We start from the raw sequence: 64,488 nt of genomic DNA on the forward strand, positions 1-64,488 counted from the left end.
CACAGGGCCACAATCAAGGATGAGGCTATAGAATGTCAATCCTTTGAGCTCTCTTCAGTGCACAAACACAACAAGAATGGCGAAGAGACAGTAGATTCTGAAAATGGTCTTTATGAGGGGGAACAGCAATGCAGGGAGAAAATTAGGGTGAATGGGAGTGGGGTGCTCTGGAGCATTAAGAAGGACCCCAGATTGAGCTATGTGCATCCCTTACTTGTGTCCAACTCTACTGACTTCTCACAATGTTTGAGGGTACAGAAAAACCAATAAAGGCAATTATTATTTTTTTTTTAAAAAAAAGATAGTAGGAAGTCCTGAATTCCCTAGTAGGTGATTGTACATTTAATAAAAAGAGGGCTCAATACCTGTAATCTTATTTAATCCTTACAACTCTACAAAGTTTCACCTTTTTTTACAGAGGTGAAAATGAAGCTTAGAGAAGCCAAAGACTTGCCCAAGGTCACAGAGTTAAAGAGTGGCAAACCTGAGATTTAAACACACAGGATTCCCACTACAAGATGTTTCTATCCTGCAGTGCAAACTCAAAGCCACTCTCATCCTAGAATATGAATGGAAGTGACTGACAGTTAAGTCATCTGCTAGCAGGCGCTCTGGGGCAGGCTAGGCGAGGACAAGCCACAGCTCCATTAGGAAGGCGGCACTGGCATCCTCCACCTAAAGTCCCCAAATGACCTAGAAAGACCACAACTCCCTGGGAAACAAAGCTATTCCGTGTATCAATTCATTGCCACCCCTACTAAGGCCAGGATCCAGTTTTCTGATAGCTTTAACTTCCATTATTGGCACTGAGTCACTGGACGGGAGCCCAGTTTCTAATTCTCAGGCTCACTATCGGTCTGCAAAGGCCAGGGTTATTTCCACCACTTTAACTTTCATGGAGTAGGAAGTACTCTCACATGAAGAGCTAAAATGCCACATCAAGTTCATTTCTGATGAAGCCTATTTAATCAAATCCTATAAAGCAAAAGTCCCGAAAGCACTTTTGAGTTTCCAGAATGGAAAGGATCCAGGGAAATGAAAGCAAACACGATGCAGTCCTTGAGAGATTTCTTAGAAAAGCAAGAAAGGAGTCAACAGGAATTCCACTTCTCACTTCCTGGTTGGGGAAGGATATATGCTATTTATGGTATTTGCTTATGGAGTTGGAATTACACTGCAAGATACGTAGCCACAAGTTTGATTAATTCTTCCCAGACATCATGTGTAGAGTTCGTGGTGGTACAAGAAAAAAAAAAAAAAAAGACAAAAGAGAGTCCTGTTATTAGTGTCTTGTCTTCCCCCCCCCTCCCCCTGCATGGTGCTTGGATCAAATCCAGGACCTCATGCATGCTAGGCAAGTACACTACCACTGAACCACATCTCCAGGCCCCAAACTCTTTATTAAAATAACAGTATAGTCAAGCACAGTGACGCATGCCTATAATTCACAATGACTTGGGAGACTGAGACAGGAGGATGGCAAGTCTGAAGCCAGTTTGGGCAACTTAGTGAAACCCAGACTCAAAATAAGATTAAAAGGTCTGGGGATATAACTCAGTGATAGAGTGCCCCTGGGAGCATTAAGAAGGACCCCAGATTGAGCTATGTGCATCCTTCACTGTGTCCAGCTCTACTGACTTCTCACAATGTGTGAGGGTACAGAAAAACCAATAAAGGGAATTATTTTTTTTAAAAAAAGGTAATAGGAAACCCTGAATTCCCTAGTAGGTGATTGCACATTTAATAAAAAGAGGGTTCAATATCTGTAATCTTATTCAATCTTTACAATTCTACAAAGTATCACCATTTTTTACAGATGTGGAAATGAGGCTTAGAGAAGCCAAAAAAGTTGCCCAAGGTCACAGAGTTAAAGAGTTACAGTTAATAACCTTATTATTCAATTCTTAGTACAGATAAGAAAAAAAATAGACCAATGATATCACAACTAAAACATGAATTTTCCTTTCCCTTTAAAAAAGTCTTTTGAAAGCCCCATATCTAAGTTAGTTTTAGAAGCTGTAACTGCATACTAGACATTTGCAGCTCTACCACTGAAACTGGCAGCAATCTCTGGTAGTAAGTGGTAAAGAGTTTTCTGCTTATAATTGCTTATCATTTCCACTAGGGCTCCAACCATCCTTTCCCCAGCGCCCTGTGTTTCAATCTTCCTAACCAGGTCATAAAATGGGGAAATTTCAAGCTACTCTTCTTTCTACATATACAGATTGTTTTCTTGAATGAAGACAAGTTTTTCATAAGACCATCAGTTCTTTCCCTCAATAATTATTATTCTTTCTTGAGCTACCTCCTCTCATCTCTAATGCTAGGTCTTTGACTTACTCGGAAAGCTTTCATTACTGTAAGTCCTGTAGTTTTATTACTACTACAATGCTCCTCTTTAAAAGGCTTTTTATAAAGGATTAAGGTATAGTTTAGTAGCAAAACATCTGTTTAGGATGGGCAAGGCCACTACCACAAAATAAATAAAAGATGTTTTGTGAACATACATCATTCACAAGATATGCCATTGAATTGTGGTCTGAATCCCTGAGTTTATTTTATTATACTGAGGATTAAACCAGCAGCACTTAACCACTGAGCTATATCTCCAGCCCTTTTTAAGACAGAGTCTCGCTAAGTTACTTAGGGCCTTGCACTTGTGATCCTTCTGCCTCAGACTCTGGAGTCCCTGGGATCACAAGTGTGCACCACCATGCCCAGCTTCATCCCTGATTTTATAGTCACACACGCTTCCCCCACAGCTGGGGACTGAAACCAGGACTTGCTCTACCACTGAATTACAACTTCAGCCATTCCTGTTTATATTTATGCTTCTGCCACTATCTGTCTGCCACTCCATGTTGCCAGTGCTCTTCTCAGACAGTCCATTCAGCCCCAGGACTAGGACATCTTCAACTCTTGGGTCATGAGTGTCCGTTGAGCTCCCTGGCTAGGAAACACCAGACAAGCACAAGCATCTGCTTCGGCTGCTCCTGAACATCATGGCCCTTGACAATATCTCAGAATGCAAGGAGAACATGCAAAGAATGTTCTTTTATAATTGTGTTCTTTGTGGCAATTCTAAAGTATTAACATTCAAAAAGAAGGTAAGTGAAGTATTGGGAAACCAGATCTTCATTGGGAGAATTGGGGTCTATTCCTAATTATGCAAGAGGAAACATTGTACTCAGGATAGGAACTGAATATAGGAGGATATTTGTCTCACTAAAGGTCACCTCCACTTAGGCAAAGTCAAGATCAGGTGGACTAAGTTAAAGATACCATCTTTACCACTTTTGCATGGAAATTTAAGAGCCAGGGCTTTGCTGGCTGAGGACTAGACATTGCTTTTCTTTTTCTTTCTTTTTGCAGAACTCGGGGACTGAACCCAGGATCTTGTGCATACTAGGCAAGCTCTCTATCACTGAACTACATCCCCTAAATCCTTTTTATTTATTTTTAAAAAAATATTTATAGCTGTAGATAGACACAATACCTTTATTTTATTTATATATTTTTATGTGATGCTGAGGATTGAATTCAGTGCCTCAAATGTGCTAGTAGTGCTCTACCACTGAACCTCCTTTTTGTTCATTTTTTATTTTTTGATTCTGGGAATTGAACTCAGGGACACTCAATCACTAAGCTACATCCCCAGGCCTATTTTGTATTAGAGACAGGGTCTTAGCGCCTCACTTTGCTGAGGCTGGCTTTGAACTCACAATCCTCCTATCTCAGCCTCCCAAGCTACTGGGATTACGGGCAGGTGCTACCACACCCGGCCCCTCTTGTTATTTCTTGAGACAGGGTCTCACTAAATTGCTAAAACTGGCCTCAAACTTTTAATCCTCCTGCCTCAGCCTCCTGAGTTGCTGGGATTACAGGTATGTGCTACCACTTCCTAGCTTAGAAATTGTATTTCTGATACTAATAGGCATTGTACTGTCAAGAAATATTGAAAGAAGACAAGAAAAGATAAAGTGATACAGATAAGGAAGAGAGACTTTTACAGCAGAATTTGAGATAACCTTGTTTAAAAGTTTCCTTAGCTTTCTCGCCATGCAAGAGCTACATAAGTACAACATAAACCCATAAAGAAAAAGTGAGCACGGAACTGCAGTCTCTCTACCAGTCTCTAACTTGGACTTTTGAGGATTTTTTTCCTCCAGCAGAGTAGCTCTGTACTCAGTAAGGATAAAAACCCATTTTTAAGCAAGTGAAGACACCCTATAAGTGTTAAAGTGGTGATGTATGTAAATAGTGTTTTAGAAAGCCTCAGGATAATAGATGGTTCTGAAATAGCTTAGTTCAGTAATTCCAACTTTGATCCCCTAGGGTTGTTTCAACGTCTGGACCTTCTCTCATTCTCTCCACCCAACTCCACCTTCCCAGTCCAGCAAAGCTCTAGATAAGAAGATAAGGCTCTGTTGACCGGGAGAGTATACTTGAAATTGTTAGTCTTCCCTAGGAACCTCATACAGGGCAAGAAAAAGCAGCCGACTAATCATCTCAACCCTGTAGGGTCTCCTAGCTGCCTCTCAAAGTCTGCTGTCCCTTTAAATGAAGGAGCAGAGCCTTCTAAGTCATCTGGACTTCTTCCAAAACTGTCATCTTATGAGACTCAAGGTTCATCTCCCCATTTTATTTCTTGGGTACAGAATCCCGAAGGTCTCTAACAAGTGAAGTTCTTTTGTTGAGAAAGAACTGGACAGGAAAGCTGATTTAACCATAAACACACGCTCATATGGCCCTTGACCTCTGATGGGGTTATATACTTGCACACACCTTGTAAATTGAAATTATCTTACACTGAAAGGGCATTTATTACATCTGATTACAACACAGCAGCTATAGAGTCTGTGGTTGCCCTTCCTGCCGGTGCGGTTTACTTGGAGCTTCAGTTCACTGCCACTGCCCAGCATCAAGAAAGACTATTGTACTCCTTAAGGTCTCTGACATTAACTTTAACTTGAAAACTACTGCTAGAGAGCAGCTTGAACTCACAGCTCATTGATTATGCAAAACCTGTGTTCCAGTCATTCCACCCTCCTCTACCTAGCTTGTGGATGGTTTAAAGAGTTCTGTATCCAGCCATGTTATTCCGCACCTGGGCAAGTATTCGGTACCTCACCTGTTTCAAATGCTCCCCAAGTGTTTTCCATTTCACAGGCAGCTTTCCAATCCCATGTTTATATTATTTTCCAGTCTACAAAATATCTTAACGTGTTCCCATTAGATCCTTAAAATTTCACTGTGAGACAGGCATGCATAATCTGTATTTTCCAGATGGAAAAGCAGAGGTCTACTTGACTAATTAAATGATAGAAGAGGGAGGGGAGCCAACCATATTTTGTGCGCGCTATATTTCATTGCCTCCCAGACAGTATTGTTTCTGAGCTCAAACTTTTTGTAAGCTAGACAGTCTCTGGAGGAAGGCATTTGAATGTATTAATGTCCTTGGGAAGTGCAAATAAAACCCCTAAGTGGGGCTGCTGGGGATGTGGCTCAAGCGGTAGCGCGCTCGCCTGGGATGCGTGCGGCCCGGGTCCGCTCCCTCGCCAGGTTTCACCCCAGTCTCGCTGAAGTCGGTGGGTCACGTGACAAAGCCCAGGCGAGAGCCCAGCAGCTCTCGAAAATGCAGGCACCTCGTGCAAAACCCGTGCGGAGCGGCGCGGGCCCTGAGCCGGTTGTCAGGGAGGCGCCGGCCTCTCTCGAGGCGGGGAGCCAGGGCCCGCGCCCCTAGGGGCCTGAGAGAGGATACCAACCGTGCGGGAGCTCGCGTCTGTCCACCACCTAGAGGCACCGATGACGCATGCGCGGCCCCGCCCCGCTGACACACAAACACACACACCACCCCTCCCGCTGGCTGCGAAACCTGTGCGTGCGCCTCATTAACACAGTTCAAGGGCACTGGAGATTAGAATGGGCTTTACACGCAGACCCGACCCGAGAGTGAAGCCGTCCCTGGAGATCATCTACACTGCTGGAGCAAGGGTTCTGAGCAGTGGATTCTTGTTAGAATCCCAGATTTCTGGGCCCCACCCTCAGGAGTCTAGGACCCAGGAATTTCCATTCTTCAATCACCACAGGTAATTCTGAGATAAGTAGTTCTCATTAGCTGGACTTACCCTCCTATTTCAAGAAATGCAGTGATTGGGACAGAAGTCAAGAACCGATGGACTCAAGATTGAACAGAGGCAAATATGTGCCATGGCATAGCTTGTTGCGGAACCCAGTTTTCTTGACGCATTCTCATACTTCCAACTCCTTCCTCTTTCCCTCTTGCTGTCTAGTTTAATCAGCACCAGGCAGGCTGGCAGGCAGTCCATTCACATTAGTTGGACTAACTAAAGACTGGAAGTGTCTTTCCCAGAACACCAGACAACTCCAACAAACTCCTCTCCCAGCACTAATCCTCACTCAGCACTGCTTCAACCTGAACAGGGTTTGGGGTACCCTGAAGAAAGTTATGCTTACCCCCAGCAAACAATGGCCTGTGTGGGTGTACAAACACACACCCATACACTCTTCTCTGTGTGCAGTCATGAAGAACTGTCCCACACAACCTGACAAGAATGTTAAATACTCCCATGTCTGAGTGTGTGGAGTTTGGAAGGTCTGCCCAGTCCCTGCGTGTTGGATTCTGGCTCAAGTTTAGGCACGTTCAGTATCAGACAGTGGCCTCAGTCCAAGACGGCTGGATCTTGTGCAGAGACAGCCACTTTCAATGGCCTTGGACAAAGAAACAAGACACTCCCTTGCATATCCTCATGAGAAGCATCTGGGAATAAACAGAACTGAGATCCCCCCACACACATTCACAACCCTGTTGGAGTCAGCAAGTTTCCTCCCCAGGACAAACCTGGAAGACAATGCCTGCCTGTGGGGGTAGAGAGGAGGGGGTTGGGGTTGCAGGGCCCTATTTGTTTTCAGAATCCCCCATCCTTCTAGGGGGAGAGCAGCTAACAAGGTGGCCAGGCTTCTGAGAATGCGGGCAATTCCACTCTCTGCAATAGTCCTCAGAAGTGTTCTGAAGAATGAAGTTGGTTGATCTCTAAGCCACTCCAACACACTGTCCAGAACTGTGTCATCTTCTGTCCCTCTCAAACCCCTGTCCCTCATTATCTTTCCCGTCCCAGCCTGGCTCATCTCAAAACCTCAAGGCCAGGAACACAGCTGAGTTCCAATCCCCCCGGGGGAATTCCAATGCTCCCTCCTGGCTCCAGATGTAAAGGAACAGCTGTGGAGGTGGCAGGAGGCCCAGTTGGCAGTGGAGTAGGGACTGGGAAGATGGAGAACAAAAGCCAGAGATACAGGCAAACGGCAGGACTGTTAAAATTCTAGGGACTTGGGAAAGAAACTGTCTCATCCCCTGGCCAGGAGACTGGCTGCCAGGCCTTGCCAGATTCCTCTGGTGCTGCCCTCCAATTCTGGCAGCCTGTGCCACTGGCAGGGCCTTCCATAAACTCTGTTTTATGATTCCCACTTAATCTGAGAAGGGAAAATTGGCTTGCTTTGTCTGACCCCACCCCGTCCTTAAAACATGCACTTCCCAGCATGAGCTTTTGGTAATTGAAGAATGGTGAGGGAGAGAGGAGACAGGAAAGGATTCCACCCCTCCATCAGACATCCTCTTTCCCCCTCCTTCCCTCTTCCTGGGAAGTAAACCAGGATGCTGAGTGCAGGCTGGGTGTCCACAGCAAGGCCACTCCAGGTACCACTTGCTGTCCTGCTGTGCCTGGTGACACTGTGCAACTGGGCACCGGGCACAGTCTCAGTAATAATTATTCCTCAAATGGCAATGTCGTGCTCTGGGTGCTCTGTCACACCCCCATCTGTGTCCTCCCCAATCTGAAAGGACACAGGGTCTCACACCTGCTTCCGTTTTAGGAAAAATATTTTAATGGTAGGTTTGAAACCTCTTTTTCTGAGGTCCTCTTCTTGGTAGAACCCCTTCACCCATGCTCTTCCCAGTCCAGCTGGGAAGTAACAGCTCCTCTCTGGAGGACACCCAACCACTCCTGGTGACCCGCCCTCCTGGGAGGCCAGTTCTGGGTCTAGGCTTTGGTGGGCCCATCACAAATAAGTTTTTATAAAAAGTGGGCAGAACACTGTACTGTGCCCCTTTTCTGGATGCCATGGGACCAGCCCACAGCACTTTCCTACCCCTTAATTAAATAGCCCATTAAATAATCTCTTGGTGCTAGCAGAGGGGGTACTCAGCAACAAGTACCCTGGCTTGGCCGGGTCCCTGTGGTCCCCAATGCCTATACCATGACTGGATCTGGGACCCCTCAGGTAGCCAGGGGCATGGCCTTATCTCAGATTGGGCCAGTTCCAAGACCCCCCTCCCCAAACAGGAGAGAGTGAGTTCAAGGGGGTTGTGCTGGCACCAGGCATCCCTGCAACCATGGACAGGGGTCCCTCAGGCAGTGAAGTAGGCAACCCTCAAGGGTTACAGCTCTGGCCTAAGTCAGAAGTACGTGAGGTTCTTCACAGCTCCAATCTCCAGCATCCGCTTGATGGCCAGGGCCTCTTGGGACACGTTGTGGCCTGACCCCTGTGGAGACAGCCAAGGAAGTATATTGAGGGGCTCCCAGGGACCTCCCTGTCCTTCCCCATGGCCCCACACTTCTTGGGAGGTCTTTCCCTGTGTTGGCTCTTGGAAGGAAGGCAGATCCACATGGCCAAATACAGAAGATACCAGCCAGGGGTTCAGAGCTCTGACTCTGACTGACTTCATAGTGAGGCACCTCTGGGTGCCTTCACCTCTCTCTCACCCAATGTCTCTCTGGTAGTCTGGTCCCCAGACCCATCTGAGCCATGGAACTCCCAAGCAGGGCCACTTACCGCCATGGACTTGAGTGTGATCTGCTCATAGTAGTGAATGGTCTGCTTCTTATTGTAGGCATCTGGGTAGCCAAAGCCTGCAATGTGCACTGAGTCGCAGAGGTGAAGGGCCAGAGTGATGGCCAACAGACCTGTGGTTGGTTTCTGAGGGACAAGACGGGAGGCATCAGAGGGTGTCCTGCTCCTCCCCTGTCTTCTGTGTCAGTGCTCTGATGGAATTTTTGGAGTCATGGACATGTGCTTCTTCTGCACTAATAGAACAGCTCCTAGCCAGCTGAGCACCGGAAGGGGCTAGTACAGATAAAGAAGCAGATATTTTTTTCTATGAAATTTTAATTCATTAAATTTTTTTTTGTGGTATTGGTACTGATGACTGAAACCAGGGGCACTTTACCAATGAGCTATATCTCTAGCCCTTTTATTTATTGAGACAAGATCTCACTAAGTGCTGAGACCGGCCTCCTGCCACAGCCTCTCAACTCTCTGAGATTACAAGTATGTGCTGCCCCCTAGCTCATGCATTCTAGTTGAAGCACTCTATTGAGCTATACCCTTAGCCCAAGTTAATTAAACTTTAAATTTAAGCAGCCACGTGTGGCAAGTGGCTACCATAATGGATCATACAGTTCCACATATCTGGGGGGAGGGGTTGATCCTTGAAGGAAGACAATGGGAATCAGGATGACAATAATGGCAATCGTCATAATACTATTGCTTTTTGAGTACTTACTATGTGCCAGACACTATGTTAAGTGTTAACATAGTATGTAATACATCATCTCAACTAGTCCTCCCCAAAACACTTGCTATTTTAGTATTAGCTCCATTTTATGAAAGAAAAACTAAGGCTTACAACTATTAAGCAACTCAGTGAAAAGGAGGAAGGGATCTGCTATGTGACCCTTCATGGGATGGGCTCTCCCCTTCTATAAAGTGAGGATATTAATACCTTTCCTATACATGAAAAAATGCTCACCATCTCTAGCAGTCAGAGAAATGCAAATCAAAACCACCCTAAGATACCATCTCACTCCAGTAAGATTGGCAGCCACTATGAAGTCAAACAACAACAAGTGCTGGCGAGGATGTGGAGAAAAGGGTACACTTGTACATTGCTGGTGGGACTGCAAATTGGTGTGGCCAATTTGGAAAGCAGTTTGGAGATTCCTGGGAAAGCTGGGAATGGAACCACCATTTGACCCTGCTATTGCCCTTCTCAGACTATTCCCTGAAGACCTTAAAAGAGCATGCTACAGGGATACTGCCACATCGATGTTCATAGCAGCACAATTCACAATAGCTAGACTGTGGAACCAACCCAGATACCCTTCAATAGATGAATGGATAAAAAAAAGTGGCATCTATACACAATGGAGTACTATGCAGCAATTAAAAATGACAAAATCATAGAATTTGCAGGGAAATGGATGGCACTAGAGCAGATTATGCTTAGTGAAGCTAGCCAATCCCTAAAAAACAAATACCAAATGTCTTCTTTGATATAATGAGAGCAACTATGAACAGAGCAGGGAGGAAGAGTAGGAAGAAAAGATTAACATTAAACAGAGACATGAGATGGGAGGGAAAGGGAGAGAAAAGGGAAATTGCATGGAAATGAAGGGAGACCCTCATTGCTATACAAAATTACATATAAGAGGTTGTGAGGGGAATGGGAAAATAAACAAGGAGAGAAATGAATTACAGTAGATGGGGTAGAGAGAGAAGATGGGAGGGGAGGGGAGGGGGGATAGTAGGGGATAGGAAAGGTAGCAGAATACAACAATTACTAATAGGGCATTATGTAAAATTGTGGATGTGTAACCGACGTGATTCTGCAATCTGCATTTGGGGTAAAATTGGGGGTTCATAACCCACTTCAATCTAATGTATGAAATATGATATGTCAAGAGCTTTGTAATGTTGTGAACAACCAATAAAAAAAAAGAAAGAAAAAAAAATACCTTTCCTATCCAACTTTTGGACCACTATAGGACCTCACTTTCTCTACCTCTAATTCATCCACAGGGATGGGCAACCTGATGTTCAGACTTCACACGGCTTGCCTTCCTCAGCTCCAACAATCTATTTTGCAGAGCATCTCTGCTGCCCACTCCATTTGGGAACTACCTTCTGATGTGTCAGCCCTGAATGACAGTTTTCCCAGTTTTTCCTCCAGCATCCCTTTCAAGCTCTTGGTCTTCTCATTTCTGTCCCCTGCCTCAACTCTTTTTCACTCTTGTTGCTTTAACCCCCCCCCCCCCCCCCCCGCCGCGGTCTCTCATCCAGTTTGAGCCCTGCAGAGAACCATACTGCCATCTCCTAGTTAATTCTGCCTGGACATGGGTTCCTCAAACACCATGCTCTTCTTCTTTCCTGCATTCTCTGAACTAATTAAATATATTACCATCCATCCACTTGTCCAAATTGGAAACCAAGAACTGGTCATATACCTTTCAACCCCAGAATTCTAGGAGGATCCCTATTGAATCTCAATTTTATATAATCTACTCCCCTCAAAGGTAGATGAAAATTGCCTATGGGATAAATACATTATGCTTCATTATGTTACTTTACATGGCAGAGTTGGCCAGAAGAGAGGAGATAATCCTGATGGGATGACCTAATTACCTAAACCTTTAAATCTGGGTGTTGAGGCCAGAGATGAAAGAAGTCAGAGATCTGAAGCACAAGAAGGATTTATCCTGCTTGAAGTCACTGGCTTGATGATTCTTGCCATATGGATCCCTCACTTAGCTGACAGCCAGCAAGGACATGGGGACCTCAGTCCTGCAACCACTGGAACCCAATTCTCTCAACAGCAAGAATGAACTTGGAATGATTTTTCCCCAAAAGCCTCCAGACAAGAACTCAGTTCTTGTGACCAGTCTTGTGACACCCTAAAAAGAGCCTACAGGAATATGAACTAAGATGTGAGTATTATTTTAGGCCACTAAGCTCATGGTAATCAGTTAGGCAGCAAGGAAAAAAACAAGACAAGGTCAAGTCTGTGTCCAATCCTTCCTTTTCCTTTCCCACCGCTAGGAGCTGGATTCAGTTACTTACCTCCTTGTACCTCTCTCTCTAGCCTTCACTCTAGTCTATGTTCCCATGGCATACGGTGTTTCTTGCTGCCCCTCAATTCCACTTGCACTGAAACAACTTAGTGGCTGGAGGAGAAGTTTGGTATTGCCAAATGGAAGGATTTTCCCCAGTTCCCTGCTTGTTGGGCCCCATGATCCCTCCAGGCCAACCCCAGTACTACTTCTTGTGGGGAGTCCCCCAGACTTCCCGCAGAAGAAGTGTGCCCCTTTTCTGAGTCCCACTGCCTTTGCAACATTTTATCACTCATAGTGCAACCTGGAGGCTCATTCTGCTACAATGCCTCTCCTTAGGACAAGGAGCACATCTCTCTCACAAGCATACAGGCCTGGAGCCTGGCACTGAGAATCTCACAAGTAGACATTCACCACATGACACTGAGTAACAGTAGATATTCAGTCAAGAATAAAATGATTAGCCAGGCATAATGACACATGCCTGTAATTCCAGCAACTCAGGGGAAGTGAAGCAGGAGAATCACAAGTTTGAGGTCAACCTGGGCAATTCAGCAGGACTCTGTCTCAAAATGAAAAGGGCTGGGGATGTAGCTCAGCAGTAGAGCACTCTGGGTTCAATTCCTAATACCAGGAAAGGGGGGGGGCATTTATTCAAAAGTTGGAAAATATTTACTGAGGAAGCACTGCATTCCAATTTCCATGATAGGCATTTTACGTAATTAATCATTTCTTAAATTCTATAATGGTCTTAAAAGTCAGAATGAGTATTATCCCCACCATACAGACAAGAAAACTGAGGGACCAAGTGGTAGAACTGCCCAGTGCTACACAGTAAGAGGTACAGCTCAGAATCCTGTCTATGACAGTTGGTTTTGCTCCCTCCAACATCCTGCACAGTACCCTGAGGGGGTATAAGATATGTGGATAAGTTCTTGGAAAACTACAAAGTGGATTACAACCTACCAGCTAAAGACCTCAGGGCACTAAGAGCTGAAATCAAAACTGTGACTCACAAAACTATACCACGACTTCTATGACACAACATAGCAAACCACGACATGCAAGGCAGACTGCTAAAGCTCAGACTCTCTTAATTCAGTCAGACCAATATGTTCCAAGATAAGATCACAGACTAAGCATCTAACAACTCTACACAGGCTTAAGCTGTTCCAAAGATAGAACCAGAGACTCTTCCAGCAGCTCCCAGTTTACAAATTCTGACCAGCGCCTGCCAAAACCACTCTCTAACTCCAGCCCCCAAATCCAACACATACCTCTTGCTCATTTCCCCTGTGGAGATGCCCCACAATTCCCCAAGGCATGCACTCTCTCTGTCACGACAGGCTAATAAATCTACCTCTAATTACAGGTCTGTTCCTGAAGGTCAAGTGTAAGTTGCTCTCTCTTATTATTCTCCCTGCTCCCGAATCCCTCTGTGTCACCTCCCCATCCCCTCCACAGGACCCCAACTCTCAGGCCTGGGCTTCTTGTCACCAGCCCATCGTCACCTGTTTAATCTTTCGAGGCTGTTGCATTGGCAGGCTCAACAGTTTGTCAGCTGCAATCTCCATGAAGAAGGGATTGAGAATACGAATCTGTTTGGGGTTGACGTCCCAGATGAGGGGGGGCTGTTTCCAGAAACCTTTTCGCACCTAGGGGGATGGGGTTGGAAGGGAGAGACATGAGAGTGGATGAACACCTGTTTTCTCCTTTCCAACTCAGTCTGTGGTCATCAGCATGGGGTCCAAGTGTAGGCAGAAGGCCTTGGGAGTGCAGGTAAAAGGGAAGGGAGATGGCCTGTGCCAGAGATGGAGGGAGACAGGCAAAAAGTGGAGAACCACCTCAGGGAGGCCAGGTGACAAGGTATGTAGTATGGGGTCCAACAACCTAAATATTCAAACAGGAAGAAGGGGCCTCAGCTTTAGGCTGTCTAAACACTTGGCAAAAATGTTTAGGCTTCAACCAGATGGCAAGGTGAGGGAGTAGGCTCGTTCTGGGGACCATCTGGAAGGGCTCACAGCTTGTTGTTCTGGCCTGCTCCTCGCTGCCTGGAGGTGACTGCTGGAGGGTGCCTCTGCCCCCATGTTTCACATAGGCAGACACATTCTGGTAGCTTTCCTGTACCAGACTCCTCAAGTGTGGGAGGGCCTTTGGCTGCCACTGCCTGACTCCTACAGGTTTTTGAGCCAGGCTACTGGGTAGTTTATCGGAAGCCCTGCAGGACACTGCCCTTGGCAGGAAGCCTAAGGCACTGACCTCTGAGAGCCTGGTTCATGCTGTCCAATCACCAGACCTTTAGGGCTGCAGGACAGGAATTGTGGAGCGTGAGATCCTTACTTGGACAGAGTCCCCATGGGCCCATCCCCCATTTACCCGCTTCTTATCACTCAGGATGGTCTCAATCCAGTGGAAATCCATCGCCTTGAAAGCTACTAGAACCAGGAGTGTGTCTGGGTTGTTCTCCACTTTGGGGTCGAAGTGGGCAGATTCAGGGTAAAAGAGACGCATGGTGGTCTTGGAGCCCACATCTCCCTCGTAGCCAGCCACTGGTGCGTTGTTCAATCTAGGGTGGGGGAAAGGAAGCCTGTTATTAGAGTCTCCCTTTCCCCACCTGTCTACAGTCCCCTGCTTGGGATACCCAGCGTCCCAATAGAATTGGGAAGGGACAGTCATACACACCTGATGACCACATCATACTTGTTGATGGCATCTCCCAGGGAGCTATTCCGTAGTCGATGCCCATTGCCCACCACGACACAGCGGCGGCACTTGAGACTGCATGGGAAGAGGAGTCATCAAACCCAGGAGTCCTTGCTCTACTTAACTCTCACAGCTCTGGATCTGTCTGGGGCTCATCTCAGGAGCACTTCCTCCACTCTCTGCAGCCCCTGGTCCCCATGGAGCAGGCATCACCAAGTAGCCCTGCTTATGATCATGATGACTTTGTAATTCTGGGCCTTAAAGGGAGAGGTAACTCCCTTGAGCAGAACATGGCAGAGAGGAAAGGAGGGAAGATGCAATGGGACCAGTGCAGAGCTCCCTTGCAGGGAGCCTAGTCCTGCCTATTGCCATGGAAATACCCTCAGCATCCTCTGGCACCTGGATGCCCAGGCTAGGTTGCTGTGGGGGTTGGCATACCTATATCCCCGAGAGATAAGCAGGCTAGGAAGGAGGATCAAATTTGCCACAGGGAACCCTTAACAGGAGGCTCACTGGGATGGTGCTGAGCCATGACAATTTCACACTGGGGCAGGAAAGAGGAAGAGGCACCCAGTCTTGAATAAGAGGAGTTATCTTCTTACCTCTGGATGCTCTCAGGTATGGAGTAGCTGGTGATGGCTAGCACCCGGAGGAGCAGGTCCTCTACAAACAGAACAAATGGAAAGGAATGAGACAGCAGTCACCAGCATCCTGAAGGCTGCCTGCCCTGCTCCATTCCTTAGAGCACTGATCCTTCTTCCACCTTGATCCTGATGCTTGGGCCCAGCTTAGAACTTAGGCACAGAGAGAGTGGTTGGCAAAGAACAGGCATCAGTGTGGCCAACATGATTCACTATATCTGCTAAGCTGGGCAGAAACTTACCACTTCCCTTGGTCCCATAGGGCAGCTCATAGGCAGATGGCGTCTTGACCCAGAAATAATCTTTAAGCTGCAGGAAGATGGGCTGATCTCGGGAGTGGCTGCATGGGGTAGGGATGAAAAGGGGATTAATTTAGATGCCAGGGCAGGGTCAGGTCTCTGACTAATATTACATGGTCTTTCCTTTACCCTCTGGCTTTGCCTAACTTGTGTCCACCAGCACAGCCCCCTCCCTCCAGCCAGCCAACACTGAGGCTGAAGCCCTCAATTTTGGCACTCCCCATACCTTGTCCTCTCCCCTCAGCCTCACGTACTTACTTGCCAAAGATCTTAGAGGCCTTCCTTTCTGCCTCACCCTGGAAGCATGGCTCCTTCTTCTCTGGGATGGGAAAATAAAAACTGGAGACAGAGAAGAGAAGGGAGCCCCAGTCAGATCTGGGGCCCCATGGTCAGGGTTCCAGGCAGCCCCTACCATGGCACACAAGTCTCAAAGCCCTGAGATAGGACTTTCAGGGTAGAAACTTTTTAGCTCATGTCCTTTTTTTGCAGGGCTGGGGATCAAAGCCAGGGTCTTAAGCATGCTAGATAAGTACTCTACCTCTGAACTACATCCCTAGCCCCTCAACTCATATTCTAGTTTGAACTCTAATCACTAAGGATCCAACTCTTCCTGCCCCTGTACTCCCTTTGGGGATCAGGGGAATCATCCAGATCCTACCCACAACAATGGCCACCCACAGCAATGGCCACCCACCACAATGGCAACCCACCCTCAATGGAAGGACTCTGTCCTAGTAGTTGGAGAGGAAGAGTCATGACCTGGCTCTCAGAACCCTCCTGCCCTGCTAACCCTGCCCTGAATGCCCCATCCCTGAGAAGAACCAATGAAAGGACATTAAGATGCACTCACAGCTCAATGTACTTGTCTTCTCGGGAGATGGAATACCACACCATGACAACCAGGACCAGAGCCAACATGGCCAGGAGCTTCCAGCCTGCAGGGCACATGCACAGAGGAGCTAGAGGCAGAAACAGGCAGGTACAGCCCATTCTTCTTACCTGCCCCATTCTGGGCCCCTCCAACCCCCAGCTTGAGCAGACCCAGTCTCTGGCCCTCTCCTAGCCCTAGCTCAGGGCTGGGATCTGAATATTTCTAGTGTTCTTTAGGATGAAGAGAGGGTCCCTGGTTCCCAGTCTGACCCTCCACCACCCCCAGGGGGTGCCAGGATGCTGCAGAGATTGGCTTGTGGAGGCCCATCCTTCAGTGAGGGGGAGCCCCTGGACAACACTCACGGGACTTGCTGATCATGTTTCTCAGCGGGTAGCAAGGTTCCTGGGGAGAACTGTCATCCCGGCTGCCTCGGGCCACCTAGGAGGTAGGAGTCCCAGGTGTCTGTCTAGTTGGCTCCACAAACACTCCTGCTTAGAGCAGGACACAGCCACAGCCCACCCGTTTTCTCCTCCTAAAAGCACAAAGCCACTCCCTGGGCAGCATCGCCAGAGCCACTGTCTCACTCTCAACATCCTCCTAACCCCTCCAAGGGCAGCATCAGGGATCCCAGGTTAGTCTTGAACTTGTTGTCCTTCTGCCTTAGACTCCCACATAGCTGGGATTACAGGCATGTGCCATGGCTCCTGGCTCCACCCACATTTGACACAAAAATTAAGCTAACTGTACCAGGGATGGATTCATATTTTATCTATTCTCCACCATCTAAGGCTCCCCTTGCTCTAGCCACCACCTCCCTCTCCTTATCTATCTCCCACAGATCCTGCCAAGCAGGTGTGCTTGTGCCATAGACTGAGAATGAGGGTGGGGCTAGGAGGGACCCATGGGCACCCCCCTTCTGGGCCTTCTCGACTCTGACCCCAGGCAAACAGTGCCTGAGTCTCACCCCACATCCTATAGGGTGAACTCAGTGAGAAGGGGTGATGAAATGGGGAGACAGAAAATGGGGAGCCGTGAGGGAGTAGGTAGTCAATGAGGAGTCTAGAGAGACTTCCAGCAAGGTAAGGGCAAAGGACTGGGTGAATCCAGAAGTGGGGAACTGCCTTGGACTCAAACTTAGCCAGGGTCATGCTGCTGAGTCACTACATAACAAATATCTATGCCTTCCATAGCTACAGGAAGAAGCACAGTGTCCGCCTCTTCCATCACGCACCCACACACACACACACATTCCACGGCCCTGCCCTACAGATCCACCCTGGTCAGCTTGGGTGGGGACTGGGACTGTGATTTTATAAGAGCTCAGGTGACTGAGAATGAACCAGGAAAGGGAAGAAAGGACTAGTGTGTGACAAATGAAAAGTCTTTGATTATTTCTTAGGGATAGGGAGGGACAAGGCCTGGTCTTTGTTACACATCACAGATAGATGATCCTGAATGCTGTTCTGTTATGGAGCAAATTCCCTGCTCCCCAACAGGGTGTTCCTCAGGCTATACTCTGAGTCCACAGTCACTGAAGAAAGAGTCTTCAGTGCAAGGGACAAAGCCAGGGAAGGACCACCACTAGACATCCTCAGTAGGGTTAGTAGCAACCATCAACAGATCCCAGAGGAATAGAGGATGGCCCTAGCTGGTTTTAAAAAGAAGAAGAAGAAGAAGTCGTCAAAGATTCCCCCATTCCTGGGCCTCTCACATTGTAGGCAAGCACTTTATCATCGAGCTATCCCTACAGTGCTGAAAAGTTAGAGATTTGTAATCAGAAGTTCCCAGTTAAAGTCATTATTCTAGAAACTCCCCAGATAGCTCTGCCCACCCACAGCAATCTCCAAGCCATTTCCCACCACATGGCCTCTTCATCTTCTTCACAGCCTTCTTTTGATCTGTAGTTAGCTTAGTTATTTGTTTGTTTTCTGTCTCCCCTATTGAAATATAAGCTCTGCAAGGTTCAGAATAGGTCTGTTCTATTCCCAACGACAGCCTCCAGCATGATGCCTGGCACAGAGTAGGATATACCAGAAAGCACAGAATGAATGCCAAGTTTGTGGATGATCACATCTCCTTCACTGACCCTCAGTTGTCAGGCTGGAAAGTCAGCCTAATAGATCCCTGTTGCTCAAAATACATTTATCAGATCAACAACATGGGTAACACAAAGACCCTTATTAGAAATGCAGAATTTTAGGCTTCCTGCAGACCTACAAAATATTTGATCATGATCCCACATTCAAGTCTGAGAACCACTGATTAGGGAGGATGTTTTCACAATGGCTGAACAGAATTTCCTGTGGTACTCAAAAAAAAAAAAAAAAAAAAAAAAGAAAGAAAGAAAAAGAAAAGGAAAAGAAAAGAAAAGAAAAAGAAACAAAGGTGTGTGTGTGTGGGGGGGCGGCAGGTAATACAAATTCCATACCTAGAAATTCTCAGAGAGTTAGTCTGGTCTAGCCTGGAATTTGCTTACACACTAGGTGATTCTAATATACAGCCATGGTGGAGAACAACAGATTGGACAACCTTGAAAGCAGACTTTTCAAACTTTGATATGCACATTCTGATTCTTATTTAGAGAATATGGGTGAGGCCAGAGGATCTCTCCTCCGACCAGCTCCCTGGGCAGGCTCTTCTGCTTAGCTGGACCACACTAAGTTGCAAAGCTCTAGGTCAGAGTCCCTCCAGCTCTAGGTCAGAGTCCCTCCAGCTCTAATGTTTTTCTTTTTTTTTTAAATTTTATTATTTTTTTAATTGGTTGTTCACAACATTACAAAGCTCTTGACATATCATATTTCATACATTAGATTGAAGTGGGTTATGAACCCCCAATTTTACCCCAAATGCAGATTGCAGAATCACGTCGGTTACACATCCACAATTTTACATAATGCCCTATTAGTAACTGTTGTATTCTGCTACCTTTCCTATCCCCTACTATCCCCCCTCCCCTCCCCTCCCATCTTCTCTCTCTACCCCATCTACTGTAATTCATTTCTCTCCTTGTTTATTTTCCCATTCCCCTCACAACCTCTTATATGTAATTTTGTATAGCAATGAGGGTCTCCCTTCATTTCCATGCAATTTCCCTTTTCTCTCCCTTTCCCTCCCATCTCATGTCTCTGTTTAATGTTAATCTTTTCTTCCTACTCTTCCTCCCTGCTCTGTTCATAGTTGCTCTCATTATATCAAAGAAGACATTTGGTATTTGTTTTTTAGGGATTGACTAGCTTCACTAAGCATAATCTGCTCTAGTGCCATCCATTTCCCTGCAAATTCTATGATTTTGTCATTTTTAATTGCTGCATAGTACTCCATTGTGTATAGATTATCACTATTTGCAGATGACATGATTCTATACCTAGAAGACCCAAAAGGGTCTACAAAGAAACTACTAGAACTAATAAATGAATTCAGCAAAGTGACAGAATATAAAATCAACACGCATAAATCAAAGGCATTTCTGTATATCAGCGACAAAACTTCTGAAACGGAAATGAGGAAAAACACTCCATTCACAATATCCTCCAAAAAAATAAAATACTTGGGAATCAACCTAACAAAAGAGGTGAAAGATTTATACAATGAAAACCACAGAACCCTAAAGAGAGAAGTAGAAGAAGATCTTAGAAGATGGAAAAATATACCCTGTTCATGGATAGGCAGAACTAATATTATCAAAATGGCGATATTACCAAAATTCTCTATAGGTTTAATGCAATGCCAATCAAAATCCCAACGGCATTTCTTGTAGAAATAGATAAAGCAATCATGAAATTAATATGGAAAAATAAAAGACCCAGAATAGCAAAAGCAATTCTAAGCAGGAAGTGTGAATCAGGCGGTATAGCGATACCAGATTTCAAACTATATTACAGAGCAATAGTGACAAAAACAGCATGGTACTGGTACCAAAACAGGCGGGTGGACCAATGGTATAGAATAGAGGACACAGAGACTAATCCACAAAGTTACAACTATCTTATATTTGATAAAGGGGCTAAAAGCATGCAATGGAGGAAGGATAGCATCTTCAACAAATGGTGCTGGGAAAACTGGAAATCCATATGCAACAAAATGAAACTGAATCCCTTTCTCTCGCCATGTACAAAAGTTAACTCAAAATGGATCAAGGAGCTTGATATCAAATCAGAGACTCTGCGTCTGATAGAAGAAAAAGTTGGCTCCGATCTACATATTGTGGGGTCGGGCTCCAAATTCCTTAATAGGACACCCATAGCACAAGAGTTAATAACAAGAATCAACAAATGGGACTTACTTAAACTAAAAAGTTTTTTCTCAGCAAGAGAAACAATAAGAGAGGTAAATAGGGAGCCTACATCCTGGGAACAAATTTTTACTCCTCACACTTCAGATAGAGCCCTAATATCCAGAGTATACAAAGAACTCAAAAAATTAGACAATAAGATAACAAATAACCCAATCAACAAATGGGCCAAGGACCTGAACAGACACTTCTCAGAGGAGGATATACAATCAATCAACAAGTACATGAAAAAATGCTCACCATCTCTAGCAGTCAGAGAAATGCAAATCAAAACCACCCTAAGATACCATCTCACTCCAGTAAGATTGGCAGCCACTATGAAGTCAAACAACAACAAGTGCTGGCGAGGATGTGGAGAAAAGGGTACACTTGTACATTGCTGGTGGGACTGAAAATTGGTGCGGCCAATTTGGAAAGCAGTTTGGAGATTCCTGGGAAAGCTGGGAATGGAACCACCATTTGACCCTGCTATTGCCCTTCTCGGACTATTCCCTGAAGACCTTAAAAGAGCATGCTACAGGGATACTGCCACATCGATGTTCATAGCAGCACAATTCACAATAGCAAGACTGTGGAACCAACCCAGATGCCCTTCAATAGATGAATGGATAAAAAAAATGTAGCTCTAATGTTTTTCAACTTTATCAACTGTACCATCTCCTACACTTCTTGCTCTCCTGATCTTCGTTTTGTAACCTGGATTCACTCCCTCTCAGTGCATCTCTCTTTATATCAGTAAGCCACAACAATGGCTGCACAATGCAGTCAATGGAGGAATTTTAAAATATCCAGATGCGGGCTGGGGATGTGGCTCAAGCAGTAGTGTGATTGCCTGGCATGCGCGGGGCACTGGGTTCGATCCTCAGCACCACATAAAAATAAAATAAAGATGATGTATCCACCGAAAACTAAAAAATAAATATTAAAAAAATTCTCTCTCTCTCTCTCTCTCTCTCTCTCTCTCTCTCTCTCTTAAAAAAAAAAATCCAGATGCTCTACTCTCCAAGATTTTTATTTAATCAGTTAGGGGTCCAGGCATTAGTAGTAAAAAGCAAAATAAATAAACAAAAAGAAACACTGCCTCTATGGTTCTAATGTGCAGCCAGGATGAAAAACACTACACAGAGCATGTTCCAGGCTAACTAAAAAACAAATACTCAGCCTTGCTCTAAGCAACCTTGAGGGTAGAAACTGGGGATTGGAGACAAGTAGCCTGGACCAAACCCAAACAGCAAGGCAACTAGCCCTCCTTTGACCTCTTTCCCAATAAAGTTCTGCATCAGCATGTCTTGATTCAAAAATGGAGCCACTGTTGTGCTAAGCAGACCAGCTACACTCAGGGTTGCACCACCCCCTCTCCTTGCTGGGCCTAGCCAAGAGGATTGCCCAGTGGCTTCAGGCATTCCAAGAAGCACAGCTTCTTAAGCACATTGCTGCCCAGGGAGACTTGTAGCTTTTTCCCACCGGCTGTCCCACATTGCTGACCCAGCTTCTCAAAAAGGCAGGAGAAAAGTCACAGTAGGATACCTGGGTAGAAAAGCTAGCATCTGATCCATCCATGTTCAAGGTACACCAGCGTCTAGGAATGAGCAGCTGCCAAGGAGACCAGCTCATCCAGTCTGCAAGGCAAAGCTGACCCAGGGCAGGAGGGCTATTTGCTCTCACGGCACTCTGCCAAGAACCAAGGTGTCCGTGGCTAAAGAGAACTAGGGGAATGGGGTGAAGAAATAAGGCCCACTGGGAGCAGGAACCATGGCTCATACTGCCCCCGGCACTGACTGTCTAATGCACAGCAGGTACCCAGTGAACCGAGAGGAGCACAACCCGATATCCCCCAGGGCAGAGCATGATGCCAGGGTCCTGAGCCCCCAGATCCACCATAGGATCATGGTTTAATGTTCTAAAGAAGGGGGCTGGGGAAGACCAGTGGGGGCAAAAGCCCAGGGTTTACTTAATGTTGCCGCTGAATCTCACTATCCCTCAGTGGTGGTGGTTGTAGTTTTAGGTACTGGGGATTAAACTAAGGGGTACTTTACCACTGAGCTGCAAAGCCCTTTTTAGTTTTTGTTTACCTATGTAGGTACAAGGGATGGAACTCAGAGGCGCTCCACCACTGCATTATATCCCCATCCCTTTTTATTTTATTTATATATTTATTTTTGAATAGGGTATTGCTAAGTTGCTGAGGCAGAGCCTCCCAAGTTGCTGGAATTATAAGTGTGTCCCTCACACATGGCTCACTGACCCTCAGTGACCCTATAACAAAACTTGGAATCACTTTCCTCCCTTCAATACTCTCCCACCACTTCTCTCTCCAAATCCCTTCCCTGATCCCTCCCCATCACTTTCCCAGAACTGGTCCCAATCAGTGACTCCATCCCCCTTGGCCCTATATTTCCCACCTCTGCTTCCTCCTCTACTCTCTTTGACTTATAGACACATTCCAGACCCCTTCTTCCTAAAAAAGCAAAAGTCTGTCTCAGCCTCTAACCCCTCTTCCTGTTACCCCTGCTTCTCTCTCCCCCCTTCCCTCCATCCTTCACTCCCTCCATCATTTTTATGCTAAAATTGTTCCTGATGAGAACATTTGGTGGCTTCCCTCCTCCTATTTGATCTAGGGCAGGAGGGCTATTTGCTCCTTCAGACCCACAAAATTAGAACCCTGCAAAGGGTTATTAAAAAATTAAAATATTAAAAATAAAAAAAAATCAACTCCAGGAAAGCGTTATTTTTCAATCTCATCATACTGTGACCTTGTTCACTGTTGACCATGCCTCCTTCATGGCTTTTAGGTCAAGGCCCTCTCCAGGTTTTCCTGCTACCCCATCCTCTGGAACATTTTTCCCTGGCTCTGCTTTCTTTGCCCACACTTTTTATTTTGCCTCTCTCCCTCCCTCTATGTGTCTGTCTGTCTGTCTGTCTGTCTGTCTCTCTCTCTCTCTCTCTCTCATACTGGTGATTGAACCCAGGGGTGCTTTATAACTAGGCTACATCCCCAGCCCTTTTTGTTTTTTTATTTTGAGACAGTGTCTCCCTAAGTAGCCCAGGATGACCTTGAACTTTTGACCCTCCTGCCTTAGCCTCCCAAGTAAATGGGATTACAGGTATGCACCAACAACTTACCCACATTTTTTTTAAGTATATCAGAACTTATAAGGAAAGAGAAAAGGAAGCACTCTCAAGAGGAAAAGTAGGTTGTCTCGGAGAAAAGATTGTTCTTGCTCACATTTTAAATGCTAGCATTCTCCAGGATTTGTCCTGGAGCCCTTTCACACATTTTCACAGGACAAGTTCATTCATTTTAGAGGTTTGCTATTATTTGTACACTGATGATTTGAGTTCTTTATCTTTAGCCCTAATTTCCCTCTCAGGTTCATCCTACTATTTTTTTTCTTCTCTCCCCCACCTCTACTTCCCTCTCTTCCCTCCTTTTTGTAGTGCTGGGATTGAACCCAGTATCTCATACATGCTAGGGAAGCTTGCCACCACTGATCTACACCTCCACCCCACCCCACTTTTTAAAATGAGATGAAACATCGTCTCCTAAATTTCCCAGGTTGGCCTTGAATTTGCAATCCTCCTGCCTCAACCTCCCCAAGTAGTTGGGATTACAGGCATGCGCACCTGGCTTCCATCCCAATATTTCTAATTGTCTTCCTGGATGATCTTTATTCTTCAAACTGAAGCAGACTGTCCCCAGCAGACTGATCTCAGCAGCTCCCCTAACCACCAACCACATCCTCATCAAGCCTCCCAACTCCTCCTCCTTCAATACCTCCCTAGCTGGTTACTAAATATTATGGGTTCTGTCCCTCCATAAGCTTACCCAGCCAATGATCGCTGAGCTACTTTCCTTATGCCTGGCACCGAGAAGGCACTAAGGATGTTGAGCTTTATAAACCTCAGCTCCAGAGGCTGGGGCTGTAGCTCAGTGGTAGAGCACCTGCCTCACATGTGTGAGGCACTGGGTTCGATCCACAGCACCATATAAAAATAAATAAAGATATTGTGCCCATCTACAACTAAAAAAAAATATTAAAAATAAAAAACTCGGGGCTGGGGCTGTGGCTCAGTGGTAGAGCGCTCGCCTAGCATGCACGAGGCACTGGGTTCGATGCTCAGCACCACATAAATATAAAATAAAGATATTGTGACCTAAAACCTTAACATTTTAAAATAAATAAATAAATAACTCAGTTCCAGTGCAAAGGCTACATAGACTTTCAAAAACATTTTAGAATGCAGCCCCTCCCTGTCCCGGTTTCCTGAGCCACAGCCTGATTCCAGACTGCACCCTAAGTTAGCTGCTTCCTAACTGGACTCTCTATAACTCTTTTAACTCAGATCTCTTCCTTAGAACTGCCAACATGGTATTTTTCTAAGAAATGATATGGATCAAACCACCTTCTTCCTTCATTTGCTCCCCATTCCTTGAATGGAAAGCCAGAGCTCCTTACCAAGCAGCCAGAGCCCTTCAAACTCAGGCCTTGAGCTCAGCAGATGCACTGCCAACCCTCCCCCAAGCACATGAAAGGAGCCACCATTTCCTGCCCACCATTTTGTCTACCTTCCATAGTCCCCACTTCTGCCCAGCTTTAATGTGTTAGGATGCCTGCTTTTGATTCAATGTGGCCCCAAAGTTCAAGTGTTGCAAACTTGACTCCCTGGTGTTTGGAGATGGGACGGTAAGAGATGTTTAGAGCTGGGAACTACCTCAGTGATACAGCATTTGCCTAGTGAGCCTGCAGCTCTGGGTTCATCCCCTACTGGAAAAATGGGGTGGGGGGTGTTATTAGGTCATGGGGGCAGAATCCTTGTGGATTAATGCTTTTATTACAAGAATGGATTCATTACTATGGGAATGAATATGAGCACAGTAATGTATAGTAACGTCCAACAGGACATGCTCAGCCAGCCATCTCTGCCTCTCCCTCTTCTCCCTTTGCCTCCTGCCAGAAGATAAAGAGCAAGAAAGCCCTAATCAGTTAAGCTCCCTTGATTGTAGACTTCCTGACCTCCAGAACCAAGTACTAAATAAACTTCTATTCATTATAAAGTATCTAGTCCATGGCACTGTTACAATAGCACAAAACAGACTTAAGACAGAAAATTAGTACTGAGACATAGGGACATTGCAGTAACAAATGCCTGAAATTTGGAAGCAGCTTTAGAACTGGGATAGTGGATGGAGGCTGGAAGAATCTGGAGACACAAGCTAGAAAAGGCCTAGACTGCTGAAAGCAGAAGATTATGAGTGATCCTGGTGAGGGTTCAGGAGAACTGTAGGGAAGGTTTAAAACTTCTTAGAGATAACTTCAATGATCTTTAATAGGATGTCAGGAGAAATATGGATGGTGTCATGGTTTATATATGAGATATCCATCAAAAGTCCTTGTGTGAGACCATGCAAGAACATTCAAAGATGAATGTTATAATTTAATTAGCAGATTAATCCACTGATAAAAATTAACTAGGTGGAAGCCGTAGGCAGGTAGGGTATGGCTGGAGAGACAGGTCACTGGGGGTATGTCTTTGGGATTTAGTTTGTCTATGGTAAGAATTCTCTCCGATTCCTAGACCTTGAGCTTCTTCCCTCTGCCACACCATTCTACCATGATGTTCTGCCTTACCTCGGGCCCAGGGCTATGGAATGGGCCAACTATGGACTGAACCTCTGAAACTGTGAGCCAAAATAAGCTTGTCCTTCTCTACATTGTTTTTGTCAAGTTTTTTTGGTCATGAAGATGAAAAAGCTGATAAAAGAGATAGTAAAAGCCATTCTCATGAGGTCTCAAGTGGAAGGGAAGAACAAAGTGCTGGAAACTGGGATAGAGACCAACCTTACTATGTGGTGGCTATGAACTTGGCTGGTTTGTGTCTGTGTCCTAGAACTTTATGAAGAGCAGAAAATATGTGAACAGCGAGGATCTTTGGTAGAAGAAACATCTCAGTCACAAAGCACTCAGGTTACTGCATGGCTGCTGCTTCTTTTTTTTTTTTTTTTTGCATCAGGGATTGAACCCAGGGGTGCTTAACCACTGAACTACATCCAATCTCTTTTTGATTTTTTGAGACAGGATCTCACTAAGTTGCTAAGGCTGGCTTTGAACTTGAGCTTCTCCTGCCTCAGCTTCCCAAGCCTCTGGGATTACAGATGTGCGCCACTGCCCCTGGCTTGCACGGCTTTTTTTTTAACTGTGTACAGTAAAACCCAAACCCCAGAGACATATTCCCAGAGACCTGTCTCCTCCAGCCACACCCTACCTGCCTACAGCTACCACCTAGTTCATTTTTATCAGTGGATTAATCCACTGATCAAATTATAACTCTAATCATTTCATCTTTGAATGTTCTTGCATGGTCTCACAAAAGAACTTCTGGTGGACGCCTCATGATTTTAAGTGGAATTTACCATTAAAAGGGAAACAGAATTTAGGGATTTGAAGAATTCTCAGCCTGGCTGTGTAAAGCATTTTTAGGAGAAAAAAAAAAACAAAAACACCAAGAGATCATTTGATAAGGAGTTTAGAATGGACAGAAAGAAGCCTGAGTCCATTCATCAGGAACAGAGAAAAATGACCCCAAAGGCCCTACACAGATTGTTGGTGCTGCCCCTCCCAACACACACCCAGAGCACCAACCCAGAGGGAGGGAAATCTGTCAAAAGACCTAGGGCACCCTCCAACCTCAGGGCTCCATGCCCAGGGCTGCTTTGAGTCTCCACTCCCTGCATGATGGTGCAGCCCACTCTGGGCCCCGTGACTCAAGGTGTAGCTTGGCCCACCACTCCAAAAGGAGCAAGCAGTAAGCATTGCTGGCCTCTACATGGTGCCAATTCTGCAGGCTTGCAGAATGCAAAAGCTGGGGGACATGCATTCCCCACTGAGATTTCACAGGATGTCCTTGAGCAGCCTGGGGTCTAGGTGGATTTGTCACAGAGGCATACACTATAGAGAATCCCTCATAGGGCAATGCCTGGAGGAACTGTAGGGTCAGAGCTGCAAGTCCCCATTTAGGCCTGAGGTAGGATGGGAAAAAATTTTTAAAAGGCAAAAAGAAGATAAAAGGAGGAATAAGGAAATATTATTCATCATTAAAAGACAATAAAATCATGGCATTTGCAGGTAAATGGATGGAGCTGGAGAATATAAGTAAAGTTAGTCAACCCCCCAAAACCAAATGCCGAATGTTTTCTCTGATTTAAAGATGCTGATTCATGAGGGGGGACATGGGAGGATTAGATGAACTCTGGATAAGGCAAAGGGAAAAAGTTGAGGGAGGAAAAGGGAGGGGGCATGGGGGTGGGAAAGACGGTGGAATGAGATGGACATCATTACCCTAAGTACATGTATGAAGATACGAACGGTGACTCTACTTTATGTACAACCAGAGATATGAAAAATTGTGCTCTATATGTGTAACATGAATTGTAATGCACTCTGCTGTCATATATAACAAATTAAAATTTTAAAAAAGGGAAAAAAACCCAGTGTACTACAGTGACACAGCAACTTCAATGTTTACAGCTGCACATTTCACAATAGCTAAACTGTGAAACCAAACTAGATGCTCTTCAATAGATGAATGGATAAAGAAACTGTGGTATATATACACAGTGGAATATTACTCAGCATTAAAAGAGAATAAAATTATGGCATTTGCGGGTAAATGGATGGAGTTGGAGAATATTAAGCTAAGTGAAGTAAGTCAATCCCAAAAAACCAAAGGCCAAATGTTTTCTCATTAAGTGGATGCTGATCCATAATGGGAGTGGTGGGGGAACATGAGAGGAATGGAGGAACTCTGGAGAGGGCAAAGGAGAGGGAGGGGTAGGGAAGGGGCATGGGGGCAGGAAGGATGGTGGAATGAGATGGACATCATTATCCTAGGTACATGTATGAATGGTGTGACTCTATGTACAACCACAGAAATGAAAAATTGTGCTCCATTTGTGTACTATGAATTTAAATGCATTCTGCTGTCATATATAACAATTTATTTTTTTTATTGGTTGTTCACAACATTACAAAGCTCTTGACATATCATATTTCATACATTAGAATCAAGTGGGTTATGAACTCCCATTTTTACCCCAAATACAGATTACAGAATCACATCGGTTACACATCACATTTTTACATACTGCCATATTAGTGACTGTTGTATTCTGCTACCTTTCCTATCCTCTACTATCCCCCCTCCCCTCCCCTCCCATCTTCTCTCTCTACCCCATCTACTGTAATTCATTTCCCTCCATGTTTGTTATCCCATTCCCCCCATAACCTCTTATATGTAATTTTGTATAACAATGAGAGGCTCCCTCCATTTCCATGTGATTTCCCTTTTTTTCTCCCTTTCCCTCCCACCTCATGTCTCTGTTTAATGTTAATCTTTTCTTCCTGCTCTTATAGCACAAGAGTTAATAACAAGAATCAACAAATGGGACTTTCTTAAACTGAAAAGTTTTTTCTCAGCAAGAGAAACAATAAGAGAGGTAAATAGGGAGCCCACATCCTGGGAACAAATTTTTATTCCTCACACTTCAGATAGAGCCCTAATATCCAGAGTATTAAAAGAACTCAAAAAATTAGACAATAAAAAAACAAATAACCCAATCAACAAATGGGCCAAGGACATGAACAAACACTTCACAGAGGAGGACATACAATCAATCAACAAGTACATGAAAAAATGCTCACCATCTCTAGCAGTCAGAGAAATGCAAATCAAAACCACCCTAAGATACCATCTCACTCCAGTAAGATTGGCAGCCATTCTGAAGTCAAACAACAATGAGTGCTGGCAAGGATGTGGGGAAAAGGGTACTCTTGTACACTGCTGGTGGGACTGCAAACGGGTGCGGCCAATTTGGAAAGCACTATGGAGATTCCTGGGAAAGCTGGGAATGGAACCACCATTTGACCCAGCTATTGCCCTTCTCGGACTATTTCCTGAAGACCTTAAAAGAGCACACTACAGGGATACTGCCACATCGATGTTCATAGCAGCACAATTCACAATTGCTAGACTGTGGAATCAACCCAGATGCCCTTCAATAGATGAATGGATAAAAAAAAAATGTGGCATTTATACACCATGGAGTATTACGCAGCACTAAAAAATGACAAAATCACGGAATTTTCAGGGAAATGGATGGCACTAGAGCAGATTATGCTTAGTGAAGCTAGCCAGTCCCTAAAAAACATATATAACAATTTAGAACAAATAAATAAATAAAATTTTTAAAAGGAGGAACAAGGAAACAGAATTTTAAATATAAAGTTCTAAAGATGCCTATAATCCCAGCTACTTGGGAGGCTGAGGCAGAAGGATCCCAACTTAGCAAGACCCTGCTCAAAATCAGAATAAGGGATAGGGATGTGGTATAGCTCAGATGTAGAGTATGCCTGGGTTCCATTTCCAGTATCACAAAAAACTAAAAAAATAATTTTAAAAAAAATCTATAGTTCCACATACCTTTCCAGGCCAATCACATTAGTTCTTCTCAGCCTGTCTTGCCCAGATTTATGTGAAATCTGTAAATTTTAATATAAATTCACCCACTTAAAAAATAACCTTTTGCACTGTTAATTAGCCCATACAATAAATAGATTAAGGATGTGAGGGCAATCTGGCTGGACATCTGTCACCCTACTGATCGCCAGAATTGATTCAGCTGATCTGGTTGGCTAGGCAGGAGTCCTCATCCTCCCTTACTGCTCCAGGAGCTTCTCTCTCAAAGATGCGCAGTCTGTTGAAGAGGACGAACTTCCCCAATAGAGGAGGACTGTTCTTCGGTCAAGGGTGTAGAGTAGCTATGCTCCCTTTGTAGAACCCCCAAACAAGCTCTCAATAAATAGATTAAGCAAAGAGAGATACATTTTGAGAAATCTATAACTTAGGGGATTTTCTAACATCATCAACTGATTAGATAATAACATCAATCTAAGGATCCTGAGAATAACCAGACCACTATAAACTGTCTTGTGATTGCCAGACTGTTGTCATTACCACATACTTTCCCAAACCCTCTCTCACCTCTCACTGTGTATCCTTTAAAAGAAGAGCCAGAGACCCCCATAGCATGTCTCTCTCTTGCAATACCCCTCAATGTCCCTTAAATGTACATCTGCTTTCCTAAATCTCTTTAAGAACCTGAGTCTCAATGTAATGTGTGCTGAAATTCTTTTCCATCACGTATGTCAAGGACCCCATTTGTTCTGAGGTGAGGTCCCCTTCAGTGGGAAACTTGGACCTCCTCTGGTGATAGGCCCTGTGGAACAGGAATGTAGAGTGACCAAGATGCAACGTTAACCTGACAGAGCTGTAGGAAACTCTAACTTGTGAGCTCAGCAAAGCCATAAAGGCGGGTGGGACTGCCCTAGGCCCCGCAGATGAATCAGCCCAGTGTGTCTAGATGGCAGAACACGGAGTCAAATAAAGTCCTGTAGCTTTATTACTTTCTTTTCTCACCTACTTCACCCTTTATGGGTGGGAAAGTACCTCCTATGCTGTCCCTCCTTTGTATCTCAGAAGTATGTGACTGGTGATTGCATTTTGATTTCACAGGCTCCGAGCTGGACAGGAATTTGCCTCAGGATGAATCTTGCCTCAGTCTTACCTGTATCTGACTTAGATGAGACTGAACTTTTAAGTTGGTTTTGGAACCACGTTAAGACTTCAGGGCTTTTGAGGTAGCACGTTAAGACTTCAGGGCTTTTGAGGTAGAATGAATGTAATTTTTTAAAAAATCAACATGACATAATCAATAACTTTTAAAAATAACTTTATTTTAATTATTTATATGTGGTGCTGAGGCTTTAACCCAGTGCCTCACACACACTAGGCAAGTACTCTACCACTGAGCTACAACCCCAGCCCCAGAATGAATGTCATGTGCACATGAGAAGGACATGAGTTTAGAGAGGCAGGGGTAGAATGCTGTGGCTTGCATGAGTCCCCCAAAGTCCAGATGTTGCAAACATATTCCCCAATCTGGTGGTGGTGTTGGGAGGTGGGACTTTTAAGTGATACTTAGGTCTTGGGGGTTCTGCCCTCATGAATGGATCAATGCCATTATCTTGGGAGTAGGCTCCTTTAAAAAGGCCGAGTCTGCCCCCATCGTTGCCCTTCTACCTTCTATCTTTCACTATGAGAGGATGCAGCATGCAGGCCCCTACCAGATGTGGTCCCCCAATCTTGGCCCAGTCTCCAGAACTGTGAGGCAAATAAATTATCCATTACAAATCACCCAGTCTGCAGTATTGTGTTATAAGAGCAGAAAACAGACTAAGACAATAATCTAACCCCTCCCCACTCTGTCAACAATCCCACTCCTGTAGCATTGGCTCAAATGCCCCCCATCTATGAAGTCTGCTCAGATATTTCTATGAACAACTAATGTATTTGTTCCCATAAAATATTTTTTATACCTTGAATTCTTTACTTACCAGGTAAAATAATGTTGTATTGTTACTGGTTTTATGTCTTGTCCATTATCCTATGACCTTTAACTTATTTATACAAGAGCCTATGAGAGAACCTGGATTATCCAAGATGCATTGTCACATAATGTAACTTTATATTTTATAAGGATGTGCTTGTTTACTTCCTTCTCCCCCACCCTCAATACCAGGAATTGAACCCAGAGGTATTCTACTACTGAGCCACATCTTCAGATCCTTTAATGTTTTATTTTGAGAAAGGATCTCACTAGGTTGCCCAAGTTGGCTTTCAACTTACAATTCTCCTGCCTCAGCCTCCCAATTTGCTAGGATTGTAGGGATGTGCCACAATACCTGTCTGTTTTATAAATGTCTGCCAAATAAGTAATAACATGGAATTAAAAGATGTACTACATTTCTTAATAATAACTGAAATGTAGTACACACTTACTATTTGCAAGACCAGGATCTCTCAACCTCCACACCACTGATTTGGAGGGCCAGATAACTCATTGTTGGGGGGGCTCCTCTAACGTGCACTATAGGATATTTAACAATAGCTTGGGCCTTTACCCAGAAGGTGCCAGTAGAACATCCCACTCTCTAGTTCTGACAAGCAAAATGTCTCCAGCCATTACCAAATGTTGAGAACCACTGTACCAGAAACTTTCAAGAGTTATTCAAGTATTATCTCAACCCTGCAGGTCAAACACTGTAGTTATCTCCACTGAAGAGAAAAGGCATGAAAGGGATGGGGGAGGTGCCCAAGTCATCCAGCTAATGAGGAGTGGAGCTTGTACTGAAACTTTAGTCCTTCCAGGACCCAACTCCTAATCTTTATTCCCTGCTGCCTCTAATAAAACCGTCTCATGAAGGATTGGCTCCCTACATTTCAAGTACCTTAAGTGACCCCACACTCCACCACTGCCCTTTGGAGCAACTAGAGAAGTGGAGTCTCTAGTATATCAAAGTCCTTCAATCAGGCCACTTCTCGGGCAGGCTTCCTTAGGACACACTGTCACCAGCCTCACGGCCCTGGTGCCCCTCTGCAGGCTCCCCAATATGCTTTTAATGTACGTGGCTGCATTCATGGGATCACTGACACCCTCCAGCTGGACACCAGACTTCCTCACATGCTGTCCTCTTCCTGCAGCCATGGCACACCACAGGCACAGGACTTAATCACTCTGCTCCTAAATCAGGTCTCCAGGGTCCTACTCTCAGTGGCAAGTGTTCCAGACGTCAGTGTGGGATACGCCTGCACCTGCATCCACACATTTCCCCAGCCTGTCAAGGTGTGTAAGTCTGGTCCTAGTGGCCACTGCCCATATCCCAGTGCGGTGCGTAGTCCAAACCGTACTATGAATGCAATGCAATCAATGCAGCCGCAAGTGAAGTTAGGACGAGGGCAGAGGTATGGGAGCTCTCCCTTCACGTCATAATCGACCTTGATCATCCATTCTTTGGTACAGATGACCAACTAATTGTGATTATCCTGGATAGACTGTCATTTTTATCACTTCTCTACTCAAAAACCTTCCATGGGCTCCTTATCTCACTTAGAAGAAGGGTCACATCCTTGCTCCACCCTAATAGCTACCCATATGGCCAGCACCTCTCCTCCTTCTTTTCCAACTGCCCCCTTCTATTCCACATCACCCAGTCCGGCCTCAGCAGCCTCCTCACAACTACCGCCCTGGCTTTTTTTTTTTTTTTTTTTTTGATGGTGGTACTGGGCATTGAATCCAGCAGGGCTCTACCACTGAGCTATATCCTCAGTTCTCTTTTCAGTTTTGAGATAGGGTCTTATGAAGTTGCCTGGGCTGGCTTTGAACTTGCAATTCTCTTATTTCAGTTGCCCAAGTAGCTGGGATTACCTGAGTAGGTTACTGCAAATAGCCACTCACCATGTCTTGATGAGGCTAGCTAGGCAAACTCCCTCCTTGGGGCCTTTGCACTTGCTATGCCCTTAGCCTAGAATGCTTGGGCTTGGGTATCTACTCCTCCAGCTCTTTCCTCAACTTCTCCACCTCCCAGCAGCAATTCCCCACACACCCAATATTGTAGATCCCTTCCCCTGCTTGCAAAGACTTTGTTGTTTTGCTCACTGCTGCTGTTGTATAGCCAATGTCTAGAATAGTGCCTGGCACACAGTTAGCTCTCATACAAGTTTACTGAATGAACAAATGGATCTATTCATCAGGATGTCATTGTCCCAGTGCAGGTGGAGGAATGGGGAAGCAGTAACAATAGGTCAGGTCCTCTCTAGCACCTCTGGTGCAGCCTGTGGCTAGACCCTGGCTGAAATTGGTGGCCTCACCCCATCATTGTACAGTGATGGCAATATGCCTGGGGGGTGAGGGAGCTGTGCTTCCCCCAGGCTCCTTAGAGACAACAGAGGGCAGAGTAATTGACTACATCAAGGCCACCAGTGGGAGTGTCTCTCAAGTCATCCAAGCTCTGAGGAAAAGGAACCAGACAAGCTTTCCACTGCAACCACAGTGCTTTCTCTGTTCCCCACCCTTGGGCTCCATAGGCGGCCAACAGCCTTCATAGCAGACTTTTTTACAGAAACACTGTATCATCCATTTGACCAGCTGCCAATCACAAGACACCACGGGAAGCCACCTGAAAATCATACTTCCGGTGTCTGCCTGGAGAGGCAGATGCTTTGAATTCTATTTTCAGGGTTAGAAAGCTAAAGCCCATGTGACAAGGTGGGAATCAGGAAGACAGGCCAGGCCGAGGATAAATATAAGAGAATTCACTGCCAACATGGACCCTCCCACCCAAGAGAAGCCATGAGCTCGTATTAAGGATCTCTGAACTTGGGGCTGGTACCCCACATGCCACCAACATGTCTCCCTCCTCTGGCCCCCAGATGCCTCTTCTAGAAACAGTGGATTGCATCAGCCCTGCCCTTACCACACAATGGCTCCAATTCCCAGATGACTATCAAGTACTTGCAACGTGGCTGGTCTACCCTGGCTAGCACTTTAAGTAGAAACATATGCTGAATTTCAAACGCTTAGTATACACACACACACACACACACACACACACACACACACACAAATATCACCTTATAATGGGTTAAAATACTTAAATTAATTTCACCTCTTTATTGTTACTTTTTTGAAAATGTAGCTAAATTTAAAAATTTTTAAATGCATTTTAAATTATGAACTATGAATGATGGCACACACTTGTAATCCCAGCAACTCAGGAGGACTGCAAGTTCAAGGCCAGCCCCAGCAACTTAGCAAGAGTCTACCTCAAAAATACAAAAGATCGGGGCTGGGGATGTGGCTCAAGTGGTAGCGCGCCCGCCTGGCACACGTGCGGCTCGGGTTTGATCCTCAGCACCACATACAAAACAAAGATGTTGTGTCCGCCGAAAACTAAAAAATAAATATTAAAATTCTCTCTCCCTCTCTCTCTCTCTCTTAAAAAAAAAACAATACAAAAGATCTGGGGACACAGTTCAGGGGTGAAGTGCCCTGGGTTCAATCCCCAGTAACAAAAATAAATAAATAAATAAATAAATAGAGTGGCTTGCATTTGTGGCTCCCTCCCAATTTCTATAGGATAGCATTGGGCTAGACAATCCTTCCTCACTCAAACTTTCTATTATCCAAGGGCAGTGGAATCCACCCCCAAGTGTCTACTGGAAACATCTAGAAAACTGCATCGCTTCCTATGTTCCACATTAAAAGGCCAGCCTTGGGGTCTGAGATGTCTGGTGGAGGGTCCCTGGTAATTCAGATGCACAGCCAAGGTAGCACTGAAGTCCTACAGTCTTAAACGCATCCTAGTCCAGAAAACCTCCTTGCTGTGTCTTTGTCCCTCTCCTCCTGGATCATGAGTATGAAAGCAAAGTTTGAGATGCCATTGTCCTTGGCCCACAGGCTCAACCTCTACCCACAACCAACTTCTTCCTGACCCTTCTTGCCCCAATGCCTACAGGGGGTTACCCCTCACACATCTTCCCAGAGTCTACAAGAGTGAGCAGCTAAATTTGGGTATGCCAGATGATCAGATGGAACTGGTTCACCAGAACCTTCTCTCCTCTGTCCAAGAGCTGTGCCCTGGAGATGGGCCATCAGGACTGACCTCTGCTTCTGCTACCTGCAAGATATGTGACTTTGGATGACTTAGCTCTCCTAAGACTGAGCTTCCTAATCTCTAAAACGGAGGAAGACTCCTCCCATAGAGTTTCATCATGGTGGTGAAGAGATAACAAAAGTAAGGCACACCAGGATATTCTCAGTTTTTGGCAGTGCTCCATCTTCGTGTACAAGGTGCAATCCAAAAACCACAACAGTGTAAAATGTGGGGTGAATAAAATATTCTTTTTTTTTAGTTATACACAGGCACAATATCTTTATTTTGTTTCTTTATTTTTATGTGGTGCTAAGGATCAAACCCAGTGCCCCACATATGTGAGGCAAGCACTCTGCCACTGAGCCACAACCCCAGCACCAAAAAATATTCTTAATAATACTATTTTTTTATATACACGCCCACAATCGAAAGGACAAATAAAACTGTGAATCTTATACTATGCACAACTGACTATTCATTAAGAAAAGAAAGTCCCAGATGATTGCCCTAGGCCTTACTAGTATTTCCTAAACATATCTTCCCTCCCCAGAGGTAAAAATTTTAGTTTGTATGTCTCATTTGCATGAGCATGCACACATGCACATGCACATACACACACACAATTTGATAATGGAGACTAGGAGTCAAAACCGAGTTTCACTTAAGGGTCTTTATCCCAGCAGGGGTTTATGGTGTTATGAATATTGGGGAATCTGGAATCAGTAGTTGGGACCCAAGACCAGATTTCCCGCCCCATCCTCCCCTCCTTCTGCCACAGCTTCCTCTCTGGACTGCCCAATCACCAGAAGCCTCATCACTCTACCTGCCTTTGACACATCAGCCTGCTTCACTTCCATAAGTGACAATTACACCACAAAGTCTCTGGTGTATGCCCCAAGAATGCAAGGTTTTCATACATTCCATAGTCTCTCCAATACCAAATTGAATGCCTGGTTCATAATAGGAAATCAGTAAATATTTAAATGTATGGACAGCTGAATTATTATGTGCATACTGAAGCAATAAGTAAAACAACTGTGAACAGAAACTTTCACCAAGTTAAAACAACTCAGGCCCCTCTTTTGCAAAGACCTGGGCATCCAAGGTGCTGAGAGCTTGTAAAAGCTCAGACTGGGAGTTCACAGAGCCAACAAGGGTCACCACTTTCTGCCAAGTGCACGTCACTATGCTCACAAGGACACCCTTATCAACAGCCAGATGTGGGTTTCTGAAGAACTAGCTGTTGCCAACTTTGACTCAGCTTAACCACTATCAGCTCCCAGGGTGCAAGATCACATCAGAGGCTGATGTCAGCAAACTCCAAGAGTCCTAGGAGAGTCGCATGCTTGAGGACATTCCATTTCCTAGGAAATCTCCTCCTTCCTTACTTGCTTATCAAGATGGCCAGCTCACCAGGACCCAGCTTCCAGGGAATCAAAGCACTATTAGCAGTGGAAAGGGATATGGACTCAGAAAGTCTTTGATAATCCAGCCTCTACATCCACTGACCTGGTGATTCTCACAGTCTCAAATTCTCTCAGCCTCAAATTCCTTCTCTAAAAAATGGGGGTACCAAGAGCAAGTTCTCAGAGATGTCATGACCTTCAAGATATATCATGAGCTGGGCACAGTGGTGCACACCTCTAATCCCAGTGACTGGGAGGCTGAGACAGAAGGATCCAGGTTTGAGGCCAATCTGGGCAATTTAGCCAGACCCTGTCTCAAAATAAAATTAAAATGATCTGGGGGTCAGTGGTAGAGTGCCACTAGGTTCAATCCCTGGTACTAGAAAAAAAAAAAAAAAAAAAGACACGTCAAGGTATTTAAAATCCGTTGCCTCCATATGAACCTGGCACACAGCAAGCACTCTGCACCTGTAAGATGACAGTGACATCTGGTCCTGGTGCTGCCCACCCTTCCTTCCACATGGCAGCCTCTCTCAACTCAAGATCTGTCCCATCCCAGCAAAGAGAGGAGTCCACAGCCACAGCTCCTACCTGCTCCACAACCACACTCACCTGTCGTCCTGGCTCCACTCTATCCACTATACAAGACTGCAGCGACCAGGGAGACAGGCAGACTGCCACCCAGACTCGGCCCTGCACTGAACACAGATCCACCTCCTGGCCCTGACTCAAGGGCATATTGGTGGGGTGGGTGGAGCACAGAGGAGGGAGACAGGGAGGAGGCAGCACAGGGGAAGTCCCTTTTGCTCTCTCTTTCCAAGTACACCTTCTAGAATTTGTGCCCAACTCCCTGATCCAAGCCCTCTCCTGAAGTATACCCCTTTCCAAAGCTGCTCCCCAATTCAGCAGGGATGCTGGTGCACATCACTCAAGAGTTCAGGCTTTAACTAAGTCACAGATGATGCATATGACCCACAAATGCTTAAATATATCAGCAATCCCACAAATAAGAAAACAAAACAAAACAAAAGCAAAGGGACATGATTTGATCTAGCAATTTCACTTATGGTATATATTCCAAAGAATCGAAATCAGGAATTTGAAGAGATTTGTATGCCCACGTTCCTAGCTGCTTTAGTCACGAGAGTTTAAACGTGGAAGCAATTTGAGTGTCCTTTTAGGGATAAGTGAGTGCGAAAATATGATACACACGTATAATTGAGTATTATTCAGCTATAAAAAAGAAATTCTAACATTTGTTACAAAATGGATGAAACTTGAAGGCACTATGCTAAGTGAAATAAGCTAGTCACAGAAAGACAAATACCGTGTGATTCCACATACAGGAGGTACTCAGAATCGTCAAAATCACAGACACAGAAAGTAGAATGGTGGTTGCCAAAAGATGGGGTGGGGTTTTCAATTTTACAAGATGAAAACAATTCTGGATATAGATGGTAGTAAAGATAACACATTAAGAATATATGAATGTATATAATGCCACTGAACTGCACACTTCAAAATGATTAAGATGGTAATCATTTTTACTATAATAAAAGAATCAGGGGGTATAGCTCAGTAGTGAAGCACGTGCTTTGCATCTGCAAGGCCCTGTCTGAGCACTAGCATACTTTGAAAAAAAAAAAAAGAATAAGAAAAACAAAAGACCCAGAAAAGGTAATTCACAGATTAAACCCAAACACTTAACAAACATATGATATTATGTTGGTGACCAGGGAGCTCAAATACAATTTCTCACACAGTGCTGATGGGAGTACAAATTGATATACTGTCTCAGAACAGCCCTTCACCATGTGGTGGCTCAAGCCTATTATCCCAGATACTCAGGAGGCTGAGGGAGGAGAATCATAAGTTCAAGGCCAGCCTCAGCAATTTAGCAAAACCCATTCTCAACACAAAAAACAAAAAGAGCTGGGATGTAGCTCAGTGGTAGAGCGCCCTGGGTTCAATCCCCAGTACTATTTAAAAAAAAAAAAAAAAGCACTTTACAATATCTAGTAAATCTAAAGATCTATACAGCTTTCAATCGGGCAATGCCGTCTCTGGGTATAACCCAGAGTAATCCTCCCTTACAACTCTTCACCCCATCATTCAAGGATGCTAATTTAATGCTGTTGTAATAGCAAAAAATGGAAACAACTTAAATGTCTATTAGTACAGGCATGGTCAAATAAACTGTGGTATATTCATACTCTTGAATATTACAGATAGCCATTTAGACTGAAGAAACTTATCTATATTGATCAATTTGGATAAAACTGAATATATGATGTTTATTTTTTAAGTGTTACCAAAAGATAAATATAGTGTGAATAAAAAAAAGTATGTTTATGTGTATGTGCATGTGTATAAATTGTATGTGTATTTATGTATACAATAAAAAAATAAAATTTAAGATACAACCAACTTTAAGAGAAGATTTATGCTGGGCATGGTAGTGCACATCTGTAATCCCAGTGGCTTGGGAGGCTGAGACAGGAGGATGGAGAGTTCAAAGCCAGCCTCAGCTAACTTAGCAAGGCACTAAGCAACTCAGTGAGAGCCTGTCTCTAAATAAAATATGAAATAGGGCTGGGTACCAAAAAAAAAAAAGAGAGAGAGAGAGAGAGAGAGAGAGAATTACATTCTGGGCAGATGGGAAAGAACAGAATAGGTTGTAGGAGCAAGTCCTTAGCTTTACACTTATAATATTTTATTTCTTTTTATTTATTTTATTTTTATATTTTGCCATGCTGGGGATCAAACCCAGGGCCTAGCACATGCTAGGCAAGGGCTCTACCACTAAGCTACACCAACAGTCCTTTTTATTTATTTTGAGATAGTGTCTCACTAAATGCCCATGCTGGTCTTGAACTTGTGATCCTCCTGCCTCCCCCTCCCAAGTAGCAGGATTATAGTTGTGTCCACCATGCTTAGCCCCTTTATTTCTTGAAAGAAAAAAATGAGGTGGGGGTCGGGTTGTGGCTCATTGGTAGAGGGCTTGCTTAGCATGTGTGAGGCCCTGGGTTCGATTCTCAGTACCGCATACAAATAAATAAAATAAAAGTCCACTGATAACTAAAAAAAATTTTTTAAAGTCTGACATATATTGGAGTTGACTGAAACAAATGGAAGAGTTATCCATTGTCTTTAATTTCATCATCCAAACTGAATATTTGTATCTCAAGCAGAAATAAAATGTGCATTCTTGACAGGCATAATGGCACACACCTAATCCCAGTGATTTGGGAGACTGAGGCAAGAGGATCAGAAGTTCAAGACCAGCTTGGGCATCCCTGTTTCAAAAAATAAAAAGATCTGAGATGTAGCTCAATGGGAGAGTGCCTCTGGGTTCAATTCCCAATATCACACACTTGAATAAAAGAGGTGTAGTTAAAAAAAAAAAAAAAAAGTCTGACATAATGGGCTATGGGTCAGTGGTAGAGTGATTCCTTAGCATGTGTGAGGCACTGGGTTTGATCCTCAGAACCACATAAAAATAAAGGTCTATCAACAACTAAAAAAAATTTTTTTAAAGTCTGACATAATATGAAAAATGTTCACATTTGATAACATGTTTATTTGATAATATGGCTGATTATCAAATATAAATTTTATGTTTGAAATATTTTTATACTAAAGAGAAGGAATAAAGATTTTGAAAAAATAAAAATTTAAAGGCAATACAATAGGGACATATGTATCTACATTTTTAAATTTTAAGAGAGAGAGAGAGAGAGAGAGAGAGAGAGAGAGAGAGAACAATTAAAAGACAAATGACTAACTGGGAAAATAAATCTACAACACATACACAGGATGACAGACTGGTTGATTCCTCCAGCCTGTAATGTGCTCATGCAAATTAAAAGGAAAAAAGCCCAAATACCAAGTTTAAAAGTAGACCAAGGACATGAGTGTACAGTTTACAATAAAGATATATAAATGGCACAAAGGAAAAGACACTTGTCTACACTTAGAAATTCCAGTGTGGTTGAGACACAGTTTCTCACTGATCTTAACAGCAGAACACAAGAGGCCTAAGACGCACAGTGCTGGGGGATGGGGGAAACAGTCCCTCTGACTTGTGTCGGGTGTGAAAACCAGGTTAACCTTGTGAGAGGGGATTTGGCAATATCTATCAACATCCCCTTTACCTGCTTTTACCTTGTGGATTTCCTTGCCAAAAGTTTTCTCTACAGAAAAGTCCCCTATAGTTGCACAGAAACTTGTCTATCAAGATCTTGGGGGCTGGAGTTGTGGCTCAGTGGTAAAGCGCTTGCCTAGCATGTGTGAGACCCTAGGTACGATCCTCAGCACCACATAAAAATAAAGGTATTGTGTGCAACTACAACTAATAAATAAATAAATGTTTAAAAAAAAAATCTTTACCAGGGCTGGGGATGTAGCTCAGTGCTGGAGGGCTTGAGTTCAATCCCAACTACGGCAAAAAAGAGAGAAAGAAAGAGAGAGAGAGGAAAAGAAGAAAGAAGGCAGGCAAGAAGGAAGGAAGGAAGGAAAGAAAGTCGGTTTGCTGGGTGTGGTGGCACATGCTTGTGATCCCAGCTACTCAGGAGGCTGAGGCAGGATTATAAATACAAAGCTAACCTGGGCAATTCTGAAAGACTGTTTCAAATAAAAACATAAATAAATAAAAAGGGCTGGGGAGGAATCTCAGTGGTAGAGTTCCCCTGAGTACAGTTTCTAGTATAAAACACTCATATACACACACCCACATTCTTTATCACAGTTCCTCCTTCCCTCCCTTCCTTCCTTTCTGGTATTGCTATGTTGCCCAGGCTGGTTTTGAACCCTTGGGCTCAAGTAATCCTCTTGTCTCAGTCTCCCATCTGGGACTACGGCATGCATGTACCACCACAACTGGCTCACAGCACTTTTCATTTAAAAAAAATTTTTTTTAAATATCGGGGATTGAACCCAAGGATACTTTACCAATGAAGTATGCCCCCAGCACTTTTTTATTTTGAGATAAGAATATATAAAATTATGGACCTTGGCCTTGAATTTTCAATCTTCCTGCCCCAGTCTCCCACATTCCCAGCTACTACTCCTCATAGCACTTCTTATAACAACAAAATATGTTAACAATCTGAAAATCTATCCAGAGACCTGTTTAAATGCATCAAAGCACAGACAATGGAACACCATGCAAAGAAAAAGACAGAATGCGTATCTATGCATTCTAATATCAAGTGATTAGAAGCACAGTATTAAATTGTAAAAAAGAAGGGCTGGGGTTGTGGCTCAGTGGTAGAGTGCTTGCCTAACATGCTTGAGGCACTGAGTTCGATCCTCAGCACCACATAAATGTAAAATAAAGATATTGTGTCCACTTAAAACTAAAAAATAAATATTAAAAAAAAAATAAATTGTAAAAAAAGGCAGGCAGCGGCGGGGCTGGGGTTGTGGTTCAGCGGTAGAGTACTTGCCTAGCCCTGGGTTCAATCCTCAGCACCACATATAAACAAATGAACAAAATAAAGATATTAAAAAAAAAGGCAGGCAGGGAAGCATTTTGTGTACCTCCAAATGAACTTTTACCGAAAGTTCATACATACGTATGTTCTTATGACTAGATTACTCAGAAGATTACAAAAGAAACAAAGGTGGTTGACTCTTAATAGGGCATACTGGGGGTACAGAAGTATGACTTAGAGGAGATTTTCTTTTTATCATCTACCCTTTTATAACTTTTTTAAAAAGTTATAAAAGGTTTAACTTTTTAAAACTGATGTGTGCAATGCACTTTCAACAAAAATACTTGATAGAAAGAGAAGAAAAGGCAGGCACGGTACACACTTGTAATCTCAGCAACCCAGGAGGCTGAGGAAGAAGGCTACAAGCTCAAGAGAGAGAAGTATCAGTACCTTAGCAAGACCTGTCTCTGGGGAGGAAAAAAAAAAAAAAAAGCTGCCTGCACTTGGGAGGTAGGTGAGTGGTAAAGCACCCCAGTGTTCTCTCCCCAGTAGGGAGGGAGAGAGGGAGAGAGGAAAGGAAGGAAGGAAATGTAAAGGTTGGAATCTCACACACCTGGACCTGAATTCCAAATTAACCGTCAGTTGTTTGAATGTGGCCATGCTAACTCCCAGGTTTTAGGTTTTCATCTGGGTAAATGCAGATAAAAACAGCACTATCTCTGAGGGTGTGTGAACATGACAGAAACATTGGCTCCGAGGATCATTATTGAAGTAGGAACAGCTGATCTCAGTCCAAAGAACTGCATCACTAGCTGCTTTCACAGATTGGCCTTTCTTGTCCCTCTTTGTGTCCCACTCCAAGGACAGGGACCAGCATAGTATACACACTGGGCAAATAGCTTAACCAGGGTGGCAAGTCGGGCCGAAGTCCAGCCCTCCCTCTGCTGCCAAAGCATATGGCCTGTTGCATGACTGTGTCCAAATGGAGGGGTAACTTTTTCTAATTTACATAAAAGTTTGGTGTGGGCTAGCAGAAATGCCATTTAGAGCACCTTCCTCCTTCCTCTTCTCTGCAAGTTAAAAACAACAGGACCTGGGTGTACAGACCAAGGCTTTGCCAGAAGCACCCCTGGAGAAGCTGGTACAGCAAGCCCATCTGTGTTTATTCTTCTACATTTCACTTCCTCTGTGCCCACAAGGATTCTCTTTTCATAAGCAGCTGTAGTTTCTGCAGAACTGACTCCTATTACCTTGAGTTCAGTCAGATTCACTTCCTAATTCAAAGCTCTAAAGTGAGGTCACCCAGAAGACTAACACTGTGTGGCCCCAGGAGAGCAATGGGCAAAACCTCCCTCTTCCTCTACCTGTTCCTCAGAAAGGCTAGTCCAGAATAATATCCCCACTATAGTGCAGGTGGGGACCCCAGGTCCTCTGAGGTACAGTGAGGTTGGGCAAACAGTAGAAACAGAAGCCAGCATGGACTGAGGCCTACTGCATGCAGGGCAACGTCTTAGGTACTGCACTGAGTAGTAAACATGACAGGCCCAGGCTTGCAGAGTTTACACTTAAGTGGGGACAGCCTCATGACTGACATAAATGGTGATGGTTCTATAACAATGACTCAGACCATGAGGGCACTAGAGCACAGAGTGATCGGCCAGCTCCTTTGCAACAGGGTAGGTGGGACCATCTCTGTGCGGAGCTGGCTCTTGACCTGAAATCTACATGAAAAGGCAGCCATGCAAAGATGGGAATGAGCAGGGGCAGAAGGTTCCAGACGGACAGAAGTGCAAAGACCCCACACTTGTCCGATGAATGGAACAAGGAATAAGTCTGATGTGGTCACAGAGGATGAGGAAGGGCCCAAAGTGTACTGGGGAGGCCATGGGGACCAGGTGGTATAGGACATTGTGGCTCACCCCAAGGAGCTTGGATTTTATTCTAGGTGTCATGAAGTTATTGAAGGGTATTAATAGGAGTGACACAACTCTCCACCCTCCCCCCCACCACTATGCTAGGGATGAAATCCAGGGACTTTAAAATGCTAGGCGAGTGCTTTAACACTGAGCTAAAGGCCCAGTCCTGGATTAATTTTTTAATTTTTTAGTTGTTGATGTACCTTTGCTTTTTATTTGTTTATATGTGGTGCTGAGGATCGAACCCAGTGCCTCACACATGCTAGGCAAGTGTTCTGCCATTGAAGGACAAGCCCAGCCCCCTGGATTAATTTTTTTTTTAAAGAGAGAGAGTGGGGGGGGGAGAGAGAGAGAGAGAGAGAGAGAGAGAGAGAGAGAGAGAGAGAGAGAGAATTTTAATATTTATTTTTTAGTTTTCGGCGGACACAACATCTTTGTTTGTATGTGGTGCTGAGGATTGAACCCGGGCCGCACGCGTGAGCCACATCCCCAGCCCCTGGATTAATTTTTAAAAGATCCTTGGGGAAGTTCTGCAGCTATTGTACATACTCTCATTTAATTTTTAAACTCCTTTATGTGACAATTTACTTTTATTCCTATTTACAGATGAGGAGTGTCAGTTTCTTCCTGACTAGGAGGAGTTGACTGATCAGGCTCCAGGACATTGTATAACTTGCACATCCCCACCCAAGAATTCAGCCAAGCCTCATCAGTTCCCCTGCCTTGCAGGTAACAAAGAGGCAGGGTGGCAGTGGGGAAGCCACTCTCATGTTTTCCCTTTCCCAATACAGCACCTTCCAGAGTTAGTGTCCAGGTCCCTGACACAGCCATCCCTTTCAGTCATACATGTGTCCCCTCTTCACCATGGTGCTAGCTACTCGCAGAGTTCCCTGTCACTGAATGGCCTCTTATTTCCAGAGGTATGTTCCCTTGGTGGTTAATGTGCTTCTCCAGAGCAGATGGAGATGCACCTTGACTTATGATAGGGCTGTGTCCTGAGAAGCTGAAAATATTTCAAGTCAAAATGCATTTAATATACCTAATAGAATATCCCAGCTTAGCCCCAGTGCACCCTAGAGTATTGGTGGCTGCTGCTGCCCAGCATCACAAAACGATCATACTGCATATCACTAGCCCAGAAAAAGGGAAAAATTCAAACTTCCAAGTACAGTTTCTATGGAACACACATTGCTTTCACACCATCATAAAGTTAAACATCCTAAATAAAAAAGAAAGAAAAAAAAAGCTATCTTACATTAAGGACCATCTGTACTCCTAAAGGCTCCAAGCGGAAACGGTGTAGAGCACTGTTCAGACCTAGGATCCCCACAGAGGTGGGTAAGATTCCAGCTTTGCCCTACAAATGCCTCTGGCTTTCAGCTCTATTTTGGAGAATGTGGGAGCAGCAAGGATCCCCAGAATCTACTCTTTCCTGCTCCCTAGTCACCTTTACAGAACTTTTATTCCCTTCTCTCCTCTCCAGAACACCTGGTCAGAACTGACATGAACTAATTAGCCTAGCCCTTGTTGGCAATTCAGGAACAAATAAATTTCTGGACATCAGCAGAGGAGAGTTTACTCATGAACTTCTATTATGAACTCAACAAGGTTAAAAGGGCTGGGTTTGAGAGAAGTAGAATGGGCTCAGGTGGAGGGTGCATGTTGCTGTGGGGCTAATGGAATGTGTCCCCTACAAGAGAAATGAACACTGTGGGTAAGGAAAATACAGCTTTCTGCATTAGCCTGTCTGCTGGGAACAGAGAAGGGGGTGAGTGCGTCCCTCTGGAGGTTATCAGCGTCAGTTAAGACTTGCTGATGAACCACTTGTACATACCCTTCTCCTCAAAGTAAAAGTAGAGAAGGAGGGAAGTGGAGGAATGGCTGACCTTCTAGGTGGTGCTGGAAAACACCAGACTGCACTTCTGAGCAACAGTCCCTCTGGGTGAAGCAGTGGGAATGCTGGGGAAGGGGCTGGCTGACATTCAGGTTATCAGAGGTAACATAGGGCCACCTCTCACCTGGGGCTCCCAAGCCCCTTGGGGGAATGTGGAAGTGAATCTAAGCACTCACAGCCCCATCATACCTCATGGCCAGAAGGCCCCGGTAACTCTTCTCAAGCCAGCCTTTCCTGTCCCAGTAACACATACTCACACTCAGGCCCTCGGCTGTGATAGCCTGTACACACTTCTCAGTGCACACTGGCCTACCCAGAACACACAGGAACACAGCCCTCTCCCCCCATTTTTCCCCTCCCCCTACACATCCTGCCCCATGACATACAATTTCTGGGACCTGTTGGGCCTCGGCCAGAGTATTCACTTCCTCCATTCCTTGGCGGTATTCTATGCGCTGGTTCCTTCACCTTCTGCTCTGGTGCCTACTGTTTGTTTGTCAGGTTGCAGGTCCCTGGAGCCATCAGCCAGGGAGCCTGGAGCTTCAGGAAGAGCAGGGAGTGGCTACACCAGCCCTCTGGGGACTCTGAAAGTTGGGTAAAGAGAAGCCCTGGGCTCACTGTCCTATGTCCTGATAAACCCAATTCATAGGAAGTGAGTCTGGCTCATGCTCAGGTACTAAGGAGATGGGCTGCAGGGGGAGGGCCTGCAGGAAAGCAAGGGAGAGAAACATGTACAGCAGAGGGCTGGGGTTGTGGCTCAGCAGCAGAGCACTTGCCTAGCACATCTGAGGCACTGGGTTTGATCCTCAGCACCACATAAAAAGAAACAAATAAAATAAAGCTATTTTGTCCATCTACAACTAAAAAAAAAAAAAAAGATACACAGCAGAGGCCCTGGACAGGCACCCCAGCCATACTGCTAGGCCCTGTGGGTGTATCCCCAGCAAGGCTGAGAGGGTTCTGGGGCAGCCTATAGCCATGGGCACACATACCGCACAGGCTGCTACCTATGGAAAGCTGTCCCTGCCCCAGCACCCACAGCACACACTTACCATCCTTCAGGCCTATCCCAGTCTCTGTATCTGTGCCTAATTCCTGTGAGAGGAGCTGTCCTATCAGCCCTCAGAGTTCCCAAATCCAGAAAACTTCTGGGCCCTCCCACCAGCTCAGACCTTCTCAGCTCTAGCCCTTAGGCTGTAGCGATTTCAGAATCATCCCAGCAATCAGACCTGGAAGAGGTAAAGGGAGGGCAAGACTCAGGCTAGACAGAGACTGAGGACTGGGGATTCTGGAATCGGCCTATTCAGTAGGACTCCACAGAGAGGCAGGCTCCTGGTCCTACAGGATAGCCTATAGGCAGAGACCCCCAAGTCAACCACACATAGTGCCAAGGGCCAAGCAGAGCACCAGAGCCCACTATTAGGCCCAAAACCCATGCCCAGGGTAATCTGGCACCTTGGCCAGTAGCTCCTCCTCCTGGCCCTTGTAGGAACCATCTTTGTGCTCAGGTTGGAAGAACGTGGCCTATCCATTCCCTGCAGCATGGGGGCAAGCACCACCAACCCCCACCAATGCAAACCCAGAGGCTCTTTCCAGGGACTTCTGTTACCAGAAAAAGACTCAGAGAAACTGAGGACAGAGAAGCCACGGACTCTTGAGACAACCCAGGAGATGAGTCCCCACGAGGGCCCTGGCTCCCTCTGAGGGCAGGAGAGGCCAGAGTCCCACCAACCTGGCCTCTCTGTGTCCTCCTGCCTAGGAGAGGGTGAAGGGATCAGGCTCCAGAAACAGTACCTACCCCCACTCCAGGACACACCCAAACCTAGCAAGCTCACCTAGCCTCCAGGAGCTGTTAGTCCAGCTGTTCCAGAAAGAGAACATTTTCTTTCCTGTCTATTCGGACAGCCGCAGGGATAATGATGGTGAGAAAAGGACAGCAGAACACTGGGGGCAGGAGATGCAGACAGCAGGACTACAGGGTTTCTGATGGTGGGCCAGGCCCCAAGCTGGGGCCCTGGGTAGGAGGCTGGCTGGGTGAGGTGGGGAAGGGCCTTGGACCTGGCAGGGCACAGGGAAGGGCTGCATTGGTCTACCTCCTGAACTCTGCAAAGAGGTAGGTGTGAGCAGTGGGAGGGTGGTTCTGGAAGCAGGGCAGGCTGGGGAAAAGGGAACAAAAGCCCAAGGGCAAGGAAGGAAAATGATTCCCTGCTTCATGGAATCTGTTCAGTTAAAAGGTGGAGCCCAGGGCTAGCCTCTAATAATCCTACCTGACCTCACACCCAGACAGGTCCCACAGCCCCCTTCTTAGCTAATGCAGGGCTGGCGGGGCCCCAGCATCAATAGGCAAAGGTCTGGACACCTGGAGTCCTACTTCAGGGGGCAGGAAGTAAGCTACAAGGCCAAAACATATTTCTCCCCTCCTCCCATTTCCCCTTCTTCAATGGTCTCTCACCCTCTCCCCTCTCTTCCTAGTCCTTGTCCCCTTCCAGCCATCCCACCCTGGTGACTCCGGGTCTCCATCTCCACCTCCTCCTGCTGCCTCCCCTGCCCCACCCCCAGTTATGTAAGGGGCCTGAGAACACACAGAGGAGCTTTGTTGTCAAACCAAATCCATAAGGAGCCGGAATCAGCCAACGCAGCTGTTCCCCATTCCCTCCGCCTTGGCAGGGTTGAGACTCCGGGCAGGAAGCCCCTACACGCCTCCATTTGGGGAGACAGGGTACAAACACTGGCCCCAGGGCCCCCAGACAGCTGAATGGGTGGCCAGGGATCAGTCACCACTGTGTGGGACCACAGCAGGGGACCAGCTGACCCCTAAGGCAGAACAAAGCCACAGTGCAAAGCCAGAGTCACAAAGACCACAGAGATGCAAGCTCTGGGCCAGAGGCAGGCAACTCAGTGCCAGGCCCCGGGGGAGGGGGTAAGGACCAGTGAAAGTGCACCCCATGTTCTGCCCATATACCGATGCAAGCCCATATGCCCTCTCCCACATATAACGCATGTACATATCCACACACTTACAAGGCACACATGTACACACAAGCACATGCATCAGACCAAGCACAACAGGTGCGCTCACCTGGCAGGGGTCTGAGCAGAAACCTCCTCTCTGCTCTGGCCAGCTCCCTCCATCCTAGCAGGTAGCTCTTGGATAAAGAGCTGGAGCTCTAAAGAGAGGAAGGTGGAGGAAGTCAGAGGCCTGGGAAGCTCCATCTGACAACCCTTTGGTGGAGACCTGCTGCAGAAGGACAAGATCCTGCCCATGTGCCCAAGATGTCCAAGGATATGGATAGGGTCCAGGAAGCAGCAATGAAGATCACAGAATTGCATAGTCTTAGCAGGCACTGTCCTTCCCCCACCCACATGTTGAAAGAGCCATTTTTGCCCTAAAATTCCAAAGCTGCGAATACCTGGAGCTCTCTTTGGACTCTTAGTGAAGTCTCTCCTGAGTACCCCCCACTTCAGTGAACCCAACCACATCCCATGAGGACAACCCAAATGCTGAGGCCTAGGGATGCAGGAGCAGAGGGACAAAGGGAAGGAAAGAGAAGAGGTGGGAAGGAAGACAGAGGAACAGAGGAGAAGGAGAGGAATGCTGGGGATGGGTCTTAGTCTGAAGCGCTTGCTTGGCATGCACATGGCCCTGGGTTCAATTCCTAGTACTGAAAAAAGAAAAAGAAGAAAGTGAGCAGGTGTGGTCTATCTTGAAGGGGAAAGGAAGGAAGGCAGAAAAGGACAGAGGAAAAGGAGGAAAGGAACAAAGTGGGGACAAGAAGGAAAAAGGGGCACTAAGTCTGGAAAGAAGGGCCCATGCTGTCCCCACCCCTCACTCCATCAACATACCCTCTGCTCCCAGCCCCTTGGATCTAACTCTCCCAGTTGGACACAGCCAGGCTAGGCCAGTGGAAAGGGCATTTCCAGACCAGATATCTTAGCCCATCCTGTCCAAAGGGTCCACTATATCCCAGGGGGGTTTAGCCTCAACAACCTCAGACCTTCAGGGTCTGGAGAACAGACAAGCTGAATGAAAAAGCATGGGTGGGAGGACAGGGAGAGAGCCCAGTAGCACTCCTGGGGCTCAGCCCAACTGGGCAGTGTCCTGCCTCCTCCCTGCCTGGGAAGAGAGATGCTGTGACCCTGAACAATTAAGTGTCTTTTCTGAGCTTTCACTCTGTCATTTGCAAAAAGAAATACTTATGGAGCAGCTATTGAGTGCTAATGTGGTACCAGGTGCTGGGAATACAACAGTAAATGAGACAAGTAACAGGTCCTGCCCAATCGTCCAGTGACTACGAGCTCACCTCTGAGGGCTCTCTCAGGTAGAAAAATGTCATCCCATTTGTGTATCACCATCCTAAGCAGTGGATCAGACACCATTATCTGTACCCCAATGAGCAGACATGCTGATTGAAAACCAATCAAGTCCAAGACCTGTCTGAGGTCACATAGCTGGACAGAGAGGGGACAGAAGCAACTCCTACCAGGCCACCTGCCCCTTTTCCCCTGGGGAAAATAAGTAGGCACTCTTTAATCTCAGTGTCCCACTCTGGAATAACAGAAACACCAGCCAGCATTTATACAGTACTAGGTTCCAAGCACTGATGGTATCTCTTAAGAAGTGCTAATTTGTTAGAGAAGTAAACAAAGGTAACAAAGGCAGGCAGGGAGCTCTGCTCAAAGTTGAGCAAGGAGGGAAGAGCTTAGAGTCTATAACCTGCCTCTCAAAATACAAAGCTCCTGGCTCCACATCACACCGGGAAGTCCAACCCCAGGACCTTGGTTTAGCCTGTGTGGCACTGAGATGTACTCTGGACTCATCAGGCCCAAGATCACCTCCATGTCACAGGAGAGGAGAATGCAGGGGGGCTTCAGGGAAGCTTTACAGAACAGGGGCTTGAGTTGATGCTGAAGGACACTGGCCATTTAGAAAGGTCATTGTCAAAGATGCCTAAGCTGTGGGGGTGTGGGGGTGCTGGTGTAAGTAAAGATAAGGAAGTAAAAATACATGAGGCTTCTACAGAGAATATAAGAACACACTGGAGCCAGGGAGCAGAGGGGAGGGGTGGTTAAAAAAAAATCTTTTAAGCCAAGAAACCCTCTGTCCCAGTTTCAAAAGAAATTTTAAATGGAAACTCAGTATGTAGAAGGAATGAAAGTGGAGCTGGTCGGATTGAAGCAAAAGAGGGTGACTCCCTTACTCCAAGGGAAGCTGCACCACCAAGATCCCTTTCTTAAGAGGGCCCCAAATAAGGAGAAGACTGACATAAGGACAGGAAGTGACACAGGTCTGGTCTGTGTAGGGACCTGAAGGTTACTGAAGAGCAGTGACAGGTGCAGAAATGTGAGCAGCCAGACCTGGGGTGAGAAGAATGGAGCATGCCCTCCTCAGGGGACAGCCTGCGACCCAGCACACCAAGGCTCCTGCCTGCCTTTCTGGTGTCTGAGCAGGGCCCCCAAGGTGATAGCACACATTGGGGTTAGGCCAATATCTGACAAACAGCTCACCTGGCAAACAGGGAAACTCTTTTTCCTTTGCTCTCAGAAGAAGAGGAAGCAGGGATGGGAGTACATAAAGACAATGGTAGAAAACCTGAGCTATGTTTTTCACTCATCCATCAAACACTCATTTATTGAGCACTTATTATTGCTAGTCATCATTGCAGGCATTAAGAACATAGCAGTAAATAAGACAGACAAATTTCTAGAGTTTACATTAAGTAAGCCACATTTGGTTTTGTACTAGAGATTGAACCCAGGGGTGCTTTACCACTGAGCTATGTCCCCAGCCCTTTTTATTTTTCATTTTTGAGGCAGGATCTCACTAAGTTGCTGAGGCTGGCCTCAAACTTGCAATCCTGCTACCTTAGCCTAGTTGTTGGGATTACAGTGCCACAGAGCCCCGTAGAGCTTAGATCAAAATCCTAAAATAAAATACCTTCAAAGTGTTCAAACCCATTCTACACTACAAACACACTCCAGCCAATGCCTGCATCTCCTCTATTCTGTCCCTGTCAAAGTCACAGGTCTATGCTCAAAGACTTCTATTAACAGGGAAATTGCCCCTTCCACAGGCAGAAGCATGCCTCTGAAACGCATAGGTGGCCATCCTGACAACCCTGCGACCTCTCCCTCCCCAGCCTCTTCAGATTCTTAGGCAAGTGAGTCAACCGAATATTAATGCACTATTAGGATGTGTGGATTTTGTATCCAGGCAATGTGAGGTTGTATCTCTGTGTCGATTGTTTAGGGTCAATGAAACCAGTAGTTCCATTCTCACATGCCCAGAGCTCCCAGGATTCCTTGGGCTCTGCACCAATACTCCTCTGTTTGTCTTACTTCCCAGAGATTCCCATCAGTGGGAGTCCAGGGTGTGTCCCTACTCGTCTCTATTTCTCTCTGCCAGGCACCCCTTCATTGAAGGTGAGCAATCTCAAAAGAACAAGGAGGCCTATGGCTTTTGAGCCTGTCTGCAAAGTACAAGAGAAGGTTTCAATGGCTGGAGAATGGGGTGTTTAGGGAACCTCTCTGACCTTGAGCCAGCCCAGGTCAGGGAGGTCTATGCAGCAAAAAGTGCTCCTACCTGGCAGGAACACTGGAAGAGGCCACCTTGGATGGTTTGATTCCCCATGCCCCGACCCCAGTAGGGCCCCTCCCCTTCCCCACGCGTCGCTGTGGTTGCCGGATGAGGCCTTGCAGCCATGTGGGCGGCCGAGGAAACGCATTTCCAAAGGAATAGGAGCGGGCAGGCGGGCCAGATGGAAGCAATTACCGGCGGGAAAGCGGGCGTGGTGGGGGCTGGGAGGGGCCGGCAGGGGCCGGCAGGGAAGGAGGAAAGCCGGGAGGCGAGATGGAAGGAGGAAGGAGAACCCGGGTCTGCCCAACTGAGAGGGCAGACAAGCCCGACTCAGGAACTCAGGGAACTGGGCTTGGATGGGCAGGGGCTATGACTTAGACTCAGGGCAGCACGCAGAAGCCTGGGTTTGTGTCCCACCTTTGTCACTAAAACACTGTGGCGTTGGGCAAATCCCTTTATACCTGAGTCCAGAGCCTCTTCCTTCTTCTTCTTCTTTTTTAAATTGCAAGCCCAACAGGTAAGGAAAACCAGTTCAGGGGCACAATTGAGAACTGGACTGAAAAGTTCAGGGTTTGGAAGCAGGCCTGAAACTGAGTCCCAGCTCAGCTGCTTATGAGCTCTGATCTTGGCCAAGTAGTTTAATCTTTCCCAGCCTCTGTTTCTTCACTTATAAAGGGGCTCAAGAATAGGGGGTTTGGGGATTGGGGGTACAGCTCAGTGGTAGGATGCTTGCCCAGCATGTGTGTTCAATCCCCAGCACTGAAAAAAAAATAGGATTTGGGGGTTTGGGGTGAGGTGGTAAGGTTTACATTAAGTGATGTGAATAAGTGCCTAGCACATTTTTTTTAATTGATCAGAACAGGTCTTTAATAAGTGCTTGGTTGATAAATAATGACTCCTTTTGTTATTTGCTAAGTCCCTTTTCATTATGACTTTTATTTTGCTTCAATGGGAGGAAGACACAGAGTAGATGGTGGGCACAGTAGCATTGCTGCAGCAACAGGAACCTGCACCCTGAAAGGGGGTTTGGGCCCAATGCAGAAACACAACCACACTCCCTGAAATGCTCCCTGGACTCTTCTAGCTGATTTTCCCCAAACAGGAAAGCAAGATTCTGGAGTCCCTCACTCCCAGCAAGGGACTGAACAAAGCTGCAAGTGGAAGAAGAGGTTATCCTACCACTCTGACTGCTCCTGGGCTTCTGCAGCCCAGCCTTCCTCACACTCAAGGCCCACATTGAAAACTAAGGGCCTAGCCAACCTACACATCACCACAGTCTGAATAGCCGCACCCTCCTTCATACTGGGCCAAAAGCAGAACCCAGGGCTTCAGAGTGTAGACAATCACATCATCCTTCCGTATGGCAGCATTTGGGGGTGGGGTGGGTAGAGATGGGGCTGTGGTCTGGCCCTGGCTATGTCTCCAAGACTTAAAAGAAGAGCCAAACCTCTAGATACCCACTCCCCTCATCCTGAAAAGCAACACCTTTTGATGGAATTTAGCACCTGGCTGGGACCACAGTATCACTTGCTGCTGCTCCCACTTGAGGCTGCACTGGACCACCTCCTCCACCTGCATTGCATCATGTGAGCCTGAGTCTGCTCAGGAAATGGCGCTCCCTGAAATGCTCCCTGGACTTTTCTAGCTGACTTTCCCCAAACAGGAAAGAAAATCCTGGAATATGATAAGGTTTTGGGAGATTCTGAGGCCAGGGGTGGCTAGAAGCACATCCAGGGGTGCTCAGTATTTATACAGAAGCACTGAACACCCCTGAGAAGGGGTGAAAAAGGAGAGAAATATGCTAATGACTACAATCACCCAAAGTCCCCTACGCTAGCCATTTCCTCCTGGAAACCAAAAGCTTCTGGTCAAGACCCTAGGTCTTGAGAAGGAAGGAAAATCCTGAGGGCCAGGGAACAAGAAGCAGCAGCTACACCAGCATCAGCTTGCTGCAGAGAACTGTCTAACATATACCAGGTGAGATGAACAGTTAGGGGACGGGAGCAGGTGCTGAGAACTCAGGAGTTCCCACTCTTTACCACCTGTTCTGCCTTCCTATGTCCAAGGTCCATCTCCAGGGACAGCGAGCCCTGACTTGGCTTTCTGACCCTAGTGGAAGCCCAGGCTTCCCACACAACCTTGCTTTACCTTCTCTTCTACCCTTTCCCTGTGTTCCCTCCTATTCCCTCCCTGTAAGCCCAAGGACCGAACTCCATAGGTATCTTACAACTGTTTTATATTAGTCTGAGGTACAGTGATCCCTTCCTTACAATGGATGGTGCAAACCTTGAGACCCTCTGAGAGGAGTTTTCAGCTCCACTGAACAACCATGGAGCAGTCACTCTGAGATGAGACCCAGAGACCAGAGGCAGTCTCCAGGGCAAAGACAGATAACAGGCCCAGACAAGGTTACTGCAAGGAGGCCACAGTTCAAGATAGTGCACAGAAAGGGAGCTGGCCTCTCTGATCCTCCCTGTGAAGGGGAGGTCCTTTCCAGGACTTCTTGCAATTTCAGAAAGGAGTAGATTCTTGGTTCTACCCAGAAAACTAAATCCTAAGAGTGTAAAATGGCTGGGAGACTGGAGGGGCCAAGACAGTTTCTGAGGAGTGGGGAGTAAGTCACTGCTTCAGGGAAGGGAGGGATCGAGAGAGGGGGGAAAGTAGTCCAGAAGGCTCCGTGGACTTCCTTGGTCCTTCATTCTTGGGGAAGGGGTGCCCTCCTGTGTTTGAGAAGCAACCTATTCCCAAGCCAAAGATGCCCTCTCAGTACAAGGTCCAAGCAGGTGACTCCTACTTTTGTGTTAGGCAAGTGCTCTAACCACTGAGCTACACTTATGGCTCCTAATTTACATTTCTAGTTTATTACATTCACATCACCCTTCTAACCTACACTATCACCTTGAAGTCTGGGGAGCTGGCCCCAAGTCTGTGTTCTCCCTCAACTTCTTGGTGGAGCCCAGAGCCCACTGACATAGCCTATGATCTCCCACCCAGACCAATCAAGATACAGCATAAGGAGCACCCTGAGAATGGGGGCAGAAGCAGAGCAGGAAATAGGTAGAGGAAGAAGGGCCACCTCAGCTTAGGCAGAGGGTATCCCCAGACCAGCACCCAATATAAAAAAAAAATAGCTTGATAGTCAATTTCCAGGCCCCAAGCAATTGGCACCTCCCAGGCACCTCATTGAATTACATGGCAGTTTTGGAGAGTCAGTATAGGAGAAATAGTTCTAGTAGCAAACACTTACATAGTTCTTCCTCCCTGCAAGCACTTTTCAAAGTACTTAATACAGATCAACTCATTTAAAACCTGCGGACAGATGCCAGGACCAGGGCTTGGAGAAGGCAAGTGGGAGGGTGGGGTCTATAGGACTGGTCCTGCACAGTGTCATGGGTTTGTGCCTTTTGTGACAACCCAGCCTATATCAGGTCCTTTTCCAAGATTCTACAGAAAGTAAGTCCACCTGAACGTGGCTTCCATTCCATGCTTCCCACCAGTGGTGGAAAGCACAGGCTTCCTTGGGGGTGGGGGAAGCATGAACTCAGGGCATAGTTGGGCACCGAACTTGGCTTACACCCCCAGCCTTCTAGCAGCAGCCCCCTAAGCCGGGCCCTGGGGACCCAGACTGAGGAACAGAGGAAGCTACAGAAGATCCGGCCAAACACAGCCTGGACGAGCCTCCTCCAGGGCTGGGAATGGAGGGGCAGTGCTGGCAGACATGTTGGCAACTCTGGGCTGGCCACAGGTCTCTGCCAGCAGGGGTCTCAGGGAGGCACCTAAAGCAGATAGCTGAGGGCAGGATCTCTGCCTCATCTCCTGCCCTGGAGCTCTAGCTCACCCTCCCTCAAAGCCATTCCACTCCACTGTCCACCACTCAGGCAACTTGGAAGCATAGTGGTCTAGGTCCGCCATAGACCGCCCACAACGTGGCCCTGGTGCTCAGGGAACCGCCAGTCTCCAGCTGGCAACCCCACCTTTGGGCTCTGCTCAGCGACCTTGCAACTCCTGCACACAGATAGACCCCGCCAAGCTTGTCACCTCCAGCAAAGCCAGACCACATGTACCAGACTTGATGGGGACAGTTGTGGGAGAAATCATCGCTCTAAGAATGCTGGAGGTGAGGGATGCCTCTTCACCAGGCACAGGGGTAGGAGGTAGAAACTTTCCAGAGAGGAGGGCTGTCCTGTTTGCTCACTCCGAGGAAGCCAGGAGAATCTAGAATCGGGCTTCCCGCGAAAATGTGGTCCAGGGAAAGGAACCCCGGGAAGCAGCTCCCCAGGGCTGTGGCCGCCCCACCCCAACCCCGAGCCACGCTGTGCGCACGTGCCGGGCCCGACCACCTCCCTTAGCCACGGCGCTGGGCTGGGGCCAGGCGACCCTGGCCCCCTCGCCTCTCCCAGCCCTCGGCCGTGGGCCCCCGGCCGTGGGCCCCCGGCTGTCGGCCGCCGCGTACTCACCCTGGCGGGTGGAGCGGGGCGGGGCAGGGCAGTTCCGCGCACAGCACCGATCCGCTAGTCGCAGCGACTGGCGGCGCAGCGCTGGCGCAGCGGCTCCGCTCCGCCGGGTCCCTGTCTCGGGCGCGGGGCCGGCCTGGGAGCAGGCAAGTCTGCCTGCAGGGGAGGCGGGGGCCCGGGCCCGGGCCGGGCGCGGGGCGGGGAAGGGGCCGGACACGCTTGCGCACACAGCCGGAGAGTCGACTCCGGAGCTGAGGGGAGGAGGAAAAGGGTGGGGTGGAGGAGGAGGAAGGGCGGGGGCGATGCCGCGCGTGGGCGAGGCGGATGCCCGCGGCGGCTTGGGTTAGCTAGAAGGCTTCGAGGCCCGGAGAGAGGCAGGCAAGGGCCCGAGGTGCGGTAGGCGCGGAGGGGTGGAAGAGCAGACCGGATGGGGTGAGGGCAGAGCCAGGGCAGGCGCTGACTGTGAGTGGCGCCTATCATGGGTATGCCCAGCTCAGCCTCCTCACACCCTCCCCGGAACAATGAGATCGAAGAAAGGGTTCTCTGCCCTCTCTTGGGGTGAACTGTGTCCTTCCCTCACTGGAGAAACTGAGACACAGAGGAGGAAGGACCTTGTTCCGGGAGCCCTGCCTCTAAAGCGCCGTGCACTGAAGGCAGACAGGTATCGCGGACCACTTTGTGGGTTCTACCCTACCCCAGTCTGGACCTGCCATCCCCAAACTGCTCCTTCTGCACCCTTCACTTGCACACCATATCTTGACCTAACAAAGCTTCCAGTCTTACTTAAAGCTCCAGGCATCCTGTCTTCAGGGGGAAATCCTAATAAACCCCTGACCTTGGTTCCTAGGGCCCTGGCATCTCTGGAGTAAATCTGGGAACCCTCCAGGCTGAAGAACAGTGCAGAAATCACAGCGCAGGACCATCCTTCTAATGGTTCTTTCACCGAACAGCATGGCATTTATTGAGCCCCTGGTGTGAAGCCCTTGGGTTTGATGGCAGGAGTGATTCTAACAGAAGAAAAACAAAATACCAGAATGGCTTCTCTTCTGCCCTAAAGATAACTCAGACTCAGCCCCTGTCCTCCGAAGCTTACCATCCAGCTACAGAGAAAAGACTTGCATTGGGCTCTTTTAAAGAATAAGGCAGGATAGCCTGGCACTATGGGACAGTCTCTAATCCTAGCGACTCAAGAGGCTGAGAAAGGAAGTTCACAATTTCCAGGCCAGCCTCAGCAACTTAGAGAGGCCCTAAGCAGAGACCCTGTCTCAAGATAATAAATAAAAAGGGCTGGGATGTAGCTCAGTGATAAAGTGTTCCTGGGTTCAATCCCCAGTACAAAAAAAAAAAAAAAAAGGCAGGACAGGATGTGACTAAGTGAAAAATGTAACTGACAGTTAGTACAAGGCATTTAGAGAAGTGGCAGCTCAAAGTGCCCTTCAGCTAAGCGGGAGGGCTCATCTCTCTAATGTAAGTTCTGTACTGCAAGAATAAAGTGAAGCAAGTTCACTTCTAAGTTCTTCCACAGGTGACTGTTCCATCTTAAATCACACTTTGCATGAGCAGAAGCTGTTTGGCAGTTCACCAATGCCTAACTCAGTTTTATTTGAGCGTGCCTTTAGATTTGTCAGTCATTCAACACATATTTATTGCATATCATGTTCAGATCTGGAACTCGACTGGGTAGAGAGAACACAATGACTAAATCTCTCCTTGGGCAGGTCAAGAGGAAGAGGGAAGAGCCCTGTTTTACAGAAAGAAAACTGGCCCAGACAGAAAAGACAAATACCCTAAGTGATGAGGTGTGTCTTGCAGTACTGGTCCAAGAATCAGCCTGCCCTTCAAAGTTGGCAAAATCTTTGATGAATTAGATCTAAACAGTTTTCTTTTCTTGCTCAGAACATATCAACTTTACTCTGCAAGAAAATCTAACTTAGGGCTGGAGTTTGAAGCTCAATGGTAGAGCACTTGCCTAGTATGTGTGAGGCACTGGGTTTGATTCTCAGGACCGCATATAAAAAAATAAATACAATAAAGGTCCATCAACAACTAAAATTAAAAAATTAAAAATTAAGAAAAGAAAATCGAACTTAACCAGCTTTTACTCCTGGAGATATGAGTTCCAATCCTGCCTCTGTCAATAAATAGCTATAGTTTTCTTACTAGAAAATAAATAAATAAATGGAAATAACTGAGCTTATTCAAAGAGCTATTGTTGGTATCAAATGAGGCAATGGATGTGAATTTGTTCTGAAAGCATAATATGTTATATACAACTGTGCTATTATTATGCAGGTAAAATACCTATTTTAATATAAAAGGTTCCTCTACCCCCATGTATCCCAGGTCTGGTTGCTGGGAGAGAAGTTAACTATAATTCTGATCACCTCCTCATACTCCCATTGTTCTTACTCATGACTTTTCCCCTCCAGTTTCTTAATGGCACAGTCAGAAGTTTAGCTTGCTCCCTCAAAGTCATATCTCTGAGGCAGGAGAAAAGCAATTCTGCTGCTTTCAGGCACTGAGTTCTGAGGCCCCTCCCAACTCCACTGCACTCCTTCAGTCAGTGTACAGGACATTACAATCTGCTTACCAAGAGCCAATGTGATCGGGCAATCAGGGCTTTGGCTCATGGAAACTGTTGTTCCTCTTGGAGGTCAGCTGTGGTGAGAGTAGGCCAAGACAAGCTATAGAACAAAAATCCCAGTCCACTTCCGAGTCGTGCCACTTCATTCCCACTTCTTCTGCCTTCCTTTTACCTCATCTGAGTTTCTCCTGTGGATATGGTAGGGCACCTCTCTGCTAGAGCAACCAGAGGTATCTCTAGAACAGAGGGAGGAGACAGAGGAGACAGAGGTATGGGGGCAGGTGCATCTAGACCTAGGAAGGGCTGGCCCTGCAACAACTCCCTGGAAGACAGTGGGTGTGGGCAACAGACAAGGAGACGCTTAACAAATGTGCCTCCCAGGTTTCTGGCAGCTGTCCCTCTCATGTGCCACGTTAACATCCTGCCCACGAGGAGAAAGGAACAGCATGATGCTGTCTGAAGAAGTAAGCTCAATCCAGCATCTCAGACGCTTTTAAAAATAGTAACTCCAGGATGGTATTTCAGCTCCTATTTTTATCAGATTTATATGGCTGGGCTATGGAACTGAGTCGTTCCCAGGCTTCTCAATAGCAGGGGATGTCACTGTTGCAATGTTAGAAACCTGCCAGTAGGCAAAGGCTAAAATGCATTCCAGGAACCTTTAGGCAGGAGGAGATCCCAAGACATCATTCATGCAGACTTTGCCTCTGTTTAGGCCACAATAAATTAACCACAGAAAGTTTATTTCTTGTATTTTTTTCCTTTAAAACCTCTGAAGCTGGACACAGTGATGCACACCTATAATCCCAGCGACTCCAGAGGCAGAGGCAGGAGATCATAAATTCCAGGCCAGCCTCAGCAATTTAGCAAGATCCTCAGCAACTTAGAGAGACCCTGTCTCGAAATAAAATAAATAAAAAGGACTAGGGATATAGCTCAGTAGTAAAATACCCCTTAGGCGTAATCCCCAGTACAAAAACTAAATCAAACCAAATCTCTGGTTTACATCATCATCTAGGATTTCATGGGCCTTCTAATCACTATGTTTTTTAATTTTATTTTTCCTTTGGGTACTGGGGCTTGAACTCAGGGACATTCAACCACTGAGCCACATCCTCGGTCCTACTTTGTATTTTATTTAGAGCCGTTTCCGAGGCTGGCTTTGAACCCTCCATCTTCCTGCCTCAGCTTCCTGAGCCACTGAGAAAACAGGCGTGGGCCACCATGCCCCACCATAGAGTTATTTTTAATATTATCTTAGTCCATTTGGTCTGCTATAACAAAATGACATAGCCTAGGTGACTTATAAACAACAGAACTTTATTTCTCACAGTTCTGGAGGCTAGAAAGTCCAAGTTCAAGGTGCCAGATTTGGTGTCTGGGGGCCTGCTTCCTGGTATGGACTTTTCACTGTCACCTCACATGATTAAAAAGAGCAAGGGATTTCTTGGGGTCTCTTTTTTTTTTGACACCAGGGATTTGAATTCAGGGGTGCTTAACCCCTGAACCATATCCCCATACCTTTTTATCTTTTATTTTGGCAGTGTCTCACGAAGTTGCTAAGGCTAGCCTTGAACTTGCATTTCTCCTGCCTTCGCCTCTTGAATTGCTGGGATTATAGGTGTGCATCACCACACCTGGATTTGGGGTCTCTTTTATAAGGCATTAATTTCATTCCTGAAGTCTCTGCTGTCATGACTTATCACCTCCCCAAAGTCCCATCTTTTAATACCATCTCTTGTGATGCAAATTTTAGGAGGGACACATTCAGGCCATACAAGTTAGCTAGTCAAAATATCTGATTATTAGGTTACTCACAGCAGAAAAATAGCTGCTCATACTTACTGAGTGATATTACTATTCTCCCAAATCTTCTTCTTTAATCCTCACAGACGCCTCTTAGATAGGATAGGCACTATATTTTTTTAAAAAAATATTTATTCTTAAGTTTTAGGTGGACACAATATCTTTATTTTACATTTATGTGGTGCTGAGGATCGAACCCAGTGTGCATGCTAGGCGAGCACTTTACCACTGAGCCACAACCCTAGCCCCAGGATAGGCACTATTGTCACACTTATTTTGAGGAGTTACGTAACTTGCCCAAGATCATACTTGGTTGTGATGTAGAGTTTATGCTGGAGCCATGGGACCACTGTGCTTTCCAAGCAGAAGAGAAACAGAATGTTATGAAGTTTCCCCTTAGCCTTGGCTGTCTTGTCTTTCTTTTTTTTTTTTTTTTTTTTTTTTTTTTATCTCCCAGTGCTGAGGACTGAATCCAGGGCATACTAGGCAAGTACTCCACCTCTGAGCTACACCACAGCCCATCATTTCTTCAATATGATTCTGAAGCACTGGCCAGTGCTCTCACTGTATGTGTGCCCCAAGATGAGCTTGGTTCTGAGTCCTATTCATACGAGTCATGACTTGTGAAACTTTGCTTGTGCTTGTCATCTGGCTGATGATTATCAAATTTTAGTAAGAGCACAAAAAGACAAATAGTACATGATCTCACTTATAAGTAGAATCTAAAAATATTAAACTCAAGACAGTGGTGGTTTCCAGGGCCTGGATGGTACATGGTCAAAGTTACAAACTTTCAGTTAAACAGGAGGCATAAATTTGGGAGATCTATTGTGCAACATGGTGACTCTTTTTAATAACAATGTATTGTATAATTGAAAAAAGCTCAGAGAATTGTTCACCATAAAAAAATGATGCATAATGTGAGGTAATGCATGTGTTAGCTTGATTTAGCAATTCCACAGTGTATATAAAGGTATGCAAAGTGTATACAAAAGTACATCAAGTTGTACACCACAAATATATTTTTATCAATTAAAATAGAATTAGTTAAGAAATTACAGATTTAGCTCCTCTTTGGTTTAGGCTCCTATAGACTTCACTACTCCTTCAAGACAGTCATTTCTTTTGTCTGTCAGTTTTCATAATTAATGCCTGTGTTCCTTATGAAATTGTAAACTCCATATGAGCCCTACCTGAGTCCAAGTCCTTGAAAAGAAAAAAAGCTGGATGCCAAAACCTGTTTATTATATTAAACTGGAATTGAAACACTTTAAGCTTTAAGCCAACTTAGTCCCTGCTAACAGTGTTTACTTGGTAACTTCAAGTTGATACATTTCAGAATCCAACATAATTTCATTAACAATAATAATGGAATAAACTTAGGGTTGTTGACATTTATTTTGTAAGTAAGGATACTTAAAAAACAACTACCACTAATTATTACCATCTTCTTATTTTAAAAAAGGACATTTTAACACTATGTATACATTTGAAGAATAAAAAGAATCCTTTCTGGGCTAAGAGTTAGTAGATCTACATGGATAAAATAGACATATAATCAGTTCTACCCATGGATAATCCTCATGGATATTACGAGTTCCACATCTGTGGATTCAACCAACCTCAGATTGAAAAATATTAGAGAAAGGGCTGGTAATTAGCTCAGTGGTAGAGTGTTTGCCTCGCCTCCTTAAGGTCACAGGCTTGAGCCCCAGCACTGCATAAATAAATAAGTAAATAAATTACTTAAATATATGCATGAAAAACTACATCCATACTGAACATAATCGTTTTCCTTGACACTATGCCTTAAACAATACAGTGTAACATAGCACTTACATTGTACTATATATTATTAGTAATCTAGATGTATAGATATTTTATATACAAGTCTACAACATTTTATGTAAGATACTTGAGCATCTGAGGGTTTTGGCATCTTGGGAGGGGGGGCCAGTCCTGGAACCAAACTCCCCTGGATATCAAGAGAAGCCTGTGTTCAAATGTTTTGGATAAAAAAGTATACTTTGTAATTGTTTCTTGATTTGTTACTCAACTTGGGGATTTTTATTCAACAGGAACATGAAAAATGGAGCTTGGATGTTCTTTTTCTCAGTTTCCTATTGACAAATGGCAATTTTGCTCTATTAGGAAACTCTGGGA

At 45.8% G+C, this 64,488-nt stretch overlaps 1 protein-coding gene across 9 annotated transcripts; it reads right to left on the reverse strand.

Moving 5' to 3' along the window:
* Positions 1-7,884: 7,884 nt before the first annotated feature.
* Positions 7,885-58,077, reverse strand: ST3GAL4 (ST3 beta-galactoside alpha-2,3-sialyltransferase 4). 9 transcript variants are annotated; one of them, XM_081261764.1, is made up of 13 exons: positions 57,939-58,077; positions 49,987-50,074; positions 47,294-47,491; positions 16,780-16,855; positions 16,397-16,481; positions 15,805-15,885; positions 15,490-15,587; positions 15,209-15,269; positions 14,586-14,681; positions 14,280-14,469; positions 13,415-13,558; positions 8,851-8,994; positions 7,886-8,560 (listed from the first exon to the last, which is right to left on the reverse strand). In XM_081261764.1, exons 3-13 carry the CDS (start codon positions 47,339-47,341, stop codon positions 8,474-8,476), a joined length of 1,110 nt encoding a protein of 369 aa, XP_081117890.1. In that variant the 5' UTR covers positions 47,342-47,491; positions 49,987-50,074; positions 57,939-58,077; the 3' UTR covers positions 7,886-8,473. The 9 variants fall into 9 exon arrangements, with proteins under 9 accessions (XP_081117893.1, XP_081117890.1, XP_081117889.1 ...); XM_081261763.1 differs by having other exon boundaries at positions 7,887-8,560; positions 16,397-16,505; XM_081261767.1 differs by lacking the exon at positions 16,397-16,481 and having other exon boundaries at positions 7,885-8,560; positions 15,805-15,865.
* Positions 58,078-64,488: the final 6,411 nt, after the last annotated feature.

This window comes from Spermophilus citellus (genome assembly GCF_964194105.1).
Source record: "Spermophilus citellus genome assembly, chromosome: 2".
Classification (NCBI taxonomy): Eukaryota; Metazoa; Chordata; class Mammalia; order Rodentia; family Sciuridae; genus Spermophilus; species Spermophilus citellus.

Excerpts from the sequence above, each read along its gene's own strand:
- ST3GAL4 (XM_081261763.1), bottom strand. The coding sequence starts at position 47,341 with ATGGAGGAAGTGAATACTCTGGCCGAGGCCCAACAGGTCCCAGAAATT. Across the intron at positions 8,995-13,414 it reads AGCCTCGAAAGATTAAACAG|AAACCAACCACAGGTCTGTT; the intron begins GTGACGATGGGC and ends CTTGTCCCTCAG. Across the intron at positions 8,561-8,850 it reads TCACACTCAAGTCCATGGCG|GGGTCAGGCCACAACGTGTC; the intron begins GTAAGTGGCCCT and ends CTGTCTCCACAG.